The sequence below is a fragment of the Urocitellus parryii genome, chromosome 4, assembly GCF_045843805.1.
Source record: "Urocitellus parryii isolate mUroPar1 chromosome 4, mUroPar1.hap1, whole genome shotgun sequence".
Taxonomy (NCBI): Eukaryota; Metazoa; Chordata; class Mammalia; order Rodentia; family Sciuridae; genus Urocitellus; species Urocitellus parryii.
The window spans coordinates 208,703,175-208,772,828 of NC_135534.1; the positions used below are offsets into that span (position 1 = coordinate 208,703,175).

The window sequence follows — 69,654 nt, forward strand, 5'->3', positions numbered from 1 at the left end:
GACAGTTCCTCCTCACCATAAATCTGTAAGAATGGATGACTAGGAATCCAATGAGAACAGGTCAGCCTGGGCCAAGGTGACCTGGAGTGGCCCCCATGATAGTGGGGACTTGAAAGTCTGATGTCACCCAAAAGTCAACAGGTGGACCTGGGCTGGACTCTCTGGAAATTTGAAACAGGTTATGGTTTGGATGTGAGGCATCCCCCAAAAGCTGACTGTGAGACTGTGCAGGAAGATTCAGAGGAGAAATGTGGGGACGAAAGAGTCCTAACCCAGTCCGTGATATAAGGTAGCCGTAACTGAGGTGCTAGGGTGCGGCTGGGGGTGGGACCTGGGCCTGGCTTCGGTCTATATTTGTATCTGGCCAGTGGAGCCTCCCCCTGCTTCCTGACCGTGATATGAGCTGCTCCCCTCTGCCACCCTCTCCCTCCATGAGGCTCTGCCCCACCTGGAGCCCTGAGGAATGGAGTGGCCTTCCATGGACGAAGACTCTGAGACCCTGAGCCCGCCGATAAACCTTTCCTCCTGACGTTGTTCTGGTGGGTCCCCGCGTCACAGCAGGGAAACAGCTGGCTAAAACAGATCCCCAGTTAAACCCGAGTGCAGGAGAAGCATGCTGTCCCCCTCTTCTCACTCTCTCCCTTGAGAGTGTCCCCTTTCCTGTTACCAGTCCCTTCAGAAACTCGTTCCTGTTAGTCTAAGGGACATTCTTCAGACGTGATCACGAGAATCGGTGTTGGAAGAGGGGTCTTCATGGTGCCTCAGTTTCTCAGAAGGCCCCAGCTCCATGACATTAAAAACTAGACCTCCTTGTCCAAACTTTCTAAAGACACCTCTTCTCCTGTATGCCCCTCGTCTGGAGGGAGACAGACAGGAAGGTCCATCTGACTGAATTAGAGTGGAACTGCCCCTCCTCTGTCCTGCTTCAGGAATCCAAGTTATTGATGTTCTCTGGCGCAGATGCTGCCCAGCGCAGTAACTTCAAATTGAGGAGCACAACATGAAATCATGGTCCTGGGAGTGTGAGGACCCAAAAGGACAAAAGGAGACATTTAAGGAATCTTAAGGGCTCAACTAGCTGGCAAATGTCCTCTCTTAAATAAAAATAGTTACCAAGAAGTTAGTGAGTGTCCTCCATTCTGAGGGAGGCCCCAGCCAGAGGTCATGGAAAGAAAGGCAGAGACTGCGGACCACTAGAGGCTCCAGGATCAGGGAGGTGGCCCCGGCCAAAGAGACCATTTTCTCAGCACAGATGCCCATGTTCTGTTCTCTTTCATCTGTTTATTTTTATTTTTGTTCAGAGGGGAACTTTGTCCTCAAAAGTAATATTATCACAGTTGAGATAAAGGAGATGTCGAATAATTTTCTGCCTCCAAACCAGACCTGATTACCAACTGGAGAAATGAAAAATGGTTAAAATGCCCTATACGTGAGGTTTTACTCAAAACAGCAGCTTCCCTTACTTAGCTTCTGCCGGATCTCTCCCTCTCCAAGGCTAGCATTCGAAATGTGAACTGCAGAGACCTGCTGAGCTTGCAAGACCAAGGAGGCTCACAGAGGACGACTCTGAGACCAAAGGAAAACTGTCACTTTTAAATTCAAGTCTCTGTGGGACCTAGATGGCTGGCTATCTTATCTGCTCTTGCAGTTCACCACCTGCTTTCTTACCAAGTTCCTCCCTAAAGACTGCAGCATAGGAAGGGAAAAATGGAATAATCCCAAAAATGAAAAAAAAATTGAGATTGCTTTGTTCCTATGTCTTCACTAGATACAAGGTTACTAAGAGTTAAGATTTTGTCAGGTGCAATTTTATATACAAAGAAGTTTTAGTTGGGTTTCAATTAAAGTACTATGAAAACAAGTATTTCGTCTTATTAAAATGGAGTAATTTTCCAGGCATGGTGACACACACCTGTAATCCCAGCAGTTCAGGGGGCTGAGGCAGGAGGATCATGAGTTCAGAGCCTGTCTCAGCAAGTTAGCAAGGCCCTAAGCAACTCAGTGAGACCCTGTCTCTAAATAAAATATAAAACAGGCTAGGAATATGGCTTGGTGGTTAAGCACCCCTGGGTTCAAAAAAAATGGAGTAGTTGTCTAAATTCAGAAATCTCATAACAATTGTTTCAGAATATAAATGTAAAAGGGATCAACAGCTAGGAAAGAGATGTAAGAAGGTTCTAGGTATGGAAATATATCTAAAGCTAGAAGGATAAAGAAATGTTTCTGGATAAGAAAGTCTTTATGTGATAAGAAAGTAAAAAATTGTAAAATGTCTAAGTAAGCCAGGTACAGTGGCATACAACTGTAATCCCAGCAGCTAAAGAGGCTGAGGCAGGAGGACCGAGAATTCAAAGCCAACCTCAGGAAAAATGAGGCACTAAGCAACTCAGTGAGACCCTATCTCTAAATAAAATACAAAATAGGGCTGGGGATGTGACTTGATGGTCAAGTGCCCCTGAGTTCAATTTCTGGTACCTTCCCATCCCCCCCAAAAAATGTCTAAGTAAGTTGCTGAAGATTTGTAGAGGGTAAATTTCAAAAAGCGTGTGTTAAATTAAACTGGATATATAGGATTTGCACAATCAGCTAAAGCTATTTAAGTCTTTTTCCTAAGGTTAAATATTAATTTACTGATATAAACCAAAGTTTAATCTTCTATGGATTGAAGTAAAAAAGATTTCTTAAAACATTAATTTGCTCTTATCTATCAAGATAATTTTTGGGGTTTGTTAAGTTTTATTCTTTAAAGGAATAATCTTAAAGGAATTAGGGTTTGTACAACTCTAAAGTTAAAGAACAAATGTTATTTTAGAGTATTACAGTACATTACACAGTTTGAAATTGTCTTTAAAAGCTAAACTTGACTAATATAAAAACAACAGTGTAATTGTGGTGCTATTACTGACTTCTTTGTATATTAGATGTATTTTTGTCTTCCAAGTATATAGTCTTTAAAACATAAGGTAAAATAAAGGCTTGGGATTATTAAAATTATGTTTATTGCTTTATAACTATTATATGAATGTTCTTACTCTTGTTAAATTCATTTTGTATTTCCTTGTAAATTTTGTAACTATTGTCTGTTAGTGTCTTACAGAAGTACAATTTTTTTTTAAAGAGAGAGAGAGAGAGAGAGAGAGAATTTTTAATATTTATTTTTTATTTTTAGCGGACACAACATCTTTGTTTGTATGTGTTGCTGAGGATCGAACCCGGGCCGCATGCATGCCAGGTGAGTGCACTACCTCTTGAGCCACATCCCCAGCCCAGAAGTACAACTTCTAATATAAGAACCTGAGTTAATTTGAGACAACAGTCCATCACCTATAGGACATACAACATGTAATACTGACCCCAACTGGCTTGCTGGATGTTTAAGTCCAAGCTTAGAGACTAAAGTTAAGGAAATAAAAGGGCTAAGAAAGAAAAAAAAATAGCCAGTATTTGGATCTTGCCGTATGAGTTCAGCTCAGTCCCAGGGAATGACAGGGACTTCTCTAAAGGCTTTGCAACTCTGGGCCACATTACAACCTAATTAGAGGGATCAATGAGATCCTGGAAAACAGAAAGCCAACCAGTGCACATACTGCAAAAAGGAGGGTCATTTGAGACAGAGATGTCTCTAATACTTCCAAAGGAAGCCATGTGTTCAATGAGACCCTGACCCATCCTGGGAGGTACACAAGAGATAGAAACAAAGACAATTTGACCAGCTTCATCTTAAACACCTAGCAAAAACAGTTATAATCAAAGTACAGCCATACTTGAGCATTTAAAAGAAAAGACAATTGTTCTTTTAATGGAACTTAAGACAAACATTTCTGTCAGCCCCACAGCCCTGGTGCCCACCCCCCAAATTCTGAGGCATTTTTCTTTTGCAAGCCTCATATTTATTCCTGCCTTCCAAAAATTTGGTCTAGCTTCTAGACCTTGGTCTTCCTTACTCCTGAAATGGATGTCTTACCTAACATTCAAAGTTTGTCTATTCTGATAACAGTGCACACCAGACACAACAGAGCTCTTTGTTTATTCCCTTACTCATAGGGCATCTGGATGGCATCTTAAGAAAAATTTCGCTTTCCCACCCAAGGGCTTTTCTGAGAAAGGCCCACCACTCACTCATACCAAACCTGCCCTTAACCACCACATTAGGACCCATCTGGCTCTAATCCCTGAGCTTGCCCCATAAAAGTCCCAGAACTCAAGCCTGTGTTGCCTCTGTCTGTCTATGGAGAAATGTGCCTTTATTTGTCAGCTCTGACAAATAAATTCTGTGGGTATCTCTGCCTGGTCTCTGTCTTTCATTTCTCACTTGCCTGTCTCCCTGTTCCTCGCTTTCCTTTTAAGTGTCTCCGTGCAAAATTCCTCATTGGCAACCTTCCATAACAAATATTGTCCTCCAATCTTTAGCACAGATTTACACATGCTAGCCCAATCTGCTGGCGTCATGTCCAAGTTAGTAATGGACTCGACCATGCTTACAGTGAAGGGAGCTTGGGGACCATAGGTTGTTCCAGCCTCCTTTAACTGCTTCACTGTTTTAAAATCTAAAGCACGGTGAATTCGCTGCCCTCCTACCTGTTCAAGTACAGGGCATGCTAATCTTTGAGGTCCTGTCTCAGGATCCCATCTATCAACTACAGGGTTTGAGGGCCACTCAGCTGTCTCCATCGGCGGGGCTGTTGGTTGAATTACTCCCTCTGGTGATAAAACGGAGTTAGTAACAGCCTCCTGTTGTGGCCTTTTTCCTAATAACCCCTTTTCCTTTAAATTTTCTTCCTCTGTCTGACTAGCTCGAGAGACCTTCTCTTTTGCTTGAGCTAAAATGTCTTTCTCCATGGTCTGAACCTCTAACAATTTACTTAACACCTTTTCTGTTTGTTTTTTACTAATTTCTAATCTACTATAAAGATAACGCAACCCAATAAGATAACACAAAACAAAACCGAAACGGAATGAAACAAAAACTGAATAAAAAATTGTTGTATCAAATTTCTCTTCCTCAGGGCGGACAAACTTCAAACCTTGAGCCAACCATTTTTCCCAGTTTGCCTGAGAAATTTCTAGGGATAGGCAGCTTGAAACAAAAACGAAATAAATCAAAGCAAGAACACATTGTTTTTTGAAATGGTCACCCATTCTCTCGCCTTCCCTCAGGGGCGAGCAGTTTCACTTACCCCCAAGTTTCAGACATTCCACGTACGGACCACCAAATGCCCCAGTCTGGCTGGGCACAAGATCACGAGCTACTCACAGCTTTGTAGATTCAAACAGCAATTCTTTATTCCCGAACTCATACCGGCCTCTACACACATTCTGGGGAAATCCAAGTTCTGGGCCCGCCAAATTCACGTACTCCACCAGGCTTTTTATCCCAAAAACTTTCTGAATTCCTCGAGAACTCAACAGGAACTCAGGCAGCAGGATATGCCCTATTCCCAGCAGCAATAACCTTAAACCTGGAACTGCCCTAAACCCAGATTGTCCTAAACCGGGAACACCCTAAACCCAAGGAGCGGGATACTTCCTAAAGCCTGCAGGATACACCCTAAACCTGGATCCACCCTGGTCCTTGAGCAGGGTCACCTTTCTCAAACATACATGCAATGTCACAGCGAATGTCCAAGGCAAGTCCATTTCCACGAGTCCTTCCTCTAAGCAACATGGGGTACGCTGGCAAGGAAATTTCGATGCATCATTCCTACTTGGCAATGGCTCTCAGCAGCACAACTGGTAGAGTAAAAGCTGAAGGAACCAAGAGATTTTTCACAAGTTCCCAAGAGTGATCCCTGACAAATATCAACTGCTCTTAACAACAGATAGGGAAAAGGTCAATTTTGACCATTTTGGTGTTGAACATCTGGCAGGAAAGTAGAACCAAACCACAGTCATACATGAACATTTAAAAGGAAAGACAATGTTTCCTTTAATGTAACTTGAGATGTAATTTGTGTCAGTCCTCCCCAAAGTAAGGAAAACTGGGAGGCTATGAAGAAAGGATTCTTATTCAGGTGTGCCTGAGAAATCTCTCCCAAATCTCCGTCAGAGTCACAAGTTTGCTCAGAGTCAATTTGAAATCTGCAAATCTTTCTAATCTCCTACCCTACCCAGGTGGACTTTATCTGCATTTCTGGTTTTTTTCTGGTATGATAATCTCGTTCTGATATTCATCATGAGCTGCTGTACGGGCTCCCTTACTTGGGATAAACCAGAGAATTCCCTACCAACTTCTGAAAGAATATCTACTGGCCATGCCCCCTTCTTCATCATTCTCAGGTTAAAGGGCTCCTGGCCCAGACTCCTCCCGAGGAGCTTGCCATTCATGAACTCCAGCCTGGTGACTTGGTTTTCATTGAGACCTGGAAAGAAGATAAGCTCCAACTGAGCCAGAAAAGATCCTACCACAGGCTCCTGACCAGAACGGCATTCCCAGCTGCTGAAAGCAGATGGACTCATTGCCACGGGCAGTTTCCACTGTAAGAGGGGTCCGGCGGAGCGTCGGAGGGAGAGACCACACAAGAGACTTACTCCATGCAATTGGCAAAAGGGGATTTATTGGGGATCCATTCCAGCGCGCTGGGACTCTGTGCCCACTCAAGAAGGGAGCGCAGCTCAGAGCCCCGAGCAGAGGTTCAAACAGAGCTTAAGTACACTTTTTGGGGAGGGCGGGAGGCTTTGCATACATCAGAACAAATCATCATGAGGCGCGGGGAAATTGAACAACAACTCTGAGATGTGATTGGCACAATCATTGGCGGGCGAGGGTGATTGGTCATTCGTAAGCGGGTTACACATTCAAACTGATTGGTTTGGGCCCTGTGAGGAACTGCACAGGGCCCTAGGCTAAACGGCCAGTAGGGCGTTGTTTTAACTATTTCAGGAATCTGGGTGTAACAGAGGAACTTAATAATACCTAATCTTTTACATTCAAGCTTTCCAGCTTAGAAACTTTACCCTTTCACCACCTCAAAAAATGTATATGGCTAGGAGAGTGGCAATACCAAAGGGTTCGGAACAAAAATGGAAATGAGACCAGACAGTATAAAAAGAAGGGGGACTCGTGAGAAATAGTCCAGTGGTCCATTTTCAGAATATGTAAAATTGGATGTAAGAAAGGCAGGCGGAGGGGACAGCAGAGTGGAAAGTTACAAGCAGGTACCACCCCAGTGTGACAGATGACAGCCCCTTGACAAACAGGAGCCCAGGGAGAAGGGGCCTGGCCTGACAGATAAAGATGAACTTCACACAGGCCCAAATGCACTGGATCCCGGATTTGCCTCCCTCCACAGGAGGACAAAGGGAGGAGGGGACGCTGAAGATATATTTCTTTAAACCACCCAGTAAGAGACAGTAAACCTAGGTGAAGTTCCAGAAGACTGTGCACTCCATAGGATTCAGCCAATGAGGAACGGGGGCGGGACCTCGAGTACCAGGGGATAAATGCTGACTGTAGCTTGTCTGGTGTGCCAATCCCCCAGGAGCCCGATCTTGCAAGACTTTCAGAAAAGTCCCGCTTTTGCTGTGCCTCTGTCTCTTAGTTCACATTTGCTAAAGAAAAACCCTAGAAGTTGCTTTCCTTGACAATGTCAGCCCATATGTAGACATGATATTTAATACATGCGCACAACAACATGTGCATACAATATGCGCACAAACATCCATAAAAGTGGACAAAAAACTCCAAAGATTCTATAGCTTTTATATAGATTTATCATTTGCCAGTTTTTAAAGAGTTTGCTTTTCTTTAGATTAGATCTCATTACCTCTGTAGCCCAAAGCAACCATTAATCCTAATTTGCATTTCCAAAGGTATGACTTTGTTGAAACAAAATTTACATATCAAAGACACAGTTTTACCTGAACACCTAGGAGAAAGGTTTAAGCTGAAGCCCAGTGAAGCCAAAAGGTTTAAAGGTGTAGCTTCTTGGTAGATTTAAGTTAATACCTTTCACTATTTTTCTAAATCCAAGGGAGATGCCCTCAAATGGAAATTCCTCTTATGAGGGTCAGGAGGTCTACTTTGGAGAACTACCTAATTGATTAGCCCTCTTAATCTAATTTGCTTTTTAATTATATGTAGCCCTTCAACGAGTAGAAGGTGAAGGTGAAGAACACTTTTATGTCCATCCAACGTGGGAAATCTTCCCTTGAGCCTTTTGAAGCTTTTCCAATTATGTTTGCCCAGTGCTGTTCCCAGGAATCATTTTATGAAAGCTTAGTCTGGTGGCTGGAGCAAGAGTTAGTGAAATGAATTTCTTTTCTTTTTCTTTCTTTTTTTTTTTTTTTTTTTTTTTTGGTAGCAGGGACTGAGCCCAGGGGCACGCAACCACTGAGCCACATCTGAAGGACTTTTTATTTTTTATTTTGATACAGGGTTTTGCTAAGTTGCTCAGGGCCTGGCTAAGGGTGATAATTTTTTAATAGGACCGTTTCTGCATTGCTCACCTTAATCTCTTACCTCTATCATAAAAGAACCCTGGTGATAGACAAAGAACTCACAAAACAATTACATTAAAGCAGGGCACACTTCCAGATCGGGTCAGAGGGAGACCAGATGCTCCAAAGGAGAAGGGGTGACAGCACATAAAGCAGGAGTGGCCTGGCAGATCAGAGACACCAGACAGCTCCTTCAGCCCCAGTGTCCACTATGGGCTCTTATCCCACAGATGCCCAGCAAGGACGCCCTCTGTCCCCCATTCTTTTGTCAGAAAGTCGAAGAGCCCTTTGATCTGAGAAATGCTTTCCAGAGAGTAAGAAGGAAACCGTGGGAGAGAAAGTTCCCAGAAGATCCTGGAGAGCCAGAAGGCCTGATATTTAAGTCAGAAGAGGAGGAGAGACCGAGGAGAGGACAGGTAGGGGAATTAACCTCAGGAGAGCTAAGGTCAGAGCCAGGGGATGCAGGTGAGGGTGAAGCCAGAATTAGACAGTTAGTTTAGGTAGGTAATCAGAGTCAGGTTGGACCAAGGAGGCCGATTTTGAGTGAGTCTGGCAAGTTGGAGGAGACTGTCCCCTGAGGGACTGAAATGTCAATTCCTTCAGGGCCCTTCCTCCACCTTTATCAAGAACCTGCCCCTGTTCCAGCCTGTGGCTAAGATAGCCTATCCCAGGAATTGCCCCCAGCTAGAAGGTTGTTAATCAAGGTGTCCCGGGATGCCCCCTCCTGCCCTTCCCCCCCAGTGCCCCAGTCTGGCTGGGCACAAAATAACCGAGCCGCCATGAGGCACTTGTAGGTTCAAACAGGAACGACTTTATTGCCTGAACTCTCACCCGCACTCCACACACGCTTCCCAGGAACTCTCTCTCCCTCCATCGGGCTCCACCAGAACTCAACAGGGAACTCCACAGAACTAGTGGGCACCTGAGGCAGCAGGAGCTGCCCTATAGCTGGAGCCACCCTATTGCCAGATATAAGGGGTCTATCTACAACTGAATACACAGCCTGTTTCAATCCAGCATCATCCAGTCACAACAATTATACACAGCTTAACTTAATTATCATCATCTTAATGGTTCGCTGGCTTCACTTCTCAACCACTCCTCCTGGCAAAATGCTAGGCACCATCCCAACTCGGCTGTGGCTCTCAACATCTCCTCCCTTCTGTTTAATTAAACAACAAGCAATGTGGCTTAGGGACCGTCTCCTGTTAGGCTGTCCAATACTACATATGGTTCTTACCCGTCATCGGATTGAGCTGACCTCAAGGCGTCAGCCTCCTGTCTTAGGTTGGTACCATTGCAATTGGATCTTACCCGTCATTGACTACCGGTCCAGCATACAGCCACACCTGTGGATAGGTCTTTGTACCAGTGGGGGGGTGAGGTTCTTTGCCTCACCTCTGTTGGCCCCCAAATTTTAGCTGAACAACCATCACAAGCAGAAGGGAGGAGGATACACCAAGCCAATTGTCGGCTCCTTTTGGAAAAATTGTACCACTGATGACACCATCAGCAAAAATACCCCAACACTACCACAAGTTGCTGCACCAACAGATAGTTCACAATGCATACAAGTCCCTGTCCGTTTTTGATAACGGAGTACCCTCTATGGTGGTTTGAGAACAGCATTCATTAGCCCAATGTCTCCCTCTATGGCATCGTGGGCAAATACCCTGTATTCTAACCCTTTGATCATATCCAGTTTTGTTAAACCCTCCTCCTATGGGGCAATTCCTTCTAAAATGTCCTATTTGTCCACAATTGTAGTATGTTTTTGGCCTGGCACCTAAACCTATTGTACTGCAGCTGCGAAGACTTGCCCTCTTTCATTAATGTCTCTACATAATTTAATATATGTGTTTAAATCTCCATGTTTCCATGGTCTAATGGCCTCCTTGCACCATCTGTTTGCTTATTCATAGGCTAGCTGTTTAATTAATGGCATTTCTTGTTCTGTATCCCCAAAATCTCTGGTAGATGTTTGAATAAGCCTATCTACAAATTCAGTGTAAGGCCATTAGCTCCTTGTATTACCTTAGATAATTGACCTTGTAAATCTCCATGTCCTTGTAAAGCCTTCCATGCTCTAACCTCATCTGCAGCAATTTGTGGGTATATGGCAGGATCATATCCAATTTGTTGCTGCTGATCCTCATAAGGTCCCTTTCCTAACAACTTATCTAGATTTCTCTGAGGATAACCGGCTGCTGCATTTCGCCTAGCCGTCTCCGTGCAAAATTCCTCATTGGCAACCTTCCATAACAAATATTGTCCTCCATTTAGCACAGATTTACACATGCTAGCCCAGTCTGCTGGTGTAATGTCCAAGTTGGTAATGGATTTGACCATGCTTACAGTGAAGGGTGCTTGAGGACCATAGGTTGTTACAGCCTCTTTTAGCTGCTTCACTGTTTTGAAATCTAAAGCATGGTGAATTCGCTGCCCTCCTGCCTGCTCAAATAAAGAGCATGCTAATCTTTGAGGTCCTGTCTCAGGATCCCATCTATCAAATATGGGGGTTGGGGGGCCCCCAGCATATATTGTCTCCATAGGTGGAGCTGTTGGTTGGACACTTACACCTTCTGGTGATAGAAAGGTGTTAGTAGCAACCTCCTTTTGTAACTTTTCCCCTGATAGCCCTTCCTCCTTTAAATTTTCTTCCCCTGTCTGACTAGCTCGAGAGACCTTCTCTTTTACTTGATCTAAAATGTCTTCTCCTTGACTAAGCAAACGAGATTGTACCAACCTCCATAACGGTAATGTGCCAACTGGCAGAGTTCCTGGGCTTTCCTTTTCTATCCTTTTTAAATCTTCACCATGATGGTTCCATTGTGATATATTTAATAACCCCTTTTTAATGAACCATGGGATACACCTTTGTATCGTCTTAATGTATGCCCTAACTGTTCTTGATTTTACTGGGATGCCTCCTTCCTCTAACAATTTACTTAACACTCTTTCGGTTTGTTTTTTACTAATTTTTAATTCCATATTTCTGCTATAAAAATAACGCAACACAACAAGATAACACAAAACAAAACCGAAGCAAAACAAAACAAAAAACGGAACAAAAAATTGTTGTATCAGTTTTCCTATTTTCTTGACATGTGTATTTGTGGTCTATCTCTATATCTTCCTCAGGGGCGAACAACTTCAAACCTTGAGCCAACCATTTTCCCCAGTTTGCCTGAGAAAGTTCTAGGGACAGGCAGCTTGAAACAAAAACAAAACCAATCAAAACAAGAACACATTGTTTTTTGAAATGGTCACCCATTCTCTCATCCTCCCTCAGGGGCGAGCAATTTCACTTACTCCCAAGCTTCAGGCGTCCCCTGCATGGGCCACCAAATGCTGCAGTCTGGCTGGGCACAAAATAACCCAGCCGCCACGAGGCACTTGTAGGTTCAAACAGGAACTACTTTATTGCCCGAACTCTCACCCGCACTCCACGCGTGCTTCCCGGGAACTCTCTCTCCCTCCACCGAACTCAATGGGGAACTCTGTAAGAACTAGTGGGCGCCTGAGGCAGCAGGAGACACCCTATTGCAGGGGCCGCCCTATTGCCTGAGCCGCCCTATTGCCGGACAGCTGGGGTCTATCTACAACTGAATACACAGCCTGTTTCAATCCAGCATCATCCAGTCACCGCAATTATACACAGCTTCACTTAATTATCATCATCTTAATGGCTCGCTGGCATCACCTCTCAACCACTCCTTCTGGCAAAATGCTAGGCACCATCCCGACTGGCTGTGGCTCTCAACACCCCACCCCACCAGCACTCCAGGGCCTCATCCCAGCAGGAAGGAGAGAAATAGGGGAAGAGAGCAGGAGAACAAAGGAAGCCTAGGACACATAAAAAGAGCAGACCCCTGGCTTGGCGGGATACCAGATACCAGCTATGGCCCCTTCTCCCCCGGGAGGGAGAAGTCCGCTACCCCTTGTTAATAAACCTGCTGTATATGCTGGCCTCGGCGTGCTTCTCCACTGTTCAAACTTCAACATGTGGGGGAGCAGGACTCGTCACCGATAACCGGTGGCCTCAGAATGGGATGGCGAGTCGGCAGCGGTCAGTAAAGAGGGCAGGATGGTCCCGCGGCCCAGGAACCAGTTGCGGAGGCTGCCGAAGGGACCTGCGTCAGGTCAGAGAAGGGGGATCAGATGGGCGGCAAGAAGGTTCTCTGTGAGCTCTGTGAAGCTGGTTTAGAGGGGAGGTCGGGTTCCCTGCTGGGCCCTGGGAGCCCCCAGCCCCATCCCTGCAGCAGGCAGAACCTGACTGGCAGGCCAATCAGTGGGCAGGACCTCCGCTGTGGCTCTCGGGGACGCAGCAGACCCCAGTGGCCAGCCGGGGGCTTCCTTTCAGGCTCTTGCTGTGAATTCGAAGAGTGAGACCCACAGACAACTGCGGGCGACGGTGAAGCGCTAGAGTTTTTCAAGTGAGAAGAGAAGCAGAGTTCTCGGCAGGTGAGAGGGGCCTGTCGGCCACGGCCACCTAAGTGTCCCAGTCAGGGTTGGGATGGCTGACAGGGAGGGCCACTGACCACTATCTGTGCTAAACAGGTCCTGGGAAAGCGCCCAGGCCGTGGGCTCAGCCTGTGACCTTCTGATTGGCTGTGCCCTCTTAGCCCGTGGGTCTGCAGCCCTTCCCTTCTCCTTCCACTCTGGGGCAGGAGTCAGCTGGGAGATGTTGCTACAGGTTGATTTCATGCAGTGGCCTGTTCAATTAGAGAAGCCTCTTTTGTGGGGGCCCATTTCCTTAACAGTCTGCGTGCTCCTACTAGCCTATCTTATTCACTGATAGCGTCAAAACACTGCAGTTAACGTGGGACACAATGCCCGGTCCAGGCCCAGTCCCCATGTCAGAGGTGTCCCAGAAGGTCCCCACAGACCACACCTCCCAGTCCTCATCAAGATCTCAGGTTTGCAACAGGAGAGATAGTCTCTCCACCTTCCAGAAGGTCGAAGATTTCTCCCTTCTCCCAGAGAAAGGACTGCCGACCCCCCCCCCCCCCCGGGTTTCCTTCACTGGTGATCACTAGCTTTCTTATTCACAGAATGGGCTTTCCAGTGGCCAGTGTGCTCATCAGACCACACCCCATTTGGGTTGTTAAATATGGTAACTTTTTTTTTTTTTTTGGTACTGAGGATTTAACCCAGGAGTGCTTTACCCCTGAGTCACATCCCCAGCCCTTTTTATTTTTTGAGTCAAGATCTTACTAAATTGCTTAAGTCCTTGCTAATTTCCTGAAGCTGGCCTCAAACTTGCCACCCTCCCGTCTCAGCCTCCAAGTGGCTGGGATTACAAGCATGAACCACCACACCTGGCTCTGTTACCAATTTTTGACCCCAAAGCCTGGGTCCTTTTTCCCTCTTGGAATTGTGGAACTGATAGGACTGAGCACTGGCCAAGTGGAGATGGACATTTTATTCTTGTTGAAGAATAGAAGTGGGAGAGAAGAGGGCAAGTCGAGCTCCCCCTTGGGCAGTGGGAGGCTATGGATGTGGGTGAGCAAGAAGGGGAAAGGAGGACTCAGAAAGGGGAGTGTCTATAATATGATGAACTCAGAGGTCCCCAGAGGTCACTTTGGTGGCAACTTAGGTCTAACTAGTGTTATGTAGCCTGCCTGGAGAGGAACTTTGGACTTGGAATCTTCTGTCCTCAAAGACAAGCAAGACTTGGGAGGGGTAACTTCAGCTGGGCCACTCTGCCACTAGGGCCAGGGCAGGGCAACAGCCCCAAGGCACCACATACTTCTGTGGAGAACGTGTGTCTAAGTTAGATGCATTATTTTGTATAGGACTTTCATACTCACGTTTTTAGTGAGGTCAACCAGTAATCTCCCTTCCCTACAATGTCCCGTGAGGGTTAGTATGAAGGTCACAAAAGAAGTTATTCCCTCTTTTGCTAATGCCAGAAAACTGTGTTACTCCTTCCTTAACTATTTGGTGGCATTCCCTAGTGTCACATCGGCACCTGGTGTTTTCTGAGGAAAGGTTGTGAATTTATTGGCCAAAGCAACATACAGAGAAAGATTTCTCAAAGAGTGTCGGGGGCGGCCAGGTACTGGACTGGCATTGCACCCTTCAATGCAAATGGACTTCACCTCTGCTGGGACAGGAAAGATGCAGCTCTGGGAGTGGACATCACCTGGTGGGGCTGACTGACTGATGGACCCAGCCTAATTCCCTCTGAAGAGTGGGAGCCGACTCGTCACAAAGTCATGAAAAGTTGATTTCTGTTTTACTATAAATGACCGAGACTCCTAAACTTGCTTGGAATGCCTGGCTTTCCCTGGCCAGAGAGCAACCCTCTCTGAAACCTCAGCGGCGCCTCATAGATTCTGGTGTGGGATCTCAATGTACTCCCTACCTGGAAGTGTTGAACCATTTAGATCATTACCTACTCTCTGCCTTTGTATTATGCTTGTCAAATCCTGTTATCTGTCAGGGCTCAAGACACCCCTGTTTGCAACTTTTTGTGCTATAAACCATGCTCCTAGAGAGCTGGGGGATTGTCCTCTAACCCACAGATTTGGGGAGAGACAGTCCCGACCGGCTGGAATTACAAGCTTGCTTTAATTTGATTTAAAATTGGAGTTGGCGGTCTTTTCTTTGCCTCGTGGTTTAATGTGACACCCACCTGTTTGTTGTAATCCTACCCTTTTGCTCTTTTTTGGATAGAATGGTCCATGAAACAGCTTTCCCCAATAACAACAGTTGAGCCTCAGAACGTGCCCCCACTTCTTCTCTCCCCACCCCAGCATCTCGTGTTTTCCTCCTGCCCCCCCCTTTGTGGGAGCCTGCAGATGGAGGCGGGGAAGCCAGCCTGATACCCAGAAAAAGGTATTTCCATGTCTGGTGGTCATTTTGTGTCACCTCAAATTCACCCGAGTGACCCCGGTGTAGCCCACGCTGGACGGGGCTCCCATGGGAACACTGTCATGGAGCATCTTCGAGGAGGTTGAGTAAGGGTGTTGCTGGGCCAGGCTGGTTCTGCCCCTGCACAGGTGGCCATGCACTGAAATTAGTTTTGCAAAAGACAGTTTATGTGCAAGTGGCCACATGTGGAGGGGCGTGGAGTCAGGTGGGGTTTTTGTCTTGCAAATTCAAGAATGAGATTCGAAGACAGCAGAAGGTGAGAGAACAGGATGATAATTTATTAAAGTGCCCTCAAGCTCCTATGGCTGGAGGGGAGCCTAGAGGTTGCCAGTGGGTGCTGTGGTCTAGGGGTTTCTAGGTCTAGGGTCAGCCCTGCCCAATCCCAGGTTAGATCCTTAGCACCGCATAAAAATATAAAATAAAAGAAAAGAAAGGCATTTTGTCCATCTGCAACTGTTTTCAAAAAGATTTTAAAATCTTGGCATTTGAAACAACATAGAGAAACCTTGAGACATGCTCATTGAAAAAGCAAAACAAATAAACAAGAAAAAAAGAAGACATTATGCTCAGCCAATCAAACCAGACACAGAAAGACAAACACTGCATGACTTCGTTGGTTTGCAGAACCTAAAAAAGTAAGCTCATAGCAACAAGAAGCAGAATGATGGTCATCAGGGGCCAATATTAATCACACCCTATAAGTTCTGATATGTGCTGTTATAATTCAATAAAATATTTAGTGATTGTGGTAGTGTGCACCTGTATTCCCAGCTACTGGGGAGGCTGAATCAGGAGGACCACTTGAGCTCAGGAGTTGGAGGCTGGACTGGGCAACATACTGGGACCCTATCTCAAAATCAATAGTCTCAGCTGGGCTGGCTGAGTGGAACACGCCTGTGATCCTAGAGGCTCAGAAGCTGAGGCAAGAGGATCCTGAGTTCAAAGCCAGCCTCAGCAACTTAGCCAGACCCTGTCTCTAAATACCTTTATTTTGTTTAGTTTTTTTTTTTTTTTTTAATGTGGTGCTGGGGATCTAACCCAGTGTCTCACAGGTGCTAGGCAAGTGCTCTACTAGTGAGCCACAGCCCCAGCCCTAAAAAAAATTTCAAAAAGGGCCAGGGATGTGGCTCAGTGGTTAAGTGCCCCTGGGTTCAATTCCCAGTACAAAAAAAAAAAAAAAAAAAAAAAAAAACAACCAACCAACAGTCACTTCCTCCTTGTCATCACATCCTGAGCCGCTTCCCTCTGGAGGCCTTTCCTCCATGATGCTCTGCCTCTCCTTGGGCCCAGAGCCATGGTGTCCCCCAGCTGTGGCCTGAACCTCTGCACCTGCTGGGAATTCATCCAGAACCTCAGGCAGGTAAGCAAGCACTCTACCTCTCAGCTAGCTCCCCAGCCCTCCAGGAACATGGAAACACTGGAAACGTGATTCTCAGAAACCCTTGCTCCAGACGTACCCAGATGTATTCTGGATTCAAGACTCAAGAAACAATCTATTTTCCTTCAGATTTAAAGAATGTAAAATATGAACAAAAGTAAGTGAAAATTTAAAAACCACTAAACATTCTCTATTGAGTCTTTGACCCATGAGAGATTGGAAATATATTTTTTTTCCTCTGAGGTTATTGAGGTTTCACTGTCAAAAAGAGTATAATGCAATGTTTCCATGTATGTATGAATAGTGTTCCACACTCACGCTGACCCCCATACCCCTGCCCCACAGCCTCCGTGTGTGTGTGTGTGTGTGTGTGTGTGTGTGTGTGTGAGAGAGAGAGAGAGAGAGAGAGAGCGACCCACGCAGACCTCCTCTCAGGCTATTGCAAGCCTAGGGTGTGCTGTTGCCCTGCTTCTGCCAGTTCTTCTTCAGTGCTTACTCAGAGCTGAAGGTGCCAGTCCTCCGGCCAAGCCTCCCAGCACCTGCTCTCTTGCTTGTTCAAGCTTCTGTGTGGTGCAGTGCATGGTCAGTTTTGGTCAAGGTCTTGGGTAGTTGTGAAGAACGCGCATTTACAGTTGCAGGCTTGATGTTCTGTGGGCATCCCCTACGTTTTCTTAATTGGTGTTGGAAATCCTAATAAGCTGGCCACGGTGGCGACGCCTGTAATCTCAGCCGCTCAGGAGGCTGAGGCAGGAGGATCGCGAGTTCAAAGCAGCCTCACCAAAAGCGAGGCACTAAGCAACTCAGTGAGACCCTGTCTCTAAATAAAATACAAAATAGGGCTGGGGACGTGGCTCAGTGGTCGAGTGCCCCTGAGTTCAACCTCCGGTACCAATGAATCAATTGATCTTCAAGAAGGAAAAGAGAGCCTCACCAGGGTCCAACTGGAGGCTCGTGCAGAAGGAACAAGCTGATTTTCAGCAGCACTTCCAACAAGCAGCATGCGGGCGGGCTGGCTGGGTTTGCCACTTTTTTGTGGGTTTTGGTACTGCGTATTGAATCCAGAGGAGCTTAACCACTGAGCCGCATCTCCAGTCTTTTTTATTTATTTAAACACAGGGTCTCTCTAAGTCACTTACGGCCTAAATTGCTGAGGCTGGCTTTGAACTTCTGATCCTCCTGCCTCAGCTCCCGAAAGGCTGAGATTACAGGCCTGTGCCTCCGCGCCCGGCTGACACCCTTTTTGAAACAGTATGCCTCACACATTTAATAAATCAAAAATGCCTGAACCGTTACTAGAGGCGAGAGGATAATAGAAATACAATATTTCTATATGTCAAAATGCATTCTACTGTCATGTATGACTAAAGAAATAAATAAAAATTAAAAAAAGAGAAATACAATATTTCTGACAAAAGTAACTACGGGAGCAGCGATACAAAAACACTACCAGAAAATGACAGGACCTAGGGTGGCGGTGGCTCTGGGCTCCTCCCCAGCTCGACTTTCTGCTCTCTCCCAGCTCCTCCTCTTGCTCTCTCCTCCTCTCCGCCCGCAGCTTCTTCTAGTCTTCTCCTCCTCCCCTCCCCAGCTCCTCCTCCCCTCCCCAGCCGCTCCTCCTCCGCTCCCCAGCTCCTCCTCCCCGCCCCAGCCGCTCCTCCTCCCCTCCCCAGCTCCTCCTCCCCTCCCCAGCCGCTCCTCCTCCGCTCCCCAGCCGCTCCTCCTCCCCTCCCCAGCTCCTCCTCCCCTCCCCAGCCGCTCCTCCTCCCCTCCCCAGCTCCTCCTCCCCTCCCCAGCCGCTCCTCCTCCCCTCCCCAGCCGCTCCTCCTCCCCTCCCCAGCTCCTCCTCCCCTCCCCAGCCGCTCCTCCTCCCCTCCCCAGCCGCTCCTCCTCCGCTCCCCAGCCGCTCCTCCTCCGCTCCCCAGCTCCTCCTCCCCTCCCCAGCCGCTCCTCCTCCCCTCCCCAGCCGCTCCTCCTCCCCTCCCCAGCTCCTCCTCCCCTCCCCAGCCGCTCCTCCTCCCCTCCCCAGCTCCTCCTCCCCTCCCCAGCCGCTCCTCCTCCCCTCCCCAGCCGCTCCTCCTCCGCTCCCCAGCCGCTCCTCCTCCCCTCCCCAGCTCCTCCTCCCCTCCCCAGCCGCTCCTCCTCCCCTCCCCAGCTCCTCCTCCCCTCCCCAGCCGCTCCTCCTCCCCTCCCCAGCCGCTCCTCCTTCCCTCCCCAGCTCCTCCTCCCCTCCCCAGCCGCTCCTCCTCCCCTCCCCAGCCGCTCCTCCTCCCCTCCCCAGCCGCTCCTCCTCTGCCTTCCCCCCGCCCCCAGTCTGCGGTTCTCCCCAGCTCCTCTTCTTTCTCCTCCATTACTCCTCCTTCCCCGGCTCCTCCTCCCCTCCCCAGCTGCTCCTCCTTCCCCAGCTCCTCCTCCTTCCCCAGCTCCTCCTCCCCTCCCCAGCTGCTCCTCCTCTGGCTTCTCCTCCCGGTCCGCTGCTCCTCCCCGGCTCCTCCCCTTGCCTGGTTTCTCCTCCCCCGCATCCGACCCAAGTCCTTCTCCCTCCTGTCCGTCCCCTCCTCGTCCCTGGGTCCTCTCGGGCTCCTCCCCGGCTCCTCTCGGGCTCCTCCCCGGCTCCTCCTGCTCCCTGTCCAGCCGTCCTCCCCAGTCCCTCCTCTAGCCCGGCCCCCTCCTCCACACCCAGAGGCGCACGCGCGGTCTCCTGGCTGGTCCCGGCCCCGTGGAGGGATCGATGGTCCGAGCTCGTGCGCGCCTGCTCGCCCTCGGCGCTCGGCTCGCCGTGCCTGCGCGTTGCCGTGGCGACGCGGTCGCGGCCCCGCCCCCGGCCGCTGTCCGAGCGCAGGCGAGGCGTCGAGGCGTGGGGGGCCAGCCGGGCGCGCGCCTGCCGGGCGGCGTGGGGGTCCCGCCCGGCCGCCCGCCCAGCCCCGCGACCCGGGCTCGGCCGCCGCACCTCCGGGAAGCGCGAGGCGGTGCGGAGCGTGGCCCGCGGGTTCGGCCCCCGGCCAGGGCGGCCCCGATGCGCGGCCGTGGAGCCTGCCCCTGCGGCCTCGGGCGGGCGGCGCCCACAGCCTCTGGCCTCTAGCCTGGCCGCGCGGGGAGCGGCGCGGCGCGGGGCCCGAACTCCAGCGTATGGGCGCGCGGCGGCTCATCCCGGGCCGGGAGGACTGGTCAGTGCGCGGCCTGCACACGCCGCCTCTCCCCGCGGGTCTGGCTGCACCGCGTGCTTGTGCCCGGGCCTGGAGGTGTCTCCCGCCCAGCTGTCCAGGCCGTGGCGCGGAGGCACGACGCTCGACAGGCCCCAGAGTGGTGCCTAGGCCTGTCCGTGTGGGCACACCACCGTGCCCGGCAGCCGTGACCCGTGGGCCATCCCGAATGGCGCTGCAGGTGGCTCACCAGCTCCCAGAGGCACATCTTCTTTCTTCGCCTCGCCGCCCTGCTAAGGATGTGTCCTGCAAACAGTCCGAACCCCTAACCTCCCCCAGTGCGTTGGACAAGGCATCCTCAAACCTGGCTGCTGTGAGAGTTGTTCATTAGTCCAGAGTGGAGCAGCCCGCAGCCCTCCGCACGCGAGGGCGGCCCGTGCAGGAGCCCTCGCTGGGATGAGCGGCCGAGTCCCGCTGGCAGAGAAGGCCCTGTCGGAAGGCTACGCCCGCCTAAGGTACAGGGACACTTCCTTGCTCATCTGGCAACAGCAGCAGCAGAAGCTGGAATTTGTGCCACCTGGGACATACCTGAGCAGGAGCCGAAGCATGTGGTACTCACAGTATGGAAACGAGGCCATTTTAGTCAGAGACAGAAACAAGCTTGAGGTCTCCCGAGACACAGGACAATCCAAGTTTTGCATAATTATGTAATTCCAGTGTGGAAAGCTGCACTCAAGTGCCAAGCCTTGAGGAAAAGGAGACTAATCTGTTCCGTGGTCCTGTTCATTTCTTGTTGGAGATCTTAAAGACCACGAAGATTGAGCTCCTGTGTAAGAACCCAAGAAGCCCAGCTCCGAGCCCTTTAGCACAGATCAGTGCAACTGGTACCCAGAGATTGCTGGGGACCTTTGTAGCCCAACATTATGACATGCCGCTGCACCAGGCGCTGCAGGGAATGGAGGGCCTGGGCACTGCTGGTCGCTGTGTTTCTGTTTCCAGACAAGACCAACAAGAGTGGCTCCCACCTTGCAACCCCCCTTCAAGGTTTCATTTGCTGGTTTGCTTTGCTGGGATGGAACCAGGCCTCATGTGATAAGCAGGTGCTCTGCCACGGAGCTATGTCCTCAGCCCTCAAGGTCTTACAGGTTGTTTGAGTAGTAACTTCTGCTTGGTGAAGAACAGGTGAGATCCATCAGCGTGCATGTAGTGGCCAGTGGCCAGCCCAGCAGAAGTGGCAGCTCAGTAGCCATAGTCCAGCACAATCCTCACTGGCCCACAGGCAAGTACATCCTGAACCCCTTAAGGAAACTCCCAAATTTTAAGCTCCACAGGAGTTGCCTACAGTGCTTTCAAACATAGTCCCGTGGTTGAGAAAGGCAGGTCCCTCCCTGGGTGGAGTATTTTGGTCTTTGTACTCTGAGCTGCAGCTGCCCGACATTTGACTTGTCATCTCTGCACACGGGCAACAGTGCCCACCTCTGTGGGCAGTTTCCTCAAGTCATTTTGAAAGAACTTGCCCCCTGCTGTCTTGACCATCCCCATGGCGGTGCAGAATGTCAGGTGTGCTTTGTCCGTGGAGTCTCTCATCTAAATAAACATCCTTTAGGATTCTCCTTCCCTCTCATTTTTTAATGTGTTCTTGATCTTACTTGGCTTTTGGTTTCTTGGTGCTACCTGAGGACTGCTAAAGCCCTAGTGCCCCAGAGAGCATCGCTGTCGCAGCGGGGTGCACGTCTCCATGCTCCTACTTTGAGGGCGTCCTCCGCCCATGCATTCCCTCCACTCAGCTGTTCAGACGGGACCTGTTTCTGCCTGTGACACCTAGCAGGTGGCCAGCGGTAGCGCCCAGCTCGTCCCCATTGCACGCAGCCTGTCCTGAGCACAGCGTGCTTGCTGCGCTGGCCCCCTGCAGCGTGCTGGTGCGCTGGCCAACACCACAGGTCAGCTGCAGCCTGGGCCTTTCTGCTAGGCCCCTGGCCTGCTGGCTGCCTCAAACCAGGCTTAAAGTGAGACTTCCTGAAGTGCCACAGTCCCACAGGGGATGCTCAGGGCTGGTGGACTATCCATCTGCTAGAGGAAGACTTAGCAAAGGCTCACCTATCAAGGGGACCTGGCACTTGGGAACTGTGCCAAGTCTACTAGGTAGTTTCTGTCAACGGGTTTTCAGTTCTTTTGTGTAATCCCTGCTTGGGAAGAAAACAAGCCCACACTTATCTGCAATACCTGAATGCCACCTGCTCACTGCATCTATGACTAACCTAAGGACAGGTCAAGGTCAGGTCAGCATGGGACAACACTTAAATGGGTTGGGGTCTGAGGATACATCAGCACAGGGAGGATAAGACTCACTGGGCCAGTCTCTGGAGGGGTCAGCGGATGCAGGTGACAAACAGGCCTCCACCCATACATAGGACAGCTGGTGCTAAGCTGCTTAGGCTGCAGGAAGGTGCCATCTGCCTGAGGTGGACAGGCCAGTGCTACGCTGGAGAAGGCTGGTCTGAATGTGAAGGATCAGTGTCAGTAGGAGTGACAATCAGCCTGACTCAGCTGGGGTCGGGGTGGACATGCTCCCTGCTGGGGCCAGTCACTTGAGTACCTCCTCTCCAGGAAGATCTGGGACCACTCTCCATGGCCATCTTGAGCAGTGTTGGGACTTTGTCCAGACCTGTTCTTGGTGCACTCCGATCATGCCTGGCCTGCTGGACCCAGAAAGAGGGCTGGATGCCTGCACCACAGGCAATGGTGAGGGGCAAGTGCTAGGGGAGGCCCAGCAGGGGGAGTGCCCGCATCTCTGAAGGCGGCCTGGGGTGGGGACAGGGGCGCAGGAGACGGGAGCCTGGCACACTCGAGGTCCCAGGTTCTCCCCCTCACACACAGCAGCCTGTCCCAGAAGACGGTACTAGGAAGGAGGGTGGAGCTCTCAGGGAGGCCAGGCGGCACCCCAAACCCCAGTGCCTCGGCCAGGGGGAGGGCGGGAGCTGTGGGATGCTCTGGGTGCCTCTGCCAAGAGCTTCACCATGCAGCCTGAGTCAGGGAGCCGCCGCAGAAAGCACAGGACAGCACACAGTTGGCCTTTTTCTTCTTCTTTTTATTATGAAAACAAAACAAATGCCCCAGGAGAAGGGTCCATGATTACCAGAAACATCAGAGTACTCTCTACCATTTTTATTCTGTGGTGTTGAGGCCAGCATTGCAATAAACAAGCTAAACTACTTACACCGGACTCTTTTTCAGTAACTGACATTTACAGGAATATACTAGAAACGGCACTAAAAAGTTAAGAAAAGTTACGGTAAACTTGCATGCACATCATACAGAAAAGTAACATTTTAGATATAAAAAGGAAAATGTCCTGTAAGTGTTAGTGTCATCAGGGAACAGCGGTACACAGTGGGTGTGACAGCCTTGAGGCGGCATTGCTTTTCCCAGTGACAGTAAAAGGCGGGACACTGAAAAGAACAAAACCAAAGGAACAAGAAAACGCACATCTCGGTCTGTGAGCAAGCCTGGGGCGGGCCAGCAGGAGGGCCTGGGCCCGGGGCCACCCAGGCCTGGCCTGGCCTCCAAGGCTCCTCCTGCCCTTCCTGCGCCCTTCCCAGGGAAGCCTGCCGAGAGCTGCCCTACAGCTCTCCGCAAGGGACAATCTAATGGAGCCACTGCAGTTCTCCCCACATAGGTGAGTGGGGCGCCAGGCGCCCACAGCTCACACCAAGGGTCTCAAGGGAGTCGCTGACCCTCCAAAACTGAAGAGAAACAGTGTTGAGTCTGGACAGAAGGCCTGAAGTTACAGCACCAAGAGCTGTGCGCTCAATGAGGCCACAGCCCGGGAGCCGCTAAGCCAGGGACCCTGCGAGAAGAGCGGGTGGCGGTTGCGTCAAGCATGGTGGACAGTGGGCCACTGCACCGACTCCAGCTGCTTCTCCCGGGCCAGCTCCCACGGGCGACACCTCACTATCTGCAGCTCCCCCAGGGACCCTGGCCGGGGCCTGTGCCTCACCCAAGAGTGCACTCCTGGAACTTCACCACTCAGATCCTGTGCGAAGACCTGTCGATCTCGTGTTAATTCCTTAAAATCACAGTTTAAATATTCTATTAAAGATCTATTTAGAAAATACCTTTGAAAAACAAGGGTAACTTTTAAAAATGGAACTTTAAAATCCATTTATATTTTTACTATAAACAAAATTGACTTAAAAGTTTAACAAGCCAAGTGGCAGAATTGCCGGCAGCCCACCGGGCACTCCCACACCCGCGGAGGGCCAGGGACTCAAACGTCACCTGCCCAGGAATGCCCACGACCAGTCCTATATTCACCCAGGCGTGCCTGTGGGGACCACGGGCCACCAGACCAAGCAGCCCCTGGGGCCCTCATCTGGGGGTCTGTGAGGATACCTAGGGCAGGCGTTTCTCCAGCAGGCAGCACTGTGTGGACCCCAGGGTGGCCTCCATGCCTGGGCAGACCGGCCAGGCCCCTGGAGGCTTGGGTGAGCAGGGGGCAGGCCAGCCAAGGCCACGGTACGCAGAGCTCGGCTGGGCAGAGCTCGGCTGGGCCAGACGGCAGCCTCCAAAAAAACAGAACCAAACAGAACCTTCCGTTAAACTCTGTATATTATTACTTTTTACAATAGAAAGTTAAAAATCGAGCCTTTGATTTACTATACATTTCTTTTCTCTCAGATTACAAAGCTTATGTTATAGAACTGGGGTTCCCTAAGTTGATTTTAAGTCTTAAAGAGACCGTAAGTGAATATGAGAGAACTGAACCAACGTAAATACCTAAGTGTGCTGTAGCTGAGAGGTGTCCCCCTTAGTAAGTCTCCAATGTTACAAAAACAAAAGCAGAAACAAAGTAACCCACGAGAAGAACCAAAAAAGCCACCGGACTCAGGAGGAGCACACAGACGGATGAGCACCAGCCCGGCAGGCGGGGAGACCGGGGCCCAGAGGCCAGGGCCCGGAGACCAGCGTCTCTGTGACTTCTCCTAATGCACTTCTTTCACGGTTTTGTTTTTCTTTTCTTTTTTCTTTTTTTTTTTTAAAAAAATGACCAATGATGTTAATAAATAAAGTATTTATATATACATAAACTAGGGAAGTGGTTCCAGAGTGTGCGGCAGCAGCCAGGGCAGCACTGACCAGATGGGGACACACGGGCTGGACTTTTATAGAAAACCGCTGAACCTTACAAAAAAGTCTCTTTTTAAATTTTTTTTTTTTTTTTTTTTTTAAGTTGAGGTAAAAGTTTCAGTGTTGGAAACCCGGACGCCGCACATGCAGTAGCTGTGTTCCGTCCCAGAAGCTCCTGCTGCTGCCGCTGTGGCCGGAGACCAGACGCCCGCCCGCACACCCGCCCCACGGCACACTCGCTGCACAGCGCCTCACTAGGCTCAGCGGGGCCTCACTGGCAGGCACACCTGTCCTTGGCCCCGGCAGGGGTGACCGCAGTGGCCCGAGGGCTGGAGCCCCAATGGCAAAGATACCACACGCTGGCAAAGCTTTCAATTCAGTACCCACGTCAGTCTCCCTCCAAGGACAGCCCAGGTTGGGCTGGGAACAGGGACTCTTCAAGGTCCTTCAGATCCTGCCTCGCAGGGGTCCAGGGGTCGCTGTCAGGTTAGCATCTGAGGCCGTCATCTCCAAGCAACTGAACCGAGTTACGAAGAAAAGACTAGCGGGGCCACACCTTCTCGGAGTCCGATGCACGCACAGGGAGGACCTCTGACCTACTGGAGCAGAACTGGAAGATACCATAACACTGAATCAAAGAAGACCTGCACACCATGGAACAAAGCAGTGTATTAACCACGGGCACCGCAGGGCTCGCTGTGGGCATCCTCCGCCTGCTGCTTCCAGTCCCGTCACTCGGAGTCGCTGCTGTCGGAGCTGGACCCGCTGGAGCTGCTGCTGCCCGACTCCGAGGAGCTGCTGCTGCTGAGCCGCGATGGTCCCCCAGAGGGCGCGGAGCCGGATTTCTCTGCAGGAGACACAGGGCGGGGAGCTGGGGACAGGCACTGCACACCACGTTGTGTCACAGTTCACCCCCTTCTTGGCCTAGCAGTCAATAAACACCCATTGAGATGAATTCACGAGGGCAGTGAGACCACTTCAGCTCGCTCCAGAGGGGACAAATGCAGTCTGCTAAGGGGAGCTGGCACTGCCTGGGGAGGGCACAGCCACCAGCTGAGGGACAGCGGTGCAGGCCCTCCTGGAGCACCCTTGCTGCCTTCCACAGTGCTGGCAGGGGCACTGGCTGTCCCAACACGAGGCAGAGGGGCCTCTGCCAGGCTGTGGCTCTCGATGGGCGTCCAAGCAGGCCAGACTAGCCAGGGACTGGGCTCCTGCCATCAGCCCCCAGCCCATACCATCCCCCAGGTGTGTCTCAGCGGCCTGCTCCTGGGGTGTTCAGGGAAAAAGACAGTTGCTCTTTCTTCAAGGCCCCAGAAAAGGGAGGCAAGGACTCAAATACCCGCTCGCCTAGCCACAAGTCTTGGGTGTGCACCAAGCAGAGGGCCCGGCTGGGACAGCCCCGTGGAGGGCGGGTGCCTAGCTGTGGTGGTCAGGAAGCTGGCTGCAGAGAGGCTGGGAGGCTGCCCAACAGACTCCAGGCTCTCCCTGCCAGCAGGGCCATCTGCCTCTGCCTCTGGGAACGTGGGGCTTGTAAGTATACCTCACACGTGGAACCTCCCGTGGCCTGGGCTGGGGCCACACAGGCCACAAGGACAAGCTGAGGCTTCAGGGGCTGAGTGCCCCATGTCAGAGCAGAGCTCACTGGCGAACCCAACTGCACGCTCGCACCCCTGGTGACCACTGCCCTCCAGACAGAGGGCACGGGGCCACCCCGTGGGTACCTTTCTTGGTGGGCTTCTTGCTGTTTAGCTGCCCACTGACGTCCTGCAGCCGCTTCTCCAGCTCCTTCTTCTTCTCCTGGGCCAGCTCCTCCTTCGACTTGGCCGCCTGCTTCTTCCCGCTTGTTGCTGTGCAGGGACAGATGAGCACTGAGAGCCACCCAGGGGCCGCAGCCAGCCCTCACCTGCTGTGCACCACTGCCTGACCCCAGGCCAGTGCAGCCCCTGCACAAAGCTGCACCCAGACCCCGAGCCACAGAAAGGACCAGATGACATGGAACCACACCCTGAGCCCTCGCCATGTGCAAAGCCTTGTTTTTAAGGCTTTTTTTCAAGGATTCTGAAGGGGAATGGGTCCTTCCCACCCACTACTGGGTGCACAGAAGAGGCGTGCCACCCGCTCGTGGGAAGGACAGGGCAGTCCTGAGGCGGAGCCCCAGGCAGCCCTCCCTCATGGCGACACCTGCCTATCCCCTGCCTGTGCGGCAAGGCTATTGTGTTCTGAAGTCTGGGCTCCATACCTGACATGTCACTGCCTCCAAGTGGACAGGTGACTTACCTGGTCTAATGTGCTGTGGCCACACAGGCCACACGGACAGGCCATCCAAGGGAAGGAGGCTGCCTGTGCAACTGCACGCAGGTCACGTGAGCTGCCACCCTGCACAGCCTGTAGGGCTACTGTGGGACCACTAAGGTCTGTCCCCAACCTGACTCCAGCACCTGCAGACCCAGTAAAATCACTGACTTTCTAGGGGTGTCTGGGGGGAGGGCTGGAGTCCACCCTGTGGACACTGGGCCCCAGTCCAAGGAGGGAAATCCGCCCCTGCAGCTGCTACACAGCCCCAAAGAGAGCCTCGGGAAGGTGTGTGACGACCCCAGCCAGACGCTGAGTGAGTGGTGGCGGGCCACCTGGGATTCTGCCTTCCCTAGGCAAGGCTGAGGCCTCAGAGCAAGGCAAGAGGGCTGCAGAGGCTCAGCCCCTGCCAGATGCTCTCAGGGCACAGCGTGGGGGGCCGTGAGGACAGAGGAGGGAAGAGGGAAGGGGCTGTGACCCTCCAGGTGACTTACAGAAGGGCTTTCTCTGCTTCTTCTGTAAGCAAGACTTGACATATCTCTCCAGTTCCCTTAAGGTGGTGGGTTTCAGAGTCTCGAAGTCGATCTCGATCTCGTCAGGGTTGGAGTCCCTGAGGGAGGGCTCCCGCGACTGGATGATGTGCACCACGCGGCCCAGCTTCTCCCCCGGCAGCCGGTTGATGTCCAGGCTGAGCTGGCGCTTCTCATCGTAGCTCATGGGCAGGCCCTCCTCCTCCTCTTCAGAGTCGTAGGACGCAGACGCCTGCTTGCTGCCCTTCTTCAGCTGTCTAAGGCACAAGACAGAGAGCATGGCCTCCAGTCCCAGCCACCACAGGCTGGATGACGCCTGGGGGCAGAGCTGCTGGGCAGACCCTGCTTCAGGGTCTCGGTCAGAGTCAAGACAGCTGGCCTGGCCTACAGCCCGCTCCCCTCAGCACCCCACAGCACTTTCAACCAACACCCAAAGCAGGTGTCCACGGCCCAACCATCCAAAAGAAGGCAGGGAGGGGGACAAGAGGGTTGGGGGCATCCAGACCTGCCATCAACTGCAGGACCACGCATGGCCCAGGCACGGCCTGCAGCGGGGAGGAGGACAAGAGCAGGCCTGTCCCGTGTGCCACAGGAGCAGGCTCCGACGAAGCCCACGGCCACACCTGCCTCAGAAGTGGGCTTCAGAATGAGGGAGAGCCTCAGGGAAAGGGTCGTGACCAGGGGTCTGCTGACCGAGGGGTGTCCAGGAGCCAGGCCTCAAGATGTGAAGCCAAGCTGGGCAACAAGGGAGGCTGGCCCCACACGACATCAGACTTGCACAGTTCCCCCAGGCCAGGAGTGACATGGGAGCCAGCCACCAGCCACCCAGATGGGCACACTGTGCCCGCCTGGAGCTCGGAGACCACCCACCCTAGGAGGACATCTGCCCTCAGAGAAATGCCATGTGAAATAAACCCTAGCAAACTCAAAAAGTGTCGGAGTCACAGAGCAGGTCCCGGGACCTAATGGACTTAAACAAGAACCCAATCACAGCAGGAAAAATCCCAGAACGTTCAGAAGTTAGAAGACCCAACTCCAAATGACCCAGTGGTCAAAGACGACGTCTTTGACCGAATGATGCAACTGGAGTCCTTCTGTAGCCTGCAGCCAAGCGGACAGCGCTCATGCGAGGTCAGACTGCCAGGAGCGCCCATCAGCAAGGCCCAGGGGAGCACTCTGTGACCGTGTCCTAAGAGCTTGCAAGGAGAGGGACCAAGTCTAAAAGGCAGAGCAAGAGCAAAGGCCAGAGGTGAGGGCAGGAGAAAAGCTGAAGGAACCTCGGCACGAGTAGTGACACCCACAGTGTCCATGCAGACTCCAACACAGGGACGGAGAGGCGCATCACGCCTGGTCTGCAGGTGCCAGGGGAACATGACACACAGCCTACATGCAGACACGTCCCAAAGGGAACATGGGAAGACACACATGGGCCTAGTGAGCTCACACGATTCATATCCCAGATCATGAAAACACGTGAATTTGTGCTCACAGACTTTTCAACAATCAAAACCTTTAGGTCCAGATGGGTTTTGCTGGTGAATTCTACCAAACGTTTAAGAATTTATACCAATCCTACAAATCTACCCCAGAAAAGAGAAGAGGGGGTTGCTCTCGTTTTCGTAGTCCCTGACCACTCTGAGTGTTACAATCCACTTTTTTCCTTGGGTACTGGGGATGTAACCCACAGGCACTTAACCACTGAGCCACATCCCCAACCGTTTTTTTTTTTTTTTTTTTTTTTTTTTTTAATTTTGAGACAGGGCCTTACTCAGTTGCTAAGGCTGGCCATGAACTTGGGATCCTCCCGTCTCAGCCTCTGGAGGTGCTGGGATTCTAGGTGTGCAGCACCACACCTGGCTTTTGTATGTCACCATTTTTGCAGCTGGCATAATACTGGCACCAAACCCAGAAAGCAAAGAAAGCCAGAATCTGCAACCCCCTCCTGAAGAGAGGAAGGGAAGGAGGGAGGGAGGGAGGGTGTTGAGAGCCACAGCCGAGTCGGAATGGCCCCTGGCATTTTGCCAGAAGTAATGGTGAGAGGCGAGCCATTAAGATGATGCTGGATTGATTCAATTGTACATAGACCCCTGCTGACCGACTCTGGAGCCCGCTACTTTGGAGTTCTCCTGGGGAATTCCTGGGGAGTTTGTGTTGGTGGGTGAAGTTCCGGTGGAGGGAGTTCCAGTTGGTGTGGTGTGCGGGAGAGGGGCCGCGTGGGTGGCGTTCGGGAGAGTTCCCGGGGAGTGTGCGTGGAGTGCTGTTGGAGTTCAGGCAAGAAAGTTTCCTGTTTGAACATACAAGTGCTTTGTGGCAGCTCAGTGATTTGTGCCCAGCCAGACTGCGGCAGGAGGGGAAGTTGGAGACAGGAAAGCATACCCCACACTCTCCCACTCACCAGCTCCATCTCCCCCCAGCCACCAAAGCCTGACCCCGGGATCCACAGCCCTGCATCCACACCAAGGCCTGTCACTCGGACTCCCAACACCTGGCAACTGCTACACCAGCTGCTGCCCTCACCCACAACCAGCTCCAGTGAGGTGCCAGGGTCTGGCCACTTCAGTCCTTGCTCTCGGCCCAACCCCCTTCTCAGCTTCCTCAGCAGGACAATTCTGCCCTCACTCCCAAAGGAACACACCTGCTGGCCTCCAGGTGCTGCCCAGCAGGGGTTGCCCACCCCCCACCCCCCGCCACAGGACGCGCATCCTGTAGCTCCTCAGGGCGGCCATGGCAAGAGCTCATCAGAAGGCTGGGTGCTGAGGCACCACCCATCACACTGACCCCTGCCCTACTGGGTGGGCCAGAATCCGAGAACACAAGACTCCCAGAAAAGACCCCTAGCCCAGGTTCTTGACAGGTGGAGGTAGACGCAGCCGGGAGCTGCGTGTCCAGGAGCCCTGCGTGCATTCCCAGGCAGCCGAGCCCAAGCCCCCGCCCCCGCCCCCTGGGCTGCAGGGCTCACCTGCCAGCCGTGGTGCTGCTGGCCTTCTTGGCCGGGGCCTTCTTCTGCGGAGCCTGCTTGGCCGGCGGGATGCCTTTGGCCTTCTTCTCCTCCTCAGGCTTGGCCTTGTGCTTCTCCTTCTCCCTGTCCTTGTCCTTCTTCTTTTTCTCCTTTTCCTTCTTCTCCTTTTTCTTCTTTGGTTTGTTCACGGGGGCCTGAGAGAGGGCGGCCAGCTGCTCATGCACGGCCTTCAGCTAGAAGAGAGTGGGCGGCTGAGTAGGGCTCTCTGCAGGCCCTGGGCACAGGCTGGCTGTGCAGCGGGGATAGCCAGGCAGGGCAGGAAGCTGTTCGGACCCTCTTCCTGGCTCCAGGAGGCTGCTGGCAGTCACTACCCCTCTGAGGCCATTTCTTCACCTACAGGGCATGGGGCACCATTGCCCAGAGCAGGCGGGATGCAAGAGTCCTCAGCAATAGCAGCTGGTGTTATTGCTACCTGTTTTCATTTTGTGTGGGTGAGTGTGGTACTAGGGATCGAACCCCAGGGTGCTCTGCCACTGGGCGACACCCAAGCCCACCTTGCTATTCTTTATTTTAAGGCAGGGTCTGAGTTTCCCAGGCTGCCCTGGAACTTGCTGTCCTCCTGCCTCGGGCTCCCGAGTGGCTGGGATCACTGGTGTGTGCTAGCACACCCAAAGACTATTACTGCCTTCAGGTGAGAATGATGCTGGAGGTGTAAGTGCCTGAGCAAGACCACTGGTGCAGGAGGCATGCAGGAGGGGCGAGATCCAGGGCCTGCAGCTTACATTCCCTGTAGCCACCCTGCAGCCCGCAGAGCTGGGAGCTGCACCCTCATGTCAGCAGCCTCCTCTAAGCCAGGGAAGAGGGGCACCAGGTCCACGCCCTGCAGGTGAGCAGATGGCCTGTCCCATGGCCTCTCTTCATGCCCAATCAAATGTCCAGCCCAGTTCTGGGGAGCAGCCCTGTGCTCACAGCCAGTGTTCCCTCTGACGCGATGCCCCCCGCCCACAGGGCTGGCTGTGCAGGGCAGGGGAGGCAGGGCTGGGAGGGGAAGGAGGGCAGAGCTGGTCAGATACTCAGGAGCAGCAACCTTTCTGCTCAGAGTCAGAGACCCCACCCCAAGGCCCATCAGGTCTCCGACAATGTCCAGGACACATGTGCCCATGCAGTGCCACGTGCTCTTGTGGCCAGGCTCTAGCTGCGCACACGTGGAAGGCGCCTGGCCCCCCAACCAAGTCTTCCAACAAAGCCCACTGAAGGACCACTGGGCTGCACTGATGGACGCCCAGTGGGTGGGAGGGGAAGCTATGACCGCAGCAGACCCTGGGCAGACAGGCCTGAGCCCACGGTGAGCGCAGGACAGCCTCACCTGCTCCTGCAGCTCTGCCAGCCTCGTGGCTCGCTCCTCCTCTGAGTCAGAACTGCCCGAGTCGGAAGAGCTCTCCTCGCTGCTGCGGCTGCTCTCTGTGCCCTTGCTGACCACGGGGGCCGTGGGTGTGGGCAGTGCTGGTGCCTCCACCGGCTCATCTGGCATCTTGGCAAACCTCATCTCAAACACGTCCTGGGAAAGAACAGGGGCGACCTTGAGTATCTGGCACCCAGAGGCAGCACCTCGCCATGGCCACCATTCTGGAGGCCCCCGTACACACAGAGCTGCCTGGTGGCTTGGGATGAGGGTCAGGGTCTGCTTGCCTGGAGTGCTGCGTTAGCTCCCAGCTCACCGCCCTCCTTCCCAGGTGGTTTCTGAATGCAGGCCTGGGAGCAGAGCCAGAGCCAGCCTTCCAGAGTGGGGTACACAGCTCTCCTGGTTAAATAAATCTGCAAGGCTCTGTGGTCAGGTCCCAGAACCGCCAAGCTGACCCACTGTGGACCAGGGAGAGTGCCTTCCTTGAACCCTGACTGAGGCCCTCTAGTCACAGGGATCTGGGGCCTCCTGCCCCTTCCCCTGGTGTCAGTGCAGGGCCTTGTCTCCTAACAATTAGCTACAAAAACTGACTCAAGAGCAAGAACCTTGTCCTTTCAAACTCGGCTTTGAGGGCAGGCCGGGGCGTGTGGTAGAGCACTTGCCTAGCACATGCTAGGCCCAGCGCTGCAGAAGAAAAAGGTGGGGGAAGCTTTGGAAAGCTCCTCAGTAGCTCCTACAGGATTACCTAGGCCTTTGCAAGCCCCTTATGGTGAAGGGCACCACCCAGATTGGTGTCCCACAGTGAAGTGAGAGCCCCCTGCCAAGTGCACACTGCCCCAGGCTGGCTCACACAAGATGGCCCCACTGAGCTGGTCTAGCTTCCTCAGCAGCCCATTCTGAATTCTGCCTCCGAGACCTTCTCTTCAGGGGGAGCCGTCCCCAGAGTAGGCTGCCCTCAGAGCCCTGACCTGGGGAGACAACCAGCCTCAGAGGCCATTCCAGGCGGGCAGCTTGTTAAAGGTGCTGGGCTCCAACCCATGGCCTGACTGAACAGCTCCCTCCAGCAAGCACTAAGCAGGTGCAGCCGGGAAGACCCTCAGCCTCCGGGGCTATGCCGCTGACAGCCAGATTCGGGACACAGCGGCAGAGCTGCAGCCTCTGCTGAGCACAAGCACAGCTGGCTGGAGCCCAGAAGCGTCCCTGGTAAGGAGCACAGTGTCTGGCAGAGCCTCGGGGTCCAAAAGAGTGAGCAGGGTCTCGGCATAGTTCTGGGGTCTACAGGGACCTCTGGGGTGGCTCTGCCCTGTGCTCCAGCAGGCACAGCCCTGTAGGGAAGGGCCTCACCGGGCCACCGCACAGAGGGCCCAGACAGCTTGCTGGCAGCATAACCCAGGACGCCACCTGGAGCTCCCCTACAGGGCGCCAGGATGGGCCTAAGCCAGGGAGTCAGAATGGCTCTCAGGACCTTCAGTACAAATATCAGCCATGATTTGTTTTCCCCACCAAAAGGGCTGTTGATCATATAAACTTGAAACTGAGACTCTTCTTTATTTTTTTCCATATTTTTACTGCTGCATTATTATCATGTACAATGGGATTCACTGTCACAGGTCCATATGTGCACACAACTGGGACTGTTCTTCAAAAAGGCAAACAACCTGCAGCCGAACCTGAGAGGTAAACAGGGCAGGTCTGGCCCAGGCACAGGCCTCAGGGCGAGGCCCAGGCACATGCTCCTGGCAGAGGCTGAGCCCACTGCCCGCCCCCACCCCCCCAGGAGGTCTGCAGCTCCCATGCTCGCTCCAGAGCTGTGGCTCTCGCCAGGGGAGGTACAGTAAGGTGGCCCTGGCCTGACGGTTGAGCCTCAGGAGCAGGACAGCTGCACCCCAGTCAGCCCTGGGGGACAGGCCCTCCGACAGTAACACCCTGCGAGGCCTGCAGGTGGGCACAAGATCCTGCAGCCATGAAGGCACTGCTTGCTCGCTGGCCATGTCCCCAGCAGCCCACGGCTCCTGGAGGTGGAGGCTAGCCTGTCTACCACAGCATCTGAACACCAGGCTCCAAGCCTGCCTCAAGCCAGCACCCATGGAAAATGGGTTTTGAATGATGCTCCCCCAAGACTTCCTAGCTGGGTATCTCTGAGACACTTGTGTCCCTCCTGGGTGCCCATCCTGTATCTAGGGTCCGGGTGCTCCCAGTGCCAAGTCAGCTCTAACTGCTCCTATGCCCAGCCTCAGGTTACCTGGAGCTTCCTGGCCATGGCCACCACCTCATGGTCTGGAGGGTTGTACTTATAACAATTTGAGAACATTAACCGGACGTCGGCGGCGAAGCCCTGCGCGTCTGGGTACTCGCGGCTGTCCATCTTCCTCTGCAACACACAAGCAGTGGGCATGAGTGGGCAGGGTCTGGCGACCACACGCTCCCAAGCAGAGCCTGCCCCAGACCCTGCAGGATGGACTCAGGGTCACCACAAGCCCAACGCAGCACCAGCCAGACACCCCAGCTCTCTGGAACTTCAGGTGTGGGCGCCTACAGGGAGGGAGGGGAAGGGACTCATGGCTTAGAAGGGCAAGTGGAATGTGGAGACAGAGTCCCTGGCTGGAAGAGGCACTCTGCCAGGAGTGGCGGTCTTCACCACCACCCACCCCTCCCTTGTCCAGAGTTCCTGATTCCATGCAGCAGTCAGCACCCCACACAGAAGGCTCCCCTGTGAGGTCCCACCCTGCCGACCACAGGAAGCCTGTTCAGCTACAGAACAAAACATCGCATCTTTTTCATGGGGATTTGGTCACTGTCACTGTCACCCAGGTTGTGGCTTACAGAAGCAGCATCTCAGAGCCCAAAGGCAGCTCATGCCCCCTCCAGGGAGCCTGGAGCCAGCAGGGAGCCACAGAGCCCCTGAGGCCTAGGCCTGGAGGACCCCGGTGGGAGGGGCTGGAGGCACAAAGCTAGGGAGGGGCAGCTGGGCAGGGGAAGACAGGAATGGGACCACCCACAAGGGGACATCTCAAGGTCGCATGGAGGACAAACTGACTGTGGAGGCCAGGACTCGGGGCCTTGAGGGGAGAGCAGACAAGGGGTGGCCCAGGAGGCCGTCAGTCCAGGTGCCGGTGAGATGAAATGGCTGGGCACCAACTCCCAGGGGTCAGAGCAGCCACCTCCAGGAGCCACCCCGTGCCTCTGGTCACGCACCCTCTGCAAAGGACTATCTGGGGTCATGGGGGAACCAGAAAACCTTCTGATATCAGGGGAAAAACCTCACGTCCAATTTCAACAGTGCCAGGATGAGACACGCCCAGAGCTCTACTTTCAGAACCTGTGGTGTGGGGCACGGCCTGTTACTGTCAGGTGATGCTAAGAGCTGTGGCTGCCTTGTGCTCTTTTCTACTACCACCTGCTCGTGAAGGACATGGCAGTGGTAGTGAAGCCGGGCTCAGCTGTAGACAGTGCATCTAGGCAACCCTGCTCTGCCCAGCGTGAGGGGCCCGGGAGGCCCAAAGCATGCTGTGACTTCAAAGTGGACCAAGCTTGCAAGATGGCTTTACTCTGGAGGAGAGCAAACCAGCCCCTCTGAACCAGCATGGCAGGTAAGGTCTTGAAGCAGCCCACATGCCAGACCCCCAGCCTCACTCTGGAAGCTGCCACTGCAGCCTGTGCAGACACAGGAGCCCAGCCACAGCGAGCGGAGGCTCCTGGCACCTCTGGGCTGAGGCTCTGCCCTCAGTGTCACACCCAGGGCACTTTATCCAAGTGAGCACAGGCCTTCCAGACATCCACTGACCACTGGGCAGGATGTCCTCACCGGACTGCCCTGGGCTGTCATTACTGTGAACGGAGACTGAGGGCTGAATCAGCCTCCACAGACCAAATGCCAACAACGGACAGGACCACTACCCACACGTGGAAATCGTTCCAGGGCCCAAGAGGTGGGCCACGCCTGCCAGAGCTGCCCTGCCCAGGAGGGCAGAGCACTGTGGGGACCTCGGCCCAGCCCAGGCTGCACCCTCTCTCTACGTCATGGCCCACTGAGGCCCACTGAGGCCCACTCGGCTGAGACCCGCCTGGCTCCACCTGGCAGAAGACACACAGCCCAGCAAAAGGCAGGATCTGGAGAGACCCTGTCTGGGGACGGGAGCTTGGGTTCATCTCCAACGGTGGCCACCCAGCTCTGGTCCCTGCTAAGGACCTACACCTGAGGCTTGAGGGCAGCACCGGCAGCTCTAAGTCGTGCCTGCCACAAGGTGGGCCATCTGAAGGCCTCCCTGCCCGAGGGATAGGCAGCCACAGGCGTGGGCCAGCTGGCGGGGCACCCCGCCCACCTTGACGGTGCTGAGGTCCATGGGGTGCTTGATGATGTCGTGGTAGTCATGCAGCTCCAGCGCCTCGGCGTCCACTGGCTTGTAGAAGGGCCAGGCGTAGGCCGCGTGCTTCTTGGACAGCATCTCTCTGAGGATGCTGTCGCAGTGCCGCAAGTGCTCGGACAGCTTCCCCTTCTTGCCCGCGTGCTGAGGCACCTCACCATCCTCCAGGTCCTTCTTGGGTGGCTTGATGGGGCGACCCCCGCTCTCACGCCGGGCCACCACCTTGGCCTGCTTGGGGTCTGCCAGCGGCGGGGGCGACTCACTGCGGCTGGCGGTGATAGCCGCTGTGGTGGGCGTGGTTGTGTCTGCTTTCCGCTTCACGCCCTTTTTCTGTGAGAGCAAAGTGACCAGTGAGCACCCAAGGTAAGGCCCTGGCGTGGGCACGTGTCTCGAGGCACACACTTCTGGAGCGCAGACCTCACTGCATCCTCCCTACCGAGGACACCGAGGCTCAGAGTGGCCAGCTGCTGGCCATGGTCACACAGCTGGCAGTGGTGAGGCTAGGACTCAGAAGCCTGCCCTTGCCGGACCTGAGGGCCTCACCTCTCTCCCTGGGCCCCGCCATCCAGGTGGGCTCGCTCAATACCACCCTGGGTGGCATGAGGAGCCACACGCCACCCACCCAACACCTGAGGCGCACCTCAGCCCAGGCCCAGCACCAGGGGCTGCACACTGGAGGTCTCCCTGCTTTCAAAGACCAACAGAGAGCACCAGAAGGGGACCCCGAGCTGGGCTTCAAGAACAGACACAGTGGTTGGTGCAGGATGAGGGGGGCGGCAGGAGCATTCTGGGCTAGACAGGTGGGGGCAGCCCAACCAGGGGACATGAAGCAGCCACAGCAGGTTTGAGGCCAAGGGACTCCAGGAACTGTGGGGTTGGCACGTCTGGACTGTCCAGAGGCATGGGCAGCCACCACTGGCTGTTCTAGGCCAGGAGCCTGATGCAGCAGAGTGCTGTGTGGCTGGGCCTGAAGCAGAGCCGGTGGCAGCACACAGGGCCTCCATCACGAGCAGCTCTGACACTCAGGCAGCCCAGGTATGAGGGTCTCTCCCGCAGCCTGCAGGGGCAGAGGGCCCCGAGCATCACCGGTGAGTCAGGGGCAGGGCTTGACGTGCTCCGAGACCAGCTTGGGGGAGCCGTCAGCTCAGATGAGGTGGAAGGAGAAGCCAAAGGGAGCCACAGCTCCCCAGTGGGCTGCCAGCTGCCCAGGGGTCTGCTGTGAGTGGCCCACATCGATGCCCAGCTAAGCTGCTGCCCTCAGGCTGACGGGGGCATGAGCCAGCTTCCACAGACAGTTAAGGCACCCACGGGATGCCAAGCACAAAGCGCGTGCCCCGAGGGCCCCGGGGAGGGGGACAGGCTCGTCTGGCTCTGGCAAACGGGACATGCTCCAAAACAGCCCCGCGCCATGGGAAGTGGCCTGGCCAGGCGCCACCCAGAAGTGCAGGCAGTGAAGGCCACGGGGAGGGGAAAGCGACGGGGGTGGCGTTTTACCTTGGGAGAGCCATTAAACCCTGTCGCCCGCTTCCTCATCTGTAAGAGGGGGGACTACTGTCTGCCCCAGAGGGTAGCTGTGAGGATCAAATCGAAGAAGACAACACGTGTCAGTGGCTGCATGGGCCTCGTGAGCCGCGTCCTGCGGGAGAGCCAGGCCTAGCCAGGACGGGGCGGTGCCCATGGTGAAGAGCTCCCAGCAAGCAGGGTGGACGGAGGCCCTCAACACCCAGCAGTGCCACTCACTGGCCACCTCTCTCCCCAGGCATGAGCAGGAGAGGGCTGCCCCCCATGCTGCTCTCCCACACCTTCCCACCTTGACCAATGGGCTGTAAGGCCAGGGCTGCCTGGCCAGAGAAGCTGGGGTTCAAGTCCAGCCCGGCCCTCACCAGCCGTGTGACCTCCAGCCCCTGAGCCTCGGTCTCCTCGTCTGTGCAGAGAGAACATCTCCAAACAGCCAATAGCCCCGGGAGGCGCAGAGCTCCCCTCCCACCCTGGACCTGCCCGCTGCAGGAGCCCAACAGGTCGGCCCCAGCCACCTCACGACGACCACCTCAGGCCCCAGATGCTCACCTTGACAACAGGCGGCGTGGGAGGGACCACAGGGACGATGGGCGTTGTGGGAGGAGGCGGTGCAGCAGCAGGGGGAACAGGGACTGATGTGACATTCGCAGTGATGGTTGGTACGGGGGTGGCAGCAATGACAGGCGTCTGGGAGACAGTGGGGGGCACATTCTGGAAGGGGGTCGCTGGGGAGACTGAGGACACGGCCGCCACTTGCTGCGTACCTTCAAGACAAGGACAGAAACTCAGCACAGGAGGCTTCTGCTTATCTCCAGAAGCACCCAGGACCATGCCTTCTAGCCAGAGTGCATCAGGGCCCGGCTGTGAGAGCAGAGCCCGACCTGGCCAAGAGCCCAGCTCTGCACCTTGGGGCAGAAGCTGGGCTGGCTCACCTTGGCTGAGTGCTCACTGTGACAGCAGCACCCTGGCCAGAAACCAGAGGAGGCTGAGGGAGGAGACCAAGAGAAGCCCCACAGCCTGGCACCAAGAACCAGCTGTGGGGTCAGGGGACCTGGGACAGAACTTGGCCATCATCGGTAACCAGCCGAGCAGGCAGCTGCATGGCCGTCTTCCTCTACCTGGCTCCTCTCCTCCATAACCCGCCTGGTCAGCCCGACCCCAGCACTGGTGCTACTCTACCACCAGGCTCCCCAACAAGGAGCAAGACAGATGACAGTGACGCTCAGGTTACCAATTAGACAGCAGAGAAAGATTTGGAAGGGGAGAATAGGGACACGTGCCAGCAACAATGTCAATGTCCTCCTTGCCCCCAGGCTAGCCACCTCTCCAGCACAAACTGGCACTTGCAGGCTCATCCCACCCATCCCACCCAGTGGACAGGGAAATGGCCCCAAGGGCCACAGGCCTGGCACCCCAGCCCATCTACCTGTGGGCCATGGGCAGAACATCCCCCATCCCCCTCCCCTTTACCTGCACTCTGGGTCCCCGCAGCCGGCTTCCGGCCTTTGCCCTTTGGAGCAGGGGGTAATAACTCAACTTCCTCCTGGGGCATCTGGGCCACTTTCTGCAGAAAAATTTTCTCTAAGGCTTGGGCCATTAGCACTATGTCATCTGTGGGCTAAAGACAGAGAGCCCGGGTCACTTGCTGGGAAAGGAGCATGATCCTGAAATCACACTGTGGGCTGTGGCTCAAGGAAGCCTTCATGTAGAATCTGTTAAGAGATCTGGTGGAGAGGACACTAGACAAACACATTTCAGTGCGGAAACTCCTAGAGCCACCCAGGTACGGTGGCATGCACCCACCACCCCAGTGGCTCAGGGAGGCTAAGGCAGGAAAGTGGCAAGCTTTAGGTCAGCCTCAGCAGACCCTGCCTCGGGATAAAAAATTTTAAAAGGCTGGGGTTGTGACCCAGTGGTAGAGCAGCCCTGAGTTCAATCCCCAGTATCTCAAAAAAATAAATAAGAAACAGCGGCCATGGGGGTATCATGGGGCATAGTGCTTGCCCAGCATGCCCAGCATGCCCGAGGCCCGGATTCCATCCCCAACACAACCAAAAAGAAAAATAAGAAAACCGTAGCCTTCATCCCATCCCATGGGGACAAAGAGCCGAAAACAGCCCAGTACCCTTCATCTCTACTTAAGGTATGTACTATCAAAAAAAACAAAACAAAACAAGCCACGCCTATAATCCCAACAGCTCGGGAGGCTAAAGCAGGAGGATCGTGAGTTCAAAGCCAGCCTCGGCAAAAGCAAGATACTAAGCAACGCAGTGAGACCTTGTCTCTAAATAAAATATAAAACAGGGCTAGGGACGTGGCTCAGTGATCAAGTGCCCCTCTATTCAATCCCTGGTACCCAAAAAAATAAAACCAAAAAACCCCCACAAAACCAGGACCCCAGGCAACTTCCCTAAACTGCCCCCTCCCTGAAACCACTCTGCAGGCAGCTCTGCTCAGCAGAAGTGCTCTCTGCTGTCCAGGCAGCCCCAGGCGGGTCAAGCTCAGACTGCACTGCTCCGAGGTTGCTGGGGTAAGATGTCTAGGCCCAGGTAAGGAGGTCAAGGCTGTGGGTGGTCAGGGACGGCTGTGCTCTGAGCCTGGGCGCCTCCACAGCTTCCTGACTTATGGGGAACCAGCCCTTGGGGCCAACCCAGCCAAGGCCACCCAGGGACTAGGCCATCCTGGGCCCGAACCAGCATCTGGAGCCACATTTGGTGTCTTCTTACCTTGTTGTAAATATAACAATTTGTAAACATGGTGTTGAAGTCCTGCATACATTCACTTGCGCTCCAATAATAATTATTTTCTAGTCTCTTCTTAATAGTCCCCATATCCATCGGGTTTTTTATTATTTTATGATAATCCTAGAAAAGAGATTTTCAGAGGTATCACAAGAAATTCTACATGACTATTTTCTCACTTCCCAAGTGTAGCAAGGGGTCATAATGAGGTCCTCAGGCTGGGTGCTAGAGCTGGGCCACCTGAGGGCAGGTGAGCACTGGGTCTGAGGCCATCTACAGCCAGTCCAAAACTCCTACCTGGAGCTATTGCAGACCCTGAGCTGATCTACGTGCTACAGAAGGGGCCAAGCCCCATCCAGGTAACCTTTTTTTTTTTTTTTTTTTTGTATCAGGGATTGAACCCAGGATTGCTTAACCATTGAGCCACATCCCAGACCTTTTTTATATTTTATTTAGAGACAAGGCCTCACTGAGCTGCTGAGGCTGGCTTTGAACTTGGGATCCTCCTGCCTCAGCCTCCTGAGCTGCTGGGATTACAGGCAAGCACCACTGTGCCTGGCCCATTCTAGGCATTCTAAACCCACCAGTGGCCAGGGGCCAAGCTGGGCCAAAAATCTAGACCACCAAGTACAGGGCAGGGGATTCTCCTCGCAATTCTCAGGGTTTCTCTATTTGGGTCCAGATCAATACTGAAGAGGTGCTGGGGGCACCATCGCCTGGAGCTCAGGTCTTGGTGTGCAGCTGACATCGGAAGACAAGTGGGTGTGACAGGCGGACATGCACACGGCCCCAGGTGAGGCCTCAGTTGCACAGATCCGCTCCTGAGCCCCAACAATGTCAGCACCTCCTGCCTGCTCCCCAACTCCTGTACCCAAGACTGGCCGCCCACTTTCCCATAAGCCCGTAGCCCTGCTGCTCCTTCCTACTGGGGGGTCACAGGCCATTACCCTGGGGCTGTGGGCTACTGGAGGCACAGGATGTCCTTGGCTTAATAGCACCTGCCACATCTCCAGCTCCACCTGGCCAAGTCACAGGGGCAAGGCTGGGAGGTGGCCCAGGGTGGGCAGAGGGCCTTTGGGTGCAGGGCTACTCACAGGCAGATTGAGTTTGATTGCGTCCACGGGCTGGTAGAAGGGCCAGGCAAACTGATGCTTCCAGAGCGTCTTCACCACCACGTTCTGCATGTACTGCAGCTGGTTGGTCTTGCGGCCGGGCTTGCTGGGGTTGGAGACCTCGGGCGGGGGTGGGTTCACAGGGCCCGGAGCCACCGGGATCCCCGCGGGGGCGGCCGTGGTGGTTGTGGACATCCTCCAGCAGCTGGCTCACTTGCCGTCACGGCTGCAGCTCCAAAAGGCCCTTGCGCCTTCTGTGCTCCCCGAAGAGGCTTGGCATCCCATTTCTGGGCCCAACCAGGCAACACCTGCAGGGGACCAAGGACAGAAACCCATCATCCCAGAGTCCCCACCTCTGCCACCTCAATGAAGACACTGCCTGGTCCCAACAAGGCCATTGGCCTTCCCACCTGCCCTGATATGTAGCTGTCACCTGTACACAGGGCCTCTCCAGCCACTGTCTGTCAACCTGGGGGAGGAGGAGTGCCGGATGGTGGGGTAAGACAGCACAGGCCACCTGCTTGCAGGTGGGAACACGGCTAAAGACGGGTGTGCCGAGGACGAAGCCACTTGGCTAGCCGCCCACCAAACCACCACTTGCCAGGGCTGATTTGCTTTCCCCAAACCTTGCACTTTTCTTGGCTGTGGCAAGGTTTTAAGGACAATCCACAAGCAGAGAAAGTGCAGACAACTACAACGAAGCCCCAGGAGAGCCAGGGCCGGCGGGATCAGCAGTGACCGATACGTGTCTACTACAAGCGTGGTGCGGTGCGCGTTCTAACGTAACCAGGAGAACAGCTCTGGGGTTTGTGATGGCGGCTGGCTGTGACACGGCCTGGCCCTCGGCCAATCAGGACAGCGAGGGAGGCGGCTCCGACCCTGCAGTCCACCTCCTCTGCTCCTCAGGGCAAACAAGGGGCTGGAGCTGCTGGGAACACTGGCCCTACCAGAGCTGAGGCCCTGGCAGCCCTACCAATGGCTGGGACAGCGGGAACCGTGGGGAAAGCAGGAGCCCTAGCAGCATGTGCTGGGCACTGGCACCCACCCTCACTCTCCGGAGCAGGAAGCTGGGCAGCTTCACTGTGTGCCCTTCACTCCAGGCCAGGGCTGGCGCTGCACCCCTGCCCTCTAGGTTTTCCAGGTAATGCCCATGTTGGAGAGGAGCCAGATTCTACTGGATGCCAGACAGCCACTGGCAAGTCTCTCCAGAGTGAAGGTGGGCTGGGAGCCGGCTGATGCCCTGCTGGCCCCGTCCAATGCCACAGCGGGCGTATTTGCACCACAGTTGCCAAGGGCCACAACCCAGGGCTCTGCCCCCAGAACACTGGTCGTCAACAGAACAGAACGTCTGCTCCCTCCCAGCCCAGCCACTCCTTGCCCACCAGGCCCCCACCCTGCTTGTCCCTCTTCAGAGAAGGGCCCCTGGCCATCAGGAGCTGTGCTGCACAGCAGCTCCCAGGGTGCCATTCTGGGGCGCCTCAAGGTCCTACATCTGGCCAACTGGGCACCGCCCCTCGCGGTGGCTCAGTGGGGAAGGCAGCCCCACTTGTATGGGCCAATCACCACAAGGCTGTGTCCTCACCTCCAGGAAGCTTCCAGAAAGAAATGACCTGAGACAGCGGCTAGGCACAAGCCTGGGTCACCCTCGGGGGCTCCTCCTACCCCCAGCCTACCAGGACATTTCTGCTTAGCAGCAGCACTCTGGTCAAGACCCTGCTCACCAGAAGCCAGGTCCAGGCACTCACTGGTTCAAAACCCTCTAGGCCTCCCCTGACACCACACTGGCCAGCAGGGCCCAAAGTGACAGGGCTTTGGGACATGTAGCTGCTGCAGCCATGCTAGTCCTCACTTTTCCCAGGCCTCTTGGAACCTTCTGGAATCCCCTGGATGTAGAGCAGCTAGGACTGCCACAGGAGGCCCAGCCCCAGGACAGGAGGCTGCGCTGCACCCCAGCTGCCTCCCAGCGACGGGAAGCCTGCTCCCTGTGCAGCCAGTGTGTGGACCCCAGGACCCGAGACACAGGGGACACATGTGCCTTGAAGGGGTCTAAGGCCCTTCCACTCCAAGGCGTCCTTCACTCCAAGGCACCTGGTAGAGATGGACGAGGGACAGCAGGACATGGGCATGGGAACATACCCACCCCAGAGAGCTCAGGGAGCCCAGCCTCCAGGGGAGGGGGAGGTGGGAAGGGGCTCTGAGACGGGGTCCTGGTGGTTCCCAAAAGCCCCAGGCAGCACCTGCTCTTCCAGGCACACCTCAAGCTGAGCCTGGAAGAGTGGCAGGTCTGGGGAAAGCCACCAACAGCCTGTAGAGTCCTGGCTCTACTCTGCCATCCTGCCACCTCACCACCCTCCACCAGACCAGAGCTGCGTGAACCAGGCGTCGGCACACGCTGTGCTATGCCATACCATACCATGCCACGCCACGCCACACCAGCGCTGAACCCACAAGAATGAGGGAGGCCCAGAAACTGCCAGGACAACCTGAGGGCAGCAAAGCCTTGAGGGGTGCCATCACCCAGTGGCCCAAGCCACTGCCCAGCAGGCCCGGGGCCAGAAGGCTTCCAGAAAGAAATGACCTGAGACAGACCCTGGGACGGCACATTGCGAGGCCAAGCTGGGCAGTGGTAAGGTGGGCACAGGCCACTCAGGCAGGACCTTCAGCCCTGCTGGGGCGCCTCCTTGGCTCTCAGTCACCAGTGCCCCGTGGGCTGGGCCTGCAGGCAGGGCCCAGTGGGAGGACTGATAGAAATACCAGGGACGTGAGGGGCTATGCCAGCAGCCCCCTCACCCAGACCATACGCACGTTCACAATGGAGCTGCGTGTCACAACTGTGACCCACCAGACAGACCGTGGAGCATGCAGGATGGGTATCAGGCCCAGGCCCTGTGTCTCTCCATCCTGTGCTCCTGGAATGAGGTCACTGCAGAGCTAGAGAACCACGGCAAGGTGACGAGCGGGACACCAGGCAGTCCAGGAAGGTGTGGTCACAAGGCCATGCCAAGCCCCAGATTGGGTGGACAGAGGGTGGGCCGCTGGCCAAGTGAGCAGCACATCTCCAACAGAGCAGCTCACCATTTGGGATCCAGAGTCAGGCCCCCTAACCCTAAAAGCTCTCAGCTCCTGGCCGTCACCCCAAGAGCTCTCCAGGCAGGCAGGGAGCCCCAGGGCCACAGCTCCCCACCTACGAGGAAGTGACGTTTGGGGGGCAAGGAGCCACCTGGCAAATGCTACAGCTGGATGTGCCCATGGGTACAGGGAATGTGTCCCCAGTCACCCCAGGGGTTCCATGAAGCCTACCAAAGTGACATCTGGGGTCCTATCTGACACCCACAGACTTTCGGCATGCTGGTCCCAAGCCAGCTCTGGAAACAGGAAGGTCAGAATTGCACTCAGTGGACCAGGACAGCCCTCACCCCTTGCCCCCTCCCCAGCCAGTTCTGCATTCCATGGGGCAGGGGTGTCCCCCCTGTACGCACACCTCCCCCAGGCCTGAGGTTACCTCCCATCCCAGACAGTCCTCAGCAGGAAAACAAACACTCTAAGGTCAGCCCTCCCTCTGCTGAGGGGACAAGTTTTACTGCAGAACAATTAGGGGGGAAAACTTCATCCCAGAGCTTTGGGACCTACAAGAGAGTGACCTAGTGGCAAGGAAGGCCACCGTGGCTGGGGCTGGCTTCTATGAAGAGCCGGGAATCCCTGGGAGGGAGTGAGGGCAGGTGGCTGGCGGGCTCCATTGTACAGTCCAGAAACCAGGCCAGTGTGACCAAGAGGAGGCCTGGAGCCCGGGGCCAAGGCGTGATGCGGGGAAGCATGTGGGCTTCTGGAGCCCGAGTCTGGCGCTAATTTGCTAGAAATGCTTGTTGGAGAGCGAGCCGAGGGAGTGACCCCAATGCTGACCAAGTACCTGACCATCTTTTGGAACTGGTGCTGATAGATTCGCGTGAAGGTATTGAGGTTATGATTTTCTTTAATACCAGGGATTGAACCCAGGGGGCCTTGACAACAGAGCCACATCCCTAGTGCTTTTTATTTTTTTGAGACAAGAGTCTCACCCCGTTGCTTAGGGCCTAACTTACTTGCGAGGCTGGCCTAGAACTTGCGATCCTCATGCCTCAGTTCAGTTGTTGGGATTACAGACACGGGCCACGGCCATGTGTAAGGTTTTGGTTTTTCAAAGGCCCTTTCAGAGACTCATGGTGGAAGGTGTGTGAGTGGGATGTGTCTGGGATTTGCTGCATGGTGGGGGCTAAAAACAAGCGGGATCTGGACAAAGAGGGACAGGCCGTGAGCTCCCCTGCTCTGGAGGCTGAGCACCCTCTACATCCTGGTCTGCACCCTGTGGAAGATGATGCGCCTTCTCCTTGCCCCTGCCTGGCACACGTGCTCAGCCTCCTGCACCCACTAGGTGACCTGGGAGACCTGGGGACCACAACCTTGTTCCCTGCAAGCAGCTGGAGCCAATGGGAGGGACTTATGTGGCATGGCCAGGGGTGTGCTGGAGAGGGCGCCAAAGGAACCCCAGACACAAGTGGCACACTTAAGGCCCACTATCCCCTGTATTCCACCTGCCCACTGGGGAATGGGCAGCAGGGGGAGATCTAGTCTTCTAGGTAAACGCCCCTTTTCCTGGGGGAGCAGAGGATCCAGCTGGAACTGTGGTGGCAGGGCTGGATGCCAGCCTTCCTGACATGGCCTAAACCTACCCCGTAGAGGGGCCGGGTGCACCGTGCCCTCCATGCAGCCCTGGCTCTGTACCCGCCAACAGTACCAGCAGGAGCAGCGGCCCTCCCATCCTCCACAGTCCATCCTCCGCGGTCCTCGCAGGCCAGGGCCTAGAAGCAGATGAGGTATGCCTGCTCTGGCCAGGCATGGTGAACCAGGGGTGGACCCCATCTCAGAGTGGGAAACTGAGGCTCTGGGGCCCTTCCTGAGGCCCATCTGTCCCAGGCCTCCTCTGCAGTCTATAGTGAGGGCTCCCAGGTGCTCCCGCCAGGGCCGACAGGGACTGCGCAAGTGTGAGTGAAAGTCCGCAAGTGGCAGAGTCTTGACAGAGGATCTGAAACCACAGAGCGGAAACAGACAGACCGCAAGTCCTCCAACACAAGAGAAAGCCCAGGTCAGAGGGCACCAGGGAGGCCCAGGGCCAGGACGCCACAGGAGCCAGCAGCAAGGGTGGGGCCCCCACACCCAGGCTCTGCCTTCCTCCTCCAAAGGAGCTGAAGATCAGCCCCCCTGAGCTCGCAGAGGGCCAGCGGCAAAGCTATGAGGCCAGTGCTGTTTCAGGGCCTGGAGCAGGGATCACCCCATGGAAGACCCCTCGAAAACTCAGTAGTAGTCCCACTGGCTTCCTCCTGCCACGCTGCCTGCCGTAAGCTCAGGATCCGCTCTTGGAGCTGGACACTGCTGGGCAGCAGGTACTGAGGGCCAGCACCACAGCCCAGCTTCAAGGCAAGGACAATGTCCACTCACCCAACATGGAGGGCACCTCCCTGGCCCTGGTTGGGCCAGCTGGAGGACAGCAGTGGCAGCTCTAGCCTCACCTGGCCCCAGAGCAGGGACCCTTTTGGGGTGTTTCAGCAGACAGATGGGAAGGCTGCAGGAGCCATGTGGGGGTTGGGGAGCAGGGACCCTCAGGGCCAGGCAGGGGGCATGCTCATGGGGCTCCCACCTGGGGCACTGGAGGAGCTGCAGAGACACAGCTCTGGGCGTGTTCAGGAACGGGTGGATGTGACAATGGGTGCAGAGGAGGGGCACGTGTCCCCAGTCACTCCAGGGGTGCACACACCCCAGAGGGCAGCAGTCAGAGCTCCAGAAGGACAGGCTGCATGGGCAGCAGAGTGGGAAGGAAGCTGGGCGGGGTGGTTCCTCTGGATCTCAGTGGCCCTAGTCTCCCCTATTGCTCAGATCCACTGTCCCCACTGGCCACAAAACAGCCTTCAAGGAGGCCAGCTCCTCCAATGGGGGGGTGGCCCGCTCTCTCCATCTACCTGGGGTCGTCATTCCCCTGAGGACTCCTGTCACAGTATCTCTCACACCCCTGGGGCAGCCCTGGGGACTGATGGCTTCCTGTACCCCGAGTGGCCGGTGCAGCTGTACAAAGCCCAGTGTCCTTGCTGCTCCATCCTAGTGTGGCACCCATGAGGTTCCAGGTGAGGAAGGGGGGCTCAGGGTGGGCAGAGCCAAGGGTGAGGCCGACCCAGCCAGGACGCCAGGCCCATGCCATCTCCGGGGAATTCCACAGCCATGCTACAGGCACTGCTGCCTTCTGCCCTGGCAGATAGAATGAGTGCCCCTGGAGCGGCCACCCTGGGGCCAGCCCTCAGGCTGCGGGAAACTGGATCCATAAGGGAGGGCCAGCTTCAGTGACAGACGGAGCCAACTGCTTCCACAAGCCAGGGCAGGAACCAGGGCCAGGGGCCTCCAGGGGGCCCCAGGGCTGGCAGTCAGCATGGGCGGGGCCTCCCTATCCAGGACAGACTCTCCCATGTAAGAGGCGCAGGGCCCTTGCTGTCTAGGCGCCCCTGGCCAGCACCCCATGCTTGTCGGGTCGATATCACACCTGCCCTGCAACAGCTGCCCAGCCCTGTCTGGCAGCCCTGGCCCCATCCTATGTGCCCTGCTCCACTGGACCCACGGGGCTGTCCCACGGCCAGGCAGGCAGGCGCTCCCCAGGCAGCAGCTGCAGTCCCTGCTTCTCCTCCAACCCCCCCCCCCACTTTCTGAATCCAGGTTTTTTCCTCAGGCTGCAGCAGCCCACCTGGGAGCCAGCCTTTGAAGGTTCCTTTGCTGCAGGGACGTCCACCTCAACACAGACCCTGACCCCCCACCATAGCCACAACATCAAGGACAGGCGGACACCTTACACTTGAGTCCCTTCACACTCGTGCTGAGAAACCAGGACTCCTGGCCAGGGGCCCAGCAGGCCAGGCCCAGGGCCGTCCCTCTGGAGAGCTCAGTGGCCATGCACCCGGCCACCTGCTGCACTCAAGGGCCCCTGCATGGGTGGGGGTGACCACAGAGCCACAGCCCAGAAGGATATTCTCCCCAGAAGGACACAGAGGAAGACACTCGCCCTGGAGAGGGAAGGGGGCACTGTCCCTAGTCAGGTGGCCCAGCAACACTGCAGTGGCGTGGTGAGCACTGAGGCTCAGATGGACCAACACTCCCCTCACTCGGCACTTTCTGGAGCAAGGCTGGAGTCTACCCAGCACCCTGGTCTGTGGGATCAAAGAATAATCACTCCCCTCTAGGGTGGCCTGAGGAGCCCCACTCATACAGTAAAAGAAAGCTAGGAAAGGACCCTGCTTGGCTGGGTGCAGGCCCTGCCTCTCTAACCTGCCCCTCAACCGACTCCAGCAAGATCAGCCGCCAGGACTGCTGGGAGATCCCATGCTGCCCACCCTCGGCTCAGAACTACTCACCTGAACACCTTCCCACCAGCACCTGATGCAGGTGCTGGCCAGAGCAGGGGAGGTGCCATGCACACCAGCTGTTTGCTCAAGAGCAACCCCCACCCCAGCCCTCCCCGCCTGCTGGCCCTGGGCAATGGCCCTAAGAAGGAGCCAGCTCCACCATCCCATTTAACAGATGGGAAGTGAGGCAGACTGAAGTCACAGGCTGGGAGGACTTGGGAACAAGAAGAATAGCAGTGGTAGAAGGGCCAGGAGCTCAGGACTGCCACCTTGCCCTGCTCTGATACTCAGGGGCAGCCGGCCTGCCCTGCCCTCAATCTAGCCACCCCTCAAGACAGGGTGCAGGCCAAACTGAGGCGGAGCTAGGAACTCCAGCAAAGGTACATGCCTCATTTCAAGTCCGCAGCTCCCAAAGTCACAGTGGTCCACACCCACCCTAGTGTGGGGCGGGCACAATCAAGGGCCCCGTCATGTGGTGCAAGTAGGTGGTGAGCATCTTGGGGCCAGGCAGCACCCGGCTCCTGACTGGAAGACAACCAGGCCCGGACCCTTTGCATGCCACACTATATCCCCTAGGTCTGCCCCAGATGGTCAGGAAGCACTGTCCAGGAAGGGAACCCACTGCACTGCCCAGCTCACTTCTCTTCCTTCTGCCGTGCCAGCAGACACACACAGTGACCACCACGAGGGCAGCAGCCTTCATGTGCAGGTGGGCGTTGCAGGTAGAAACGTAGACACCAGACCTCTCTCAGTCCTTGTGAAAAAGCTGAGGACATCCTGCCCCCAGGACCCAGAGCTCCCAGCGATAGACTCCAAGCTCCTTGTGACATGGAGGTCCCCTCTGCCCCAGATTCCAATTCCACAGGTCCCTCCTCTGCAGATCACGCTGGAAATCCAATGGATATGGAGATGCCTGAGACATTCATTGTCATGCCCAACTTCGAAACACACTAGGAGACACCTGACCAGGGACACCTAGATGTTACTGCACTCATATGACACATCCCAAGAAGCTGAAGTGCCCTCTCACAGCTCATTAGCTTCTGTGGATTCTGCAGGACTTTGAGGCTTCTGAGGAAAGGAGAACCTTCTCCAAAATGCACCTCCAATTCCAGGCTACAGGGTCCTGCCGAGGAAGTACCTAAGAACTGAATCCCTCATGAGACAGACACTGGCCAGAGACAGCCAACAGCTACACACACACACACACACACACACACACACACACACACACGGGGGGGGGGGGGCTCCCAGCTCCACTGTGAATTCAGACCTGAACTGGCTGAAAGACACACTCAAAGCCACCAACACATACATGATCCAAATGGGATGCCTCCTTTGATAAGAGCCCCACCACCCCGGGCAGCAGAGCACAAGGACTCCTTGGCTGCTCGGGTTTCACAGAAAAGAGGATGTTGAGGATATATGCTCCAGCCTTGGGGACCTACGTGTGGCAGCAGTGGCCTGATCTCCTGTGCTCCAGCAAGGGGCAGAGCCCCAGGCTCACCCAGGTCAGCAGAACCCCACAAAACCCAGAGACTTTCTTAGGGGATGGAATGCTGCTGGCTGCCACAGTTTCTCATTTGAAGCAAGGATCAGACACAACTAGATACTGGCTTCCTCTGCAGGTATGAGAAGTCTGCCTATACCAATGACCAGTCCAGAGGGCAAGAGGGCTCCACTGCTGACCAGCCTCACCACTGAGCCAAATACCTTCATAGTTTCCAAAATCAAGACTTGCAGAGCAGTCAAGGCAAGCTCCCCCAGCTGCAGGGACTTGGGGAGGGCGACTGGTTTCTGACATATCCCCAGGGCAAATGTACCTGATGGGCTGACCATCAATCACTCCGCTTGGAAGGGTCTAGACCCCCAGCTCTCAAGGAGAGCTCTGCCACGGTAAACCAGGAGAAAGACAAGGCAACCCTGGGAGGCCCAGGACACAGGGCTTCAGGCAGGCAGGAGCCCCTGCCAAGGGGCCTTGGCCTTCCCTTGAGACACTCCCCCACTTTCACTTTCTGTGGAAGACTGCCTGGAGTCTAGCAAGGGAGAAGTTTTACAAATCTGTCCTCTATTCAAATCTCACTTCCAAAGCAAGCGCAGGACTGCTGAAGGAAAGCAATCGCTCTACTTTCTAAAACCAAAAGTCAAAATGGTGCTTACCGTCTACCCTAAGAAAGCTTTTCAAATCCCTCCTCCCTGAACTTCTCAGTGACAGGGCAACCACCAGATCTCTGCAGCTGCTTGGACTGTCTCTGCAGACACTCAGTGCCCTGCCATTACCAGGAAGGTCAAAAATGCCCCCACCTCCGGACACCGTCTGGGCTGTGCCTTATCTCTCCTGATCTGTAACCACCAGCACACATCAAGGCCCAACATAAGGCAAACAGACCTTTATTTGCAAATGAAAAGCCTCATTGGGGCCCCTGGGGAAGAAAGGCAGCCTGCCCCCCCCCCACCTAGAAGGTCCCTAACCTGAGGCCCGCCCTTTCCTAGACCCCCTGCAATGCCAGTAAAAAAAAAAAAAAAAAACTCACTCAAAATGCTAATGCGGCATAGACTCAGGAAGAATTTCCATAGTAAAGGAAAGAGTAAGAAAAGGTCTGAAACAGCAGGGGAAGAAAACTTACCTCCTCCTGGGAGGAGAGCAGGGCACAAAGAGAACCCGGGAGACTCCCTAGCTTAGGTTTCTACGCGTCCAGCCCTGTTGGCGGGTCTAGAAATGCATGGCCCCCCCCATTACCATTAACTTCTGCAGACAATAAGTTTAACTTAGAGGGGCGGGGGACACCTACTGTGCATTTCTGAGCAGAATCTCAACCAAAATTCTGGACCGCACACACTTCGGGATTGGGTACAACAGCGGGAACTCACAGTGGACCACTGGTCCGCTTCAAGTGGGTCCTGGCGAACCAAGCGCGCTGCCCCTGGCCCTCACTGCGGCCCTGCCCCGCAAGCGGTGGAGAATGGACGTCCCCAGGCCCCCAGCTTTATTCACAGGGAGCCTCCAAAGCCCACGTAGGAGAAGGTTTGGTGCGCACTACTCCTTGCACCGTGTTGCCACGCCGGTGCCCACCCCAAGTAGGAAGAAGGGAAGCGCCCCCACCCCTCCGATCCAACTCGACCTGGGCCGGATTAAGAGCTCTTCAGGCTGATTTCAAATCGGGAACTCGGTCTTCTCCTGGCCTGGCTAAAGTAATCCAGCAACTGGTAGGGGAGCGAAGTCGACTCCGGGCCCACAACTCTGAGAGGAGGTCGCCCCCAAGGCCTGGCCGCCGCTCCTCTGGGCGGCCGCGCAGAGACCAGGCCCGGCCCCCCGCCCTGGCCACTAAGGTCCCCAGTCGGGCACGGGCGAACTGGTGCCGGAGCGCACTGCTGCGGCCCGAGCAGCCGCACACACCTTCCCCCGCCGCGTCCGCCTGGGTTCCCCCCTTCCGAAGATGGCGGGCAGAGGAAAGGGAAAAAAATCCCTTCCGCGAGGGAGGGCGCGCGGAGGCCGGGCTGGCGCGGGGCGCGCGGGCTGTGCCAAGTCCGGGATGCGCGCCTCGGCCGCGGCGACGCCCCCGAGCCCCGGGCAGAGGCGGCCGGAGCGGAGCGGCGCGGCGCAGGGCGGAGGGGAGCGGGACCCGCGCCTCCGCCGCGACCCCGGGCGGCCGCCGCGCTTTGTTGCTTCGTGGCCGCGCACAAAGGCGGCGGCGGCGGCGGCCCCGGGCGCCGGGCTCCCCGGACGCGCCAACGGCCTGAGCGGGGCGCTCGGGGACGCGCTGCCTAGCCTGGACCGCCGCCGCCGCCGCCGCCGCCGCCCGCCGCCCCGCGCGCGCAAGGAATCAAGAAAAAGGCGTACTTGGCCTCGGCGGCTCCGGAGCCGTCCCCTCCCGGCCCGCGCGGCCGGCTCCTCTTTGGCTCGCCGGCCCCGGCAGCATAATAGACGCGCCGGAGCCGAGCAGGGCTCATGCGCTGCGCCGCGGCGCCTGGCGGGAGTCGTAGTCCGCGCCCGGGCCCGCGCCGGGGCCGCCCAGGGGAGGCCGAGGCGCGCGGACTACATGTCCCGGCCCCGCCGGCGCCGCCCCGCCCCGCGCGCCCCCGCCCGCCCCGCCGACCCGGCCGCGAGCGGGCCCGGCCCGGGGGGCGCGCGGGGCGGGGCTCGGCGCCCGCCCGCCCCGACCTGGCGGCTGCACGGGGACCCTCTGGGGCCTCCCCCGCACGGGCCCGCGCCGCCCTCCAGTCCGCGCGCAGAGGACGTGTGCCCGTGGGCGGATTTCCAGGCGCCCCAAGGAGGTGTGGAAAAGGCGGGAGCGCAGCAGCCCCGCGGCCCCGCCCCGCCCTAGGGCCCGCAAAGGCTGCCCTCGAACCCCAGCCGCGCTCAGGCGGCCGGCGCGCACCTGCCGGCAGCCCGTGTTTGTAAACAAACCGCGCTCCTAATTAGCCCGGCGGGGGCGCGCGGGCGGGCGGGCCTGCGGGGGAGGAGCCGCGCTCGGCCGCGCCCTCGCCTCCACTCCGCGCGCTGCGCGGGCAAAGTCCCGGCGGCGGGGCGGGGGCCCCGACCCGAGTTCGCTGGCGGCGGAAAGGGCGCCAAGTCCTCGCTGGGGAGGAGCACGGGAGGGTCTGGCTCTGTCCGGGGACCTTCTTTCTTGAGCCTCAGTTTCCCCATCTCTCCACCGAGAGACAGGCGCGAGAGAAGTCTCAGCCTAAGATTCCGGGACAGGGCCACCGAGAAGAAAACAAGGACTGCTAGCTCCTTCTCCGAGTTTTGAAAGGCTCAGTTCACCCACAGGTTTGGAAACTTGTTCTGGGTGAAGATTACTCGGGCATATATGTAAGTCAGTTTTTATCCAGCTGTACCTGAAGGTACATGTTACGTATGTCAAACCCTAATACAAAACGTCAAAAACAAAAGCTTTCCCTCGAGGTCCTCTGCCTGCCACCTGCAGGGTTCGCGTTTCCTGGTGTGGGCAGGACCCACCCCACGCCCTTGGGGTCACTGAGTTTGGTTCAGGTTGAGCAGGAGTTTAGCCGAGGAAATAGATCTTCACAATACTGAAGCGCGCTAGCGCACTAAGCCGTGCTCTCCCACGCATCCAGAGGCAGGCGAGGCGTTCTGTCCCAGGCTTGCAGGTAAGGAAACGGAGGCTCAAGCTGGTGAAGGGACTTAACCCCAGATCACAGAGCCAGTGTGCAGGAGAGCTGAGACTCTAAAGCCTCAGGCCTTGAAAACCCTTCTGTGGAGAAAACTCCCAGCCCTTCCTCCCTGTGCTGGGAGCTCTGGAGCTTCTCAGCGAGGTGGGAGGCACTGTGTGCAAGGGGGAGGCCAGTGAGGGGGGTTTTGCCTTTTTAGTTTGCAGAGTGGAGGGAGAACATCCTGGAAGCAGGAGAGTTGGGAAAAAGGGACCCTAGGCAAGTCACTTAGAACCATCATCCCTGGTGCCCCAGCCTGATGTAATGCCTTGCAGAAGTACATGCTTCTATCCCAACCTGCTTGGCAGCTACCCTCTTCCTGCTGTAGAAGGGACTCTCAGGGCTCTTTAGTCACTAGGACAGGCTGTCATAGCACTTTAAGAGATGCCAGTGCCATTCCCCCAGAGCTAAAACAAATAGGTCCTGAACCTGGCCTTACCCTCCTAGGGCTTGGGTAAAGGGCAAAGGGTACAGGGTAGGCCACTCTGACCAGCCAGGATGTCAAGGCTGCTGTCCAAACACCAACAACCCTGATGCCATCCTAGGCCTCCCATTGACAGAAACCCCCAGCAGTAGGGCAGGACCCCTCTCCTCCATAGGGCCTGGCTCTCCCTTCCGATGCCTCCCATTCACGCGTGACCTGGGTGGCTCAGGTCCTTTCCTGAGGCCAGCAGTCCCCAGGAGGCCACATCTGTAAGGGGGTGGTTCAGAAATTCATCTGAGCATCTAGGCCCAGTGCTGATACCTGGGCTAGTGTGGTGGCCTCTGCAGCCATGACCCTCCTTCTTTCCCAGGCTCCAGTTCTTGGAGTTCCACCACCACAGGCTTGAAGTCAGGCCTCCAGGGCCACTTTAAAGGGACAAATGCCCCAAGTGAAGCCACTTAACCTCCGCAGCCTGGTTTCTTCCTCTGTCAAAGGGCAGCTCTGGGAAGGGATTGGGCCATGCGCCCAAGCCAGACTTGTGACATCCCCTCCTTCTATGTCACTCACCCCTCCCCTGGGAGTATATACTGTCTCCCCTCCACCTCCATGACGGCTCCAGGCGAGCACAGCCCTTGGTTGATGGTTGTGCCTCAGGGCTCTATCTGTAGACTTCACTGCAGCCAGACCTCCACCAGCTAAGACACCACCCTGTCCTCCTGCTGTTGAGATCCTCCTGGAGGCCACATAGCCATGCTTTGGCCAGTACAAGGCCCAGGCCCTCACCTGACTCCCCCAGCTTCATATACAGTGCCTCTTGAGACACATGGCAGTTTATAAACACATTACAGTTTATACCTCAGTTTCTTGAAAGTTCAGTTATGAGCCTTGCCCCAGGAAACTGATCACTCATAATAGTAATTAGTAATAAATTTCTATCCATCAAGCAAAGCCTGAGCTATGGAAAACTGGAGGGCTCAGGGAGCAGAGGTTTCTATGTATATAATTAAGGACTAGCTTCTGGGTGCCAGGCACTGTCAGTTTGCTGAATCCCTGAGCAGTCCTCCAAGGTAGGGACTGTTACAACCACTGTCCAGGTGAAAATGAAGGTGGCCTTGCAAACCTGGGCTGAGACTTGAGCCAGATGTGGGCTCACCTTTCTCCTGGGGGAGACACGTTATAGTATCCAGAACACATTATAGTATCCTCTTAGAAGAGGGCGGGTGTGGCGTGGTTCCATGGCAGAGCACTTTCCTTGCACACGCAAGGCCCTGGGTTGCAGCCTCGGCATGGCAAAACAAAACAGCAGGGTGGGAGCCATGGAGCTAGGGACAGAACTTGATGAGCTGTCTCACACCCCAGTTCTCTCTGCCCCCCAGTGGAAGCCTGTTTGTGCAGAAGCCCCTAAAAGCCCTGAGTGGGAAGGCCTCTGGCTCAGCCTGGGGCTCAGGTGAACACAGAGTGAGCCATGCCACAGCTGGGAGAAGCTGGTCGCTGGAAGACAGGTGTCTTAGTGTCCAACCTGTGGGACTAGAACAGTAAGGCCCTGCCTCGAAGGTCACTTGTGAGGCCTGAGTAGTTGGAGGCCCTCAGGCAGCCTTCCCTCTAATCACTCCCTGTAGCACACTTGCACCACCCTCCTGATGCTGGGGGACCTGCTATGAACTTGACCCTCAGCCGCCACAGAGCCCACACACTCCCAGGGACAGCCCGACATTCATAAATCAGCAAGACAGAATATCTTATAGTGGGAATCAAGCAGGGGGGCAGCCAGGTGTAGCGGTGAGTCAGGGCAGCCAAACATAGGCAATAGAACTGTGATCCATTGTCATTTATGTTTCTTTTTTGATTATGGGTATTTTCCATTTTTTCTATAGCAGAAACTCTGAAAAGTAGTCAGTGGATTGCAGAAGCCAAAAAAAAAAAAAAAAAAAAACTAGGCGACATGGTGCACCTGTGATCCTAGCATCCTGGGAGGCCAAGACAGGAGGATCTCAAGTTCAAGACCAGCCTGGGCAACTTAGTGAGAACCTGTCTCAAAATTAAGTTTAAAAAGGGCTGGGGGCAGGGGCTGGGGTATAGCTCTATGGTAGAGCACTTACCTAGCATGTGTGAGTCCCTAGGTTCAAGATCAGTACCACAAAAGAAAAACAAAGGCTGTAATTGGTACGCTAGCAGTAGAGACTCCAAAATTGAAAATAAGAAAGCAACTCCATTTTACAAGAGAATAAAATACTTAGGGGGCTGGGGATGTGGCTCAAGCGGTAGCGCGTTCACCTCGCATGCGTACGGCCCGGGTTCGATCCTCAGCACCACATACCAACAAAGATGTTGTGTCCGCCGAGAACTAGAAAATAAATATTAAAAATTCTCTCTCTCTCTCTCTCTCTCTCTTTCTCTCTCTCTCTCCTCTCTCACTCTCTCTTTTAAAAAAATAAATAAAATACTTAGGAATAAATTTAACCAAGAAAGTGCAAGATTTGAACACTGAAGATTACAAAACATAGTAATGAGAATCAGAAATGAGCTAAATAAGTGGAAAGGCATTCTGTGTTCCTGGATTGGAAGTCTCAATGTGATTGATGTGGCAACACCACCCAGCCTCACTCACAGATTTGATGCAATTTCTATAAAAACTCCAGGTGCTTTTCTAAAGACACAGACAAACTGATCCTAAAGTTCGTAGGGAAATGACCAGACCCATCACTCTTCCTGGTCTCAAAATTGCAGTTACTGTGAGCAGAACAGTGAGGTTCGGGTGCAGGTACAGGCATGAAGATCGATAGGATAGAAGTGGGGATTCCTAAGAAACCTTGAATCAGCAGTTGTGGGTCGACTTCAGCAAGGGGGAAGGGGGTCATTTCAACAGGTGGTACTGGGGCAAAAGGATATCCCCGTGCAAAAGAATGTCCTGGGGGTAGGGGCTGTCCTCGGGAGGGTAGGAGAGTTCAGTAGGAGAGTGCTCACTCTTAGCATGCACCAGGCCCTGGATTTGACCCCAAAACAGTGCACCCCAACCTCATACCATATACAAAATGGATTGGATCCTAAAGATAAGAAAACATAGGGATAAACCTATAAGACTTTGGTTTTAGCAGTGGATCCTTAAATCGTAAGGAAAAGGGGCTGAAATTCAACTTCATCAAAATTAATACCTTTGTACATCAAAGGACAGTATCGAGAAACTTGGACCAGGAAGGCAGAGCACTGGCCAGGCACGTGTGGGGGCCCTGGTTCAACCCCAGCATGGAAAAGTAAATAAGTGGATAAGTAAAGATGTAGTATCCAGAACATATAAAAACCTCACACAACTCAGTGGCAAACGAGAGGAGCAAGCTGATTTAAGAACGGGAAGGACTTGGGTAGACAGGGAGGTTCAGTGTCATCGCGCACCATGGGCAGAGGAGCCACGCAGGGGCACCACTTCACCTCTGCAGAGTGGCTGTAATTTAAAGGAAGGGAAAAGAGCAAGTGTTGGCAAGATTGGGGAAGAACAGGGACCCTGCACGTCAGTAGCAGGACAGCTGCTGAGGAATGGAAGGGGGCAATTCTGAAGAGTCCAGCAGTGAGGTGCTGCCTGACCCAGCAGCCCCGTCCGGGTGGACACATAGAGGCCGAGGCAGGCCTTCAAACACTGGCACATGGATGTGCATGGCAGTCAGGCATGGTGCCCTCAGAGTGATCCCAGAGTCTCAAGAAGCTGAGGCAGAGGGGCACAAATTCAAGGCCAGCTTCAGCAACTTAGCAAGACCCTGCCTCAAAATAAAAAGGGCTGGGGACATGGCTCAGGGTTTAGTGCACCTGGGCTCAATCCCCAGAACCAAAAAGAAAAAAAACAGAACGAGAAGGCGTGATGAGCCAGGGAATCAGAAACCCCAAGGCTTCTGCAGCTGAGTGGCCCATCTGCCTGTGCCAGGTGCACTGCAGGTCAACCCTTCAGTGACCTGGGTCTGGTCTGAATGTCCTCAGAGGCCCACGGTAAAGGCTTTGTCTGGCTTGGTGCTGTTGGGTGGCAGGAACCTTCATGAGGTAGGTGGGGCCTGGTGGGCAGGAGTTGGGTCACTAGCACATGCCTTGAAGGGACGCTGGAACCCTGGCCCCTTCTCTTCCTGCTTCTGCTTCCCAGCTTCTATGAGGCAAGTGGCCTGCTCCTCCATCTGCTTCCTGCTGTGATGTGCTGCCTTGCCAGGGCCCCCAAAACTATGCACCAACAAACCATGGACTGAAACTCCAAAACCATGAGCCAAAATAAACCTTTCCTATCTGTGAACCAATGATCTCAGGTATTTCATTACAGTAATGAAGAACTGACTAACACAACCCCAAATACTCATGGTCCCCCTCCTTGGTCATGGAACCCCTGATTTATCTGCACTGGGCATGAGGCCTCCCCAGATGATGATCACATTTCTCAGCCTCCCTTGCAACTAGAAGTGTCCAAAAGGGTGGGAGAAGGCCCAGTGCCTTCTGGGAAGGGTTCTTCATTTTCCAGAGGGCCACCATCTTGGAACAATGCTCATCACCTGGACAGAAGGACCCACTGGCCAGCTCCTTCCCTAGGACTTTGTTTCCATGGGCGAGATGAAGATTCATTTTGTTATTTTGGCTTTCTGCTGAAGCTGACATTAACCCCAACTGGTCTAACAAATACAAGGGGGTAGGGAAGAGGTGACAGTTTCACATTCTAAATTCTCTCTACGCTCAGGGAAATGGGAGAGTCACTTTCATCTTTAAGGAAGTATGCCTTTAAAGTTTTAAAGAATACAGTAGCAGAATAGGTAACTTTGAAGTCATTAAAGGACACAGAAAACACCCTGCTCTTGCTGGCTCTTGCTGCTCACATCCCCTGGGGATTAGGGGAGGCCCAGTCCCTCCCACTGCAGCTCCACGGCACAGCTGCACCACCCCTTGCAGGATGGCCCGCTGCACACCTGTCCCTGGGCAGGAGTCTACACTGCCCCGTGCTCAGCTCCGCGGGCTGTGGCTGGCTCTGCGCTGAGTCGGCCTCTCCCTCCCCGTGCTCAGCACAGGCCAGGAGCCAACCCTCCAGGTTCAGAGGCAACAGGGCTTTTCACCTGCCCGTGGGAGTGCCAGGCCAGGCTGGTCCGGGAGCAGATGGAGTCCAGGGTGGTGTGAAGGCACGGGTCTTTCACTTTAACTGCCAATTTTAGGAGACTTCCAATACTTGGAATTGATGCCTTAAGTGTTGGTCAAACAGTTATCCATACCTTTCCTCAGTGGGAAAAGACATCATTGCTCACATTGCTTTATACCCCGTTAGTGTATCTGTATTTTCGGGATGGAGGGAATGACAATGAATTGACGAGTCTCTGAAATTATCAGGGAGATGAGATTGTGTGTGTAAAGAGAGAGAGATGCGCCCGGGTGCTGCTTGTTGCAGCCCTGGGATAGAACACAGTGCAGACGTGTGGGGAGGGAGGGTGAAGGGGTGAGGCCTCGTATCTGGCTCCCCTTCCCAGGGCCCCCATTCCTATTCCCACCTTGCACACAGGCCCAGAGCACCATGCCCTGGCCTGCTGGCCTGGCCACCTGGACATGTGCCTTCAACATGGTGGCAGTGTCACAGTCCCACCCTTACACGAGGAAGGGAGCTGAGAGGAGACGTGTGGCAGTCAGCGTCAGAGCCGGGATCGACCGCAGGCTGACACCAACATCTGTGGGGTTGCCGTTAGGTTCCCCTGCTTTGGGCCCACACGGCAGGAAGGTGCTTAGAGCCCTGGGTTCAGGAACAGATCACAGTGGAGACCAGGCATAGCCACGGGGATCCTGTACCTTCACAGGCCGGGCCACGTAGCAGAGGGGGCTGCAGCCCTGCTGGTCTTCCTGGGAGCCTGGCCCCCTCAGTCCCCACCTGTGCCCAGAGCCAGCCAGGCAGTGATGTCAGCTGTGACAGAGGATGGAGGGTGGATGTGCTTCCGTCTTTCAATGAGCAAAAGTCCTTCAAGATCTCTCCTGGCCACACACGGGTCATGCTCCCAATTCTTTTTTATTTAGAAATGATTTTATATTTTCAGGAAAGTTACAAAGGTATTAGTGAAGTTCCCGTGGACCCTCTTCACCCAGCCTCCTCCCTAGTGACAGCTCAGACCTGGGCCCAACGAGCCCCTGTGCTGGACCCGGGGCGGGTGGGGTCTCCACCTGCTCTGCCTTCACAAGACGGCTCTGCCTAGTCTGAGTCCTTTGTGCTTCATATGAATTTTAGAGCTTTTTTGTTTCTGTGGAAAATGCCATTTGATAGATCACCCTGGGTAGGATGGGCATTTAAACAATATTAAATCTTTTAGTCCATGAACAAGGAATACTTTTTATTTATTTGTACATCTTTTCTTTTTTTCCATGTTTTCTAGTTTTCAGTGTCTAGGTCTTTCATATCCTCAGTTAAATTTGCTCCTAAGAATTTTATCGGTTTTGATGCTTTTTTGTAAATGAGATTTTCTTTATTCCTTTTTTGGTTTTTCATTATTGTAAAGAAATGCAACTGATTTTTTGTATGTTTATTTTGTATCCTGCAAACTTACTGAATTCACTTACCGGTTCTAATAGTTTTTTTTTTTTTTTTCTTTCTGGAGTTAAGGTTTTCCACATATAAGATCATATTATATGCAACAGAATAACGTGACGTCTTCCTTTCCAATTTGGATGGCGCGGGCTGGGGATGTGGCTTGGTGGTAGTGCATTTGTCTGGTGCGTGTGTACTACACACACACACACACACACACACACACACACTGAAAGAAAAATTTTATTTTCAATTGAATGCTCTCTGTTTCTTTTTCTTAGATGATTGCTTTTGCTAATCCTTCTAGAACTGACTATAGTGGATGGAAGTGATGAGAGTGGACATCCTTTTCTTATTCTTGTTTTAGTGAAAAAGCTTTCTGTTTTTCTCCTTGCTGACTATGGGCTTTATCATGTTTAGGAGACTGTGTTCCATACCTGAATTGTTGACACTTTTTATCAAGAAAGGATGGTTAAACTCTGTCAAACACTTCTTCTGCACTTATGGGGTAATCATGTGGTTTTATCTTTCATCATGTTAGTGTCATATATAACAGTGATTGGTCTGTAGATATTTGGACCAACCTTGCATCTCAGGGATCAATCTCCCTTGGCCATGATGTGTGACCTGATTTCAAATTATATTATAAAACTATTGTAATCAGAGCAGGGTGCTCCTGGCATAATAAGAGACACACAGACCAAGGGAACAGAATAGCAAACTGAGAAATAAACCCAAACATGTACAGTCCACTGATTTTCAACAGGGGTATCAACAAATGATGGGAAAGGTAGATTCCACATCCCGATGAATGAAATTGGACTGTCATCTAATACATACACAAACTCGACTCAAATGTAAGACTTGAAACTATTAAAATCTGGGCTGGGGATGTGGCTCAAGCGGTAGCGCGCTCGCCTGGCATGCGTGCGGCCCGGGTTCAATCCTCAGCACCACATACCAACAAAGATGCTGTGTCCGCCGAGAACTAAAAATAAATATTAAAAATTCTCTCTCTCTCTCTCTCTCTCTCTCTCTCTCTCTCTCTCTCTCTCCCCACTAAAAAAATAAAAAATAAAAAAAATAAATAAAAGAAAGAAACTATTAAAATCCTAGAAAGGAAGAAAGCCTCCTGACATTGGCCTTGGCAATGATCTTGTGGATGTTGCCCCAAGAGCTGAGGTGGTGGGGTGGTGGTGGCAGGGCTGCTACCTGGCTGAGGCCAGGTTCAGTCCCAGCAAGGACAAAAGGTCAGCCCACAAAGACAAAAGTAAGCAAGCGAGAGGTCAGACTCAAAGGCTGCTGCCCACCAGAGGAGACCATCAACAAGACCTAGAGCCGCCTGCAGACTGGAAGGAATATTCGAAAACACCATAGTTGGCAAAAGAGTGATACCCCAAATACAGAAAGAACTCACCTAACTCGATATCAAATAAAACCAAAGAATCTTCCCCAGCACCACAAAAAACAAAAAATAAGTACAAACTTACAAAAAGACCTGAATGGACATTTCTCCAGAGAAGATGTAAGAATGGCCAACAGGGGCTGGGGCTCAGCAGTAGAGCACTCACCTAGCACGGGTGAGGCACTGGGATCCATCCTCAGCACCACATAAAAATAAATAAATAAATAAAGGTGGTGTGTCCGACTACAACCAAAAAATATTTTTTACAAAATGGCCAACAGGTGTGTGAGAGGTAACCCCATCACTAACCTGGTGCCCCGGGTGACAGAATTAGAAATGGGGTTGCCAGGGTGATTAAGTCGTGAGAGCCATTCTCCCCAGAGAGATTTGTGGCCATGTACAGGTTTGAGGGAATCTGTCACTAGGGCCAAGCCTGTGACCCCAGAGACTTGGGAGGCTGAGGAAGGAGGATAGCAAGTCTGAGGCCAGCCTAGATTACTTAGGAGGCCCTATCTAAAAATAAAATAAAAAGGGCTGGGGTGAGGCTCAGTGGTAGAGCACCCTGGTTCCATCCCCAGCACAAAAAGTGAAACAAAGAAACCAAAAACACCCACCTAGAGTGGGGGCTGGGGTTGTGGCTCAGCGGTAGAGCTCTCGCCTAGCATGTGCAAGGCCGTGGGTTCGATCCTCAGCACCACATAAAAATAAATAAATAAAGATATTGTGTCCAACTGAAAAATTAATATTTAAAAAAAAAAAAAGCCCAGACCTGCCCGGGGTGGGACTGGGGCTGGGGCTGGGGCTCCGTGGTGGAGAGCTTGCCTAGTTTGTGTGAGGCACTGGGTTCGGTTCTCGGCACCACATAGAAACAAATAAATAAATCAAGGTCCATCAACAACTAAAAAATGAAAAAAGAAAGAAATAGACGTGCGCTACCATCCAGCAGCCACCTCTTGGGACACATCCAGGTGGACCGGGGCCAGCGCCTGGAGAGACACCTGCACTTCTGCTGGGGCAGGGCTACTCCTGGAGTCCCCCGGCGTCCACCTGCGGTGATGAGACTCAGGAGTGTGTGAGTAGGTCCTGGAGTATCACTCAACCCCGCCTCTTGTGACAGCATGGGTGAGCCTGGGGGAGTGTCACCCCTCTTGTCATCCAGACTGTCAGCTTTGAGAGGCACAGAAAGACACTGGATGGCCTCACTTGTGTATGGCATCCTAAAAACAAAAATCAGAAGCACACCCAGGAGCAGGTGTAGGACCACGTGGCCAGGGGCAGGGACACGGGAGGGATGCAGGCCAAGGGGACAGAGCCGTAGGTGAGCAGCTGAGGAAGTCTAGGGCTAGGTGCAGCATGAGGACCGCAGCTAACAAGGGCACGTCACCTGCTGGAAACCGCCAGGAGCCACTTGAGGCCCTGCCACACAAGGAAGGGGGCAGCTGCGTGATGATGGCCAGTGTGCTTGGCTAGCGTCCATCTCACTGGTCCCAAACGCTGCATGTGCCAGCCGAGAGGCGATGGCTGCAGGCAAGGGCGCAGCTGAACAGCAGGAACAACTTCTTCTTTTCTTGTACCAGGGATTGAACCCAGGGGTGCTTAACCACTGATCCATGTCCCCAGTTTTGCTAAATTGCTGAACTTGCAATCCTTCGGCCTCCGCCTCCCCAGCCGGGGATCACAGGGGTGCACTGCCCAGCGGGCAAGAGGGGCTACTTGTAACATTTGTAGCCTGGTGGAGCAGCCAGGGTCAGCAGTTTATCTACACTTCAAACAGGCAGTGCAGGGGGTTTGAAGGCTCCCAAGGCTTAGAGATAATCAATGCTTGAGGTGGCGGACACCCCAGTCCCCTGGTCTGGTCACTGTGTACTTGTATTGAAATGTCACACCGTGTCTCATTGATATGTGCAATTACTATGCATCAGTTAACATTCTAAAAAATATTTCTAAAAATAGAGTTATACACCTTAAATAGTAGGTATTAGGTATATATTAAACAGCATGTGTTCAATCACTTTTTAAAAAAGACTGGCATCAGTACGTTGCCACTAACTAAGCTTGGAGTGCATCAGGACTGCACCACTGTCCCTGGGCGGCCTGCCTCTGGTCACAACCCCATCAGTGCTGCTCACCCGTCTTGTCATCCAGACTGTCAGCTTTGAGAGGTGCCGGCAAGGCATTCTGGAGACCGGGGTTGGCAGAACTCTTCCCACTCCACCCCAGGGGAGAGGGCTTGGGCCACCTCCTGGGGGGGGGGGGGACAGTGACCACACACGCTCTCTGGGACCCTCTCCGAGGGAGATTTGTCCTTCCTCCCTCACTTACATGTTGAGCCATTTCTGTTTCCTTCAGTAGGGACCAATCTCTTTGTTACTTAGGGTCGTAACCCAATTCTGTTATTTATTTCATCTTTGCTTAGACGGGTCCAGCCTTGGCTGCTGGGTGCTCTTGAGGCTGGCTCCAGGGTCCCTGAGACTTGCTCTCCTCCGTGGATTCCGAGTGATTCCCTGCTTCACTACGTGATGCTCCAGGCTGCATCGATCGCTATCACACCAGCTCCCCTGCCAATTCACGTCATTCTGTGGTGATCTCTGCCGAGCATCCCCGTGGGGCGGCATACTAGTCAGTTTGCTGTATCTATAAAAGGAAATGTAAAACTGGGCACCGTGCCCTGCGTAAGCCTGTGACCCCAGCGACCTGGGGGCTGAGGCAGGGGGTCACAAGTTCCAGGCCAGTTTCAGCAACTGAGACCCTGTCTCAAAATAAAGAAAAATATAAAGGGCTGAGTGTGTAGCCCAGTGAGAGAGTACCCCTGGGTTCAATCCCCAGTTAAAAAAAAAAAAAAATTAGGGGCTAGGGCTGTGGCTCAGTGTGGAGCACTTACCTAGCATGGGTTCGATCCTCAGCACCACAGAAAAATAAATAAATAAATACAAAGGCATTGTGTCCACCTAGTTACGGAGGTGGAGAGGACTGAAGTCCATCTGGCTCATGGTTCTGGAGGCTGGACGTCCAGGGTCAGGTGGTCACATCTGGCCAGGGCCTCCTGCCACTTCAGCTCTCAGTGGAAAGAGAGAGGGCAAGAGGCGGCAAGCAGGAGGAGCACCAGGGGCAGCCCTGCCTCCTAGCAACCTGCTCTGACAGGCAGCAACTGCTCAGCTGCGTGCGAGCGAGCGGCATGAATCCCTCTTAATACCTGTTCCCTTCAAGGTCCCACTGCCTTTCAGCACAAGTACACTAAGGACCAAATTTCAACAGAGCTGCAGAGGGGACGAGGCACACCCGGCCACAGCAGCGAGCTCCGGTAATGCCACTTGGCACACAGCCAGCGATTCTCAGGCAAGCCGCCACCATTCTCCGTCCAGCCAAGGCCGGGGGTGGGGGGTGTAGTGCACAGCTGTGGTCCCAGCTCCTCAGGAGGCTGAGGCAGGAGGATTGCTGGAACCCAGGATTGCCCATCCTGGGCAGCATAGTGAGAGCCATCTCTTCAACAAAACAGAAACAAAACCCCCAACATTTCCTTAAGTGCTCCCTGTGTCCCCAGGATCCTACCAGGCTTGGAATTCTGGAGCACGTGAAGGACAATCATTGGCCTCCACATAAGGCACGCCCAAGGGGGCCGAACCAGAAGACCTAACTAAAGAGCCGTGTGATCAGTGTCCTGAGGAGGCCCACCAGGAGGGAGTCAGGGGCTCTGAGCCTTTTGAGGTAGACAGAGCCAGGAAACTTCAGCTGTGCCTGAACCTTTGGAGGGAGCTGCTGTTGGGGTCTTCTGGGTGGCTGCAAGGCACTTGATGGTGTGCAGACCACCTGCCCAGAAAGTTCTCTCATTCTGCAGCGGCCAGGGTGGGAGCAGGGCATCTCTCCCCACATCACGCCCCTGGGGACACAGAGGCTGTGTCCAGGACCTCAGTGCCCTTGGCCCTCTTCTGAGGGGGCCTGGGTCCAGGTTTCCAGGCAGAAAGGCAGTGGGTCAGCAGCCCTGGCGCAGGGAATGGCGATGACTGTGGGGGTCAGAGCAGGTGTCATTCCCAACCCCAGACACACCTCCAGTTGACCTGAGCTGGCCAGCGTCCCTGAGCCAATGCAGTCAGACTCTCAGGCTGACTTGGAGACCGGCCAGATGGTGGGCTTGGGGCAGGGCGCCCTGGGCTCTGGCACACAGTAGGCGCTCGCTCGGTGGGTGCTCTCTGTGTGGCCCCACGCACACTGAGGTAGAGGGAGCCTGTGTGTGCATCTGCTGCAGTCAACTTCCCAGGCACAGGCTGGCTCGGCAGCCAGATGGGTGTAACCATGGCAACCAGCCTCCTCGACAGCCCTGGGCCGCGAGTGGCCCAACCTCCAGAGCCTGAGTGGCAGCAGGGACAGGTCAGCAGAGCCAGCAGTGAGGGAGGCGAGTACCTGTGCCAGGCAGGGCAGTGCCTGGGCTCCCGGTGTCCACGCATGGGGAGTCTGGGTCACATGGGGCAGGACAGGTTCACCCGTCTCCCCACCCCAACAAATGGAGGACTCTGGGGCCTCAGGCCACAGAAGCAATGTGGCCTTCGACTGCACCATGCCAGGGGGCGGGGGAGGTGGGGAATGCAAAGGAGTGCGCATACATCTTTACTGAGAGCTGGGGAAACCGAGGGAGGGGGCTCAGGCAGCCTGAGGACCCGCAGAAGAGCTGAATGCCGGCCTGGTGGCAGCTGAGCCTGCTGGGGACAGGAGCACACCCTGCAAGCACATAGGCAGGCGGGCCACGTGGGAGGGGCCCTTCCTCCCTGCTGGCCTGAGACTGTGACCAGAGCTGACACCCCCAGACCCTGGGCGTCTCCCCCCGCTTCCTCCCCTCCTGTGGCCAGTGTCCACTCTGCTATCTGTCACTACTGACTGAATCTTGAGGACCAAGGGCTGAGTGTAGGGTGGGTTGTAGGGTGGAACATCAGGAGGACAACAGAAGCCGACTCTGTGTCCTCCCTGAGGCCAGGGTAGGGAGGGAGATTCACGCCCCTTGGTGTCTGTCTGTCCTGCTGCTCAAGACTACTGACCCCTGGGCACCTGGCACCTGGCATGAGACTCTGCAAAAAGCAAGCCCTCGAGTAGCACTTGCCAGGTGCACTGATCCAGCGTGTGCTCGTCGGACGAGTGCCCAGGGTGCTCTGCCTTTGGCCACTGGCTCCCAGCTTCCACTGCACTACGGGGTGGCTGAGTGACAGAGAGCTGTGCGGCCACCTTTGGTCCACTCCAAGGGCTCTGGGCTTGGATCCCCTGGGCAGTGTGTCTCTCTGCCCCTCAGCTTCCTCCTCCCCTGGGGTTGACCCTGATCTTGTGGTGGAATATTGCCCCAGCGTCTGCAGACGGGAAGGGCTCAGTAGCTGCTGCCTGTGTCACAGCCACTGCAGGTCTGGGGTCAGTCCCCTGCTGCTCCATTCACCCACATCCACTCATCTACCCACCCATCCACTAGCTACCTGCTTCCATCTACCCACCAGCCACTTAAGGCATTAATAATCCAGTTTTGTGGGGAGGGTATCAGGCATTGAACTCAGGGGCACTCAACCACTGAGCCACACCCCCAGCCCTATTTTATATTTTATTTAGAGACAGGATCTCACTGAGTTGCTTAGCACCTCACTTTTGCTGAGGCTGGCTTTGAACTCGAGATCCTCCTGTCTCAGGCACCTGTGCCTCTGGGATTACGGGCGCACTACCGTGCCCAGCTATAATCCAGTTTTATTAGTGTTTGGATTTCATGCACTATGAAGCAGCCACGGGCCCTCTCTTCTTTGGCAGCGTTGGCATCCAGCACAGGGCCTTGCCACGCTAGACAGGGCCTCTGCCACTGAGCTACACCCCGCCCCGGCTACAGGCTCCTTATAAGGCCCCTAATTAAGTCAAGGAGTGGGGGTCTTTGTGCTGAGTGACCAGCGTTTTCCTTCCTGGGATTGGTAGAGACTCTGTTGGTCACTTTCGAAGTGGCCCTAAATGGCTGCCCTAATCCTCGAAGTAGCAGAATGTGTCTTCATGCGTAGGTGCACCTTCCTACAGCCAATGGGTCGAGCTACACTCACCTGTTCCTTTGTGATATAACCCCTTGCCCTGTTTAGGACAGAATCTTCCATGGAAGTGCCTTGTGTGTGTCCCCTTCTCTTACTGTGCCCTTTGGTGTGGCCTACCCAGGTGTCAGTCAACCTGCTGACAGTGGACATCATGAAGGTAGACTCAGCCCCCTGAAACCTGACCCCTTGCCTCATTTGAATAGCTTCTCCTCAATAAAAGGGGTCAGCGCGTGCTCTCGCTCTCTCTCGCTCTTTTTGCAAACCCTTAAGGTCAGAGGAGCCATCACAGGACCCCCCCCAAAAAAAAGGTCTCTCTGTCTCTTGTGTGGTTATTTTGCACAGCCCAGTTCCCCTGGAGTGACCCTGAGTGTTTTTATTGCGAGGAATGTGACATTGTTACCGCTGTTGACCAGTGACGAGTCCTTGCTTCCCCGATGTTGAAGAATAACGCCAAAGAAGCACACCGAGGCCAGGTCAGAGTAGAAATTAGAAATTCATTAAAGGACAGCAGAAAAGACTTCTCCCAAGAGGTGGAATCCGTGGAAGTGCGGTTGTCTCCCCTTTTTGTAGTTTTGGTGATGGAATGTGGGTTGGAAGGCCCGAGGGGTGGGACACAGGTGGGCCAAACAAGTAGTCTGGGCAGGAAGGACTTCATTATCACTTCTTGGGATGGGCTATCTCCAAATCTGTTGGGGGCTGTTTCCTGGGTTCCATTAACACTTCTTTGGGGTGGACTTTGGCCTAGGGCCTTTTTGGGACTTCATTAACATTCCATGAGTTGTCCTGCATTCCCTGAATCATTATC

At 54.7% G+C, this 69,654-nt stretch overlaps 2 protein-coding genes across 4 annotated transcripts; one reads left to right on the forward strand and one right to left on the reverse strand.

Moving 5' to 3' along the window:
* Window positions 1-19,633: 19,633 nt before the first annotated feature.
* Brd3os (BRD3 opposite strand) lies at window positions 19,634-21,449 on the forward strand. Its single transcript, XM_026395451.2, has one exon. The coding sequence runs from the start codon at window positions 20,290-20,292 to the stop codon at window positions 20,542-20,544; it is 255 nt and encodes an 84-aa protein (XP_026251236.1). The 5' UTR covers window positions 19,634-20,289; the 3' UTR covers window positions 20,545-21,449.
* A 1,460-nt stretch (window positions 21,450-22,909) lies between these two features.
* Brd3 (bromodomain containing 3) lies at window positions 22,910-53,228 on the reverse strand. Of its 3 annotated transcripts, none has more exons than XM_026395423.2 (12): window positions 53,135-53,228; window positions 41,861-42,186; window positions 40,752-40,889; window positions 39,496-39,589; window positions 38,575-38,789; window positions 36,466-36,837; window positions 34,386-34,514; window positions 32,108-32,299; window positions 30,742-30,974; window positions 27,747-28,039; window positions 26,682-26,807; window positions 22,910-25,807 (listed from the first exon to the last, which is right to left on the reverse strand). In XM_026395423.2, the coding sequence occupies exons 2-12, from the start codon at window positions 42,071-42,073 to the stop codon at window positions 25,692-25,694; spliced, it is 2,121 nt and encodes a 706-aa protein (XP_026251208.2). In that variant the 5' UTR covers window positions 42,074-42,186; window positions 53,135-53,228; the 3' UTR covers window positions 22,910-25,691. The 3 variants fall into 3 exon arrangements, with proteins under 3 accessions (XP_026251208.2, XP_026251206.2, XP_026251207.2); XM_026395421.2 differs by having other exon boundaries at window positions 39,496-39,643; XM_026395422.2 differs by lacking the exon at window positions 53,135-53,228 and adding an exon at window positions 52,416-52,709 and having other exon boundaries at window positions 39,496-39,643.
* Between the last annotated feature and the right edge of the window lie 16,426 nt (window positions 53,229-69,654).

What these genes read in the sequence shown, in the direction of transcription:
- Brd3os (XM_026395451.2), top strand. Translation starts at nt 20,290, where the DNA reads ATGAGCGGCCGAGTCCCGCTGGCAGAGAAGGCCCTGTCGGAAGGCTAC.
- Brd3 (XM_026395421.2), bottom strand. Translation starts at nt 42,073, where the DNA reads ATGTCCACAACCACCACGGCCGCCCCCGCGGGGATCCCGGTGGCTCCG. An exon ending in CAATCAAACTCAATCTGCCT is followed by an intron (nt 40,890 to 41,860) that starts GTGAGTAGCCCT and finishes TCTCTTTTCTAG; the next exon opens with GATTATCATAAAATAATAAA. An exon ending in CCATGGCCAGGAAGCTCCAG is followed by an intron (nt 32,300 to 34,385) that starts GTAACCTGAGGC and finishes GTTCTTTCCCAG; the next exon opens with GACGTGTTTGAGATGAGGTT.